The sequence below is a fragment of the Nicotiana tomentosiformis genome, chromosome 8 (genome assembly GCF_000390325.3).
Source record: "Nicotiana tomentosiformis chromosome 8, ASM39032v3, whole genome shotgun sequence".
In the NCBI taxonomy this organism is placed as follows: domain Eukaryota; kingdom Viridiplantae; phylum Streptophyta; class Magnoliopsida; order Solanales; family Solanaceae; genus Nicotiana; species Nicotiana tomentosiformis.
In genome coordinates, this window is record NC_090819.1 from 107,687,140 (window position 1) to 107,759,228 (window position 72,089).

General features: G+C 37.6%; 3 protein-coding genes across 6 annotated transcripts; 1 reads left to right on the plus strand and 2 right to left on the minus strand.

The window, feature by feature from the left end:
- Positions 1-2,970: 2,970 nt before the first annotated feature.
- LOC104120539 (uncharacterized) lies at positions 2,971-14,572 on the plus strand. 3 transcript variants are annotated; one of them, XM_009632326.4, is made up of 14 exons: positions 2,972-3,423; positions 4,769-5,384; positions 5,467-5,555; positions 5,719-5,817; positions 6,762-7,275; positions 7,351-8,400; positions 8,488-8,608; positions 11,091-12,913; positions 12,984-13,027; positions 13,106-13,285; positions 13,450-13,563; positions 13,645-13,827; positions 14,049-14,093; positions 14,239-14,572. In XM_009632326.4, exons 1-14 carry the CDS (start codon positions 3,331-3,333, stop codon positions 14,371-14,373), a joined length of 5,106 nt encoding a protein of 1,701 aa, XP_009630621.1. In that variant the 5' UTR covers positions 2,972-3,330; the 3' UTR covers positions 14,374-14,572. The 3 variants fall into 3 exon arrangements, with proteins under 3 accessions (XP_070038710.1, XP_009630621.1, XP_009630622.1); XM_009632327.4 differs by having other exon boundaries at positions 7,354-8,400; XM_070182609.1 differs by lacking the exon at positions 14,049-14,093 and having other exon boundaries at positions 2,971-3,423.
- Positions 14,573-15,135: 563 nt separating this feature from the next.
- Positions 15,136-20,419, minus strand: LOC104120540 (hydroxyproline O-arabinosyltransferase 1). Its single transcript, XM_070182610.1, has 8 exons — positions 19,739-20,419; positions 18,210-18,277; positions 17,914-18,115; positions 17,718-17,815; positions 17,568-17,637; positions 16,455-16,526; positions 16,265-16,378; positions 15,136-15,559 (listed from the first exon to the last, which is right to left on the minus strand). The coding sequence occupies exons 1-8, from the start codon at positions 20,141-20,143 to the stop codon at positions 15,500-15,502; spliced, it is 1,089 nt and encodes a 362-aa protein (XP_070038711.1). The 5' UTR covers positions 20,144-20,419; the 3' UTR covers positions 15,136-15,499.
- A 1,293-nt stretch (positions 20,420-21,712) lies between these two features.
- On the minus strand, positions 21,713-30,015 carry LOC104120542 (uncharacterized). Of its 2 annotated transcripts, XM_009632330.4 has the most exons (19): positions 29,861-30,015; positions 29,528-29,759; positions 28,795-28,951; positions 28,397-28,533; positions 28,146-28,249; positions 27,925-28,020; positions 27,226-27,319; positions 26,109-26,220; positions 25,798-25,991; positions 25,413-25,516; positions 25,285-25,340; positions 24,610-24,699; positions 24,414-24,513; positions 24,160-24,264; positions 24,009-24,081; positions 22,812-22,975; positions 22,511-22,568; positions 22,279-22,385; positions 21,713-22,157 (listed from the first exon to the last, which is right to left on the minus strand). In XM_009632330.4, exons 1-18 carry the CDS (start codon positions 29,861-29,863, stop codon positions 22,300-22,302), a joined length of 1,965 nt encoding a protein of 654 aa, XP_009630625.1. In that variant the 5' UTR covers positions 29,864-30,015; the 3' UTR covers positions 21,713-22,157; positions 22,279-22,299. The 2 variants fall into 2 exon arrangements, with proteins under 2 accessions (XP_009630625.1, XP_009630626.1); XM_009632331.4 differs by lacking the exon at positions 27,925-28,020.
- Positions 30,016-72,089: the final 42,074 nt, after the last annotated feature.

Here is a 72,089-nt window from a genome sequence, read left to right on the forward strand (position 1 = left end):
GTAAATAATTCAGGAAAATAATATTTCAAAATCTTTAATACGTTGCTTCAATATCAAGTTTAAAAATGCCGAATACTTCAAATTAATAATGTTTAATTTAAAGAAAATCAACCTTCAAATAATGCACAGAATAAAAAAACCAAGTTCCAACTAAACAGATAAAACAATTAGCAGGAGAAGATCAAACAAATTTAAAATATAAATATTTAATCAACGATGAAGAATATAACAAGATAGAATATTTTAATAAATGCACCACAATGATCTACACAATTTAAAAATATAATTCTTCACATTTAGCCCGTGTACACACTCGTCACCTCGTGTACATGACTTTCAACATATTTCAATAATCACATTAATATCAATTATAGGGAAATTTTCCCCCACATAAGGTTAGACAAGTCACTTACCTCGACTTGCTCCAATTTAATCAAGTATTATGATTTATCCTCAATTTTCCGATTCCGATCGACTCGTATCTAGTCATAATCAATTCGATACAGTCAACAAAAATTATAGCAATCAATTTCACAAGAAAATATTATATTTTTCAATAAAATTCGAAATTAGCTCAAAATTTTTCCATATGGCCCACATCACAGAATTCGGCGAAAGTTACGAAATATGAACGCACATTCAACCACGAGTCTAACCATACCAAAATGACTAAATTCCAATAACGATTCGACCCTCAAATCCACAAATCTATCCAAGAGGGTTTTTTAAATTTTTCCAACTTAAATCACCAATTAAATATTAAAAACAGTGATAGATTCGGGTAATCTAACCAAGATTGAGTTAAGAATACTTACTCCAATATTTTTCCTTGAAGATATATCAAAAATCGCCCCTGCTCAAGCTCCAAGTTGTTAAAAATGGCGAATGGGACGAAACCCCCCTGTTTTTATAACTTACGGATATGTTCAGGGTGACCTCGATCATGGGGTCCGATCCTGGACCTCGATCATGGGAGTCCGATCACGGGGAGTCTGATTAAGGGGAGTCCGATCATGGTCCTCGATCATGGACCTTGGTCATGGCCTTCGATCATAGCCCTCAACCTTGGGGCTCGATCACAGCCATCAATCCTGGCTATCGATCATGGCTTTGATCTTTATGACCTTCGATCACTGGCCTTGGTCATAGCCCTCGATCCTGGGCCTTCGATCAGTGGCCTTCAATCATGGATCTCGAGACTGCCTTCGATTCTCAGCTCGATTTCTGGGCAGAAACACATTTCCAAGAGAAGAAAATTGCAGCAGCTGTTCTAGTTCAATTCTTGATCCGTTAACCATCCGAAACTCACCCGAGGCCCTCGGGACCTCAACCAAATATACCAACAAGTACTAAAACATCATACAAACTTAGTCGAATCCTTAAATCACCTCAAACAATGCTAAAACCATGAATTACACCCCAATTCAAGCCTAATGAACTTTGAAATTTCTAATTTCTACAAACAACACGAGAACCTATCAAATCAAGTCCAATTGACCTCAAATTTTGCACGCAAGTCATAAATGACATAACTGATCTATGAAAATTTTCAGAATCGGATTTCGACCCCGATATCAAAAAGTCGACCCCTCGGTCAAACTTTCAAAAAATCCAACTTTCATCATTTCAAGTCTAATTCCACCACAGACTTCCAAATAAAATTTCGATCACGCTTCTAAGTCCAAAATCATCATACGGAGCTGTTGGAATCATCAAAATTCTATTCTGGGGTCATTTGCACATAATTCGATATCTGGTCACTATTTGAACTTAAACTTTAAATTTTTCATCAAAATTCCATATCTAGGGTTAGGGATCTCGGAATTTAATTTCGGGCATACGCCCAAGTTTTAATTCACGATACGGACCTATCGGAACTGTCAAAACACTAATCCGAGTCTGTTTGCTCAAAATATTGACCAAAGTCAACTCAGTTATGTTTTAAACATCTAATTCATATTTTAATCTATTTTTCACCTGAAAACTTTTCGGAAATTTTTTACGGACTGCACACTCAAGTCGAAAAATGGTAAATAGTGCTTAGATCACATAATTAATCATTAAATTTAAAGATGACATTTTGGGTTATCACATAACCGCAGGAAATATCATGTTTTAACTTTCATATTCTGGCACACAAGTGCCTTAACTGTAAAACCTATAATATAAGGCAAATAAGAGTTGGTCCCAGTTCATGCTCATCTAGAATATAAGAGATGTCCTGATGAGAATCTTATTTGAGACATAGACGTGGAGTATCTTATTTTTTGTTTATCCCAAATATTTATCGTCGGGGAAGCGGCAAAGTACCTCCTCGTTGTAATTTGCAACAAGGAAAAACACGCCAACATAAGAATTGAAAGAGGCTTGGATAGCCATACCATTTGATTATGTTTTGTGGAGCTTACAGAAGAGGAGAGAGGTCATCAAATGTCCTAAGCCATAATTGATGTCACTAAATTAGACTATTCTATTTTAGTAAATCTTTCAAACCTTATACATTATTTATGAATAATTTGTATATTTTTATTTTGCAATGTTGTTTATATCTCATTTTATTATTTGCAATGTTGTTTATATCTCATTTGATACTAACCTGATAAAAAATAATTAGTTTTAAGTTTCACACTATTGGGCCCGTGCTGGTGCAGGCCATCTTCGCCTAGTTTAGAATAAAGTATTGGACCATTATCAACACCTGATGGCCTGGTCCAGTATAACCCCGATAAGCCCAACATAAAGTTTTGGTAGGGCCCAATTGAAGACACAACATGGGCCCCATTCAAGCCATGACAGGTGCTGACTCATCAGTTTCAGTCTTCAGTCTTCTCCCAATAATAATGAATACGTCACGTGACCCAACTGAGCCAAGTAGGTCCCATCCCTTTACACTTTTTCCCGCCAACTGTTACCTTACAAGGGTTCAGTCACTTGACTCCTCGTGCACTTTTTTTTCCCAACAGCTGGAAATCCAATCAACGGTTCAGGGCCCACTAAAACCTCTATCCAACGGCCCATATCCGCCCAATCAATTTCCCAATCGCATTATTATCAGTGCTTAATGTTATTGTCGCTACCCCTCTCTTGAAATTCCCCCATCATTAGTGCCCTTTCTTTATACACAGATAATACTACTATTTCTGCGTTGTGAATTTTTAATATTTTCTACACATTTACTGGGTTGAATTTGATTTTTTTAAATTCCTGAGAAGTGTGGTTTTTTGTTTGGATTTGGTTTTGATTAGAACATGGGTTTAATTTGTTGAACTATTTTTTTTTTTATGAGAAGTTTTTGATGGAGAAAGGATAGGGTTTTAAAAGGTTAAAGAGATGGATAATTGTTGGCAGAGGAAATGTGGGTCAATGTGGCAGTCAACGTCTCCACCACTTGTTTCTTCATCACTCCCGGATTCCCATTCTCAGGTTTTTCTTTTTTCTTTTTTATTTTTTGGTTGATAATTATAATTTCTTTGCGTTTTTCTTGCTTGCATGTTAATTTTAGCTTATTCTGTGAAATGCATGTACTTTTGGAGGAAAATGTGGTGAACATGATGGGTAAGCGCACACATTATTTTTCATAAGCGGTGTCACAATTTGAAGAAATGAACAAATAAATAACTTATTGTAGTTGTAAGCGGTGTCATTTTCTATATTTATCCCTAATATTTTTATTTTTCTTATACATAATTAGTAAAAAAATTCGGGTAAGCGGTGTCTCGTTACACCACATAAGACAAGGTGTATACGCCCCTGGTTAATTAGCTTTTTGTAATTTGTATTTATTGTTTATGAATCTTACCATTTCATGTAGAATGCATGTAACTAGACGAGTAGAGTACATAGGGGGTGTAGTCCAGATTGAGCAAATTAGATTTCATTTTATGGTGCAAATCTTTGGAAGATATGAAGAAAGCCTCCTTTAATTACCAAAAGTAAAAAAGCCCTCGTTTTTACTCCTTGAATTACATGACGAGTTTAGAAAAAAGACCTTGTAACAAATCTAGCTTTTTTGTCTAGAGTTGACATGAGCATTGAGAGATATCTACATCTTTTAGAGTTAATAGGAAACAAGTGTGTGCCACATATTACGTTTTCATTTTATTGAAATAGAAAATGGAAAGAATTGTATTGCTATTGCATCAAAGGAAGAGTGTCTTTGGATGAGTTAAAGCAGACTGGAGGTTGTAAATTGTATTTCGTTTAGTATCTTCATGTTTATGATTAGGCACTAGGTTTGTAGTTTGGGTCACCGATTCTTACATAGTTAAATAGCTGGCACCTCTTTTGCATCATAATGAAGTGGCTTTTCTAAGTGGAGAAACTAGACTGAGAAAAGTTTTCTATGGAAAATGAATGTTCCGAAAACTCCAGAAAGCATTGGGAATGTATTTGTGTAATGTAGATTAATTAGATGAAATTCTTCAGAGGCTTATTTTGGTTTTTTGATCAATGAAAGCAAACTATGCTATGAATGATGCTCAGATAGTCAATGTCACTAAAGAGTTTCTTTCTGGGTGCTGTAATTAGATGTCGTGTGAGCCACTGTTTTGTAGCAAAAAGTTTCCATCAGCTGTAGGTGCACAAAATATACATGTCTATCAAACACTGTTTTTCCTTGTTGCTTGAGGCTTTCCCTTTCCAAGTAACTTCTATCTTTGTTATACTGGACAATTATTACCATAATCTTTTTTGTTAGACTGGGTCTTGTAGATTCTTCTCATTTTTCTTTATTTAATTTGTCCTTCTCACTGCCTACCCCCTACTGTAGTTTCCTAATGCAGGTCAAAATTTTTACTCGAGCATTCCTCAAGATTCAGTGTCACTGGGAAATGGAATAGTACAGCAGTCTACTCTTCCACGGACTTCAAATTCAATTGCGGATAACTCTAGTCCCGCTGAGTTCAGTGGTTCATTCATATCTTTTCTTTCTGGTCCACTGCCCTCTTTACAAGGGAAGTTTCAGCAATCATCAAATTTAAAATCAGTCTTCACGCTGAATGAAAAGCCAATATATCGTAACAATGCCAATGGATCTGCTTCTACGAATGGACCAGTGCTTGTTCCTGCTGTTGAATTGTCACAATATTTTAGCAGCCACAAGTTAAAAGCTGGAGATACTCTTAAATCAACTGCTGTAATAAACCATCCAAGACATGAAATGGCTAAGCCAACTGCTCCATCCCATTATGTTGGCAATGAGAAACTAAAGCATTTTTCTTTTCCTAGAGGGGCTTCCGATGCAGAATCAATCCCAAATAGTGCCATGAAGTTTAATGACATACCTGATATTCTGACATCTAGAAAGGTTTTTCTGGAAACAGGATCTTCTGGGCAGTTGTCTCCAGCTCTGAGCAGCTATCCCCGTGTGTTCTGTTTGGGCTTAAGTGAGTAACCCACTAGTTAGTTTGACTTTTCATCAATACTATGTTTATATGTTCTAATTAGTATTTTGGTCGTTGAATGTAGGTGGATATCTGGTTCTCAGGAATACTGGTCTTCTTGGAGTTATTTGCTTGTGCCATGGTTCACATATGTCTGTTTCTAGGTTCTGTGAGGTACTAGTTATTTCTGAAATCTCCTTTTTTTTTTTGCTTCATCAGTCTTTGGAAGGAAAGGCACTTCTGTTGGAGTACTTGATATTTCCATATCTTTCTTTTGTTTATTACTTAAGTTAAAGACTTTTTTTGATAACTGTTTGAAGTTTTATCTTTTGTGCAGCATTCTGGTTTATCTGATGTTAATCCTGGGAATGCTGTTTGTATGGACAGTGGTGTAACCATAGCTCATTGGCGGAAGGTCTTCTTCCAAGAACTAGGGGTAAGGAATATGTGAGGTATCTAACATCTATTTCTTCTATGCCTCAAAATCCGTGCTATTATTTATTTTTTGGTAGCTACATTCTTTGAAATGTTTTTGTATTTGTGTAATCAATTTAGGTTATGTTCATGATATAACTGTGGGAGGGGGTCCATTTCAATGTTACCTGGTATGTAGATCAATTTTGTGGTTCATGGAATGGTCAGGATTTTGCGTTCGCTATTTAATAGGAAACATAGTCTGCTCAGGTTGTCATCTTTTGATCAGATCTTCAATTGCTTTAGGAACCTTGATAGAAACTTTTCTAAGGAGATCTAGGAGCTAATTGGCATTGAGGCATAATTGATTGATTGATTGAAGGAGAATTTGGAAACAGAAAGTTGCTGCAAAGTTGTGAAGGAGAAGGATAATAATTTGGATCACTAAATTTAGCGTTCCAAATTTCTTTCTTATCATCTCTGGGAAGGTAGAAGGGCAATTTGCAATTCATTAGCATCACTCTATATGGTGACCTTGGTACAGTCAACTTAGAAAACCTTCCACTTATTTCTTTGCTTGATTATATGCTGTCCACTTAAATTATATGTTAGTAGCTATCTATATATTTTGATGAAAAAAGCTACAAGAATATCTTTTTATGAACTACTGGATTTCAGATCCTGATAAAATGTGCTCTGCCTGCTATGATGGTCTGACTATGGTGCACCTACTTTTGAAAGCTTATATAGCATTATAGCATACATACGCGGTACAGATGCAAGCTAGACCACTATGTCTAGGGTTGCATGCACTAAATTGTTTGACTTTGTTCTGTTTAGTTTATTTACAGCAGACTTTAAGAACCTAGTTTTTCTATTTTATTATGTCTATTGATAAAGTACTTGTTAATGGCATCCATTGGAAGCACAAGAGCCATGAATGGTGATCTTTCTATCGTAATTTAGATTAGGGCTCCTGACGATCATGGTGGATGGGACTGGCCTGAAGTATTTCCAGTGAGTACTGGTTTGAGAGAGTTTTATCCATCCCTTCCCAATTTATCTCCAAATGCTGAGCAGTCTCGTGCATTTGGAGCTTCAAGTGGAGCTGGACAGTCATCGAACAATATGTTTATTTCAAAGAACCCTCAGCGTCCGACATTGTCAAACTTAGATGGGATACGAGACCCACAGAATGGTTCTTCATTCATTTCAGCTTATATTGGTTCAAACTCTAAGGACACAAATACCTTCAACTCTCTTCCAGATCTCAAATTTTCAAAATCTCTTGGTATCAACAGTTCACTAATGCAAATGGATGGGAGTAGTATCTCCTCAAGTATTGAGTTGAGACTTGGGCATCCATCCCAGCAAAGCAAAAAGTTTGGAACTTCAGCTCAACAATCTTTTGAGTATCATCCCACTGTCAAACCAATGGAGTATCAACAATCATTGTTTCCAGAGACCCTTATGCATAAAGGTCTGTTTTTATTTGTGAATTTATTCCTCTAGTTCTTGATATCCCTTTAAGTTTATACCTGTCAGTGTCATGCAGCAGTTGAATCACGTCCAGTGGAAGAAAGCAGGTCAAATTTTCATATGTTGAATTTGAGTCCAAGAAGTGGAAAGGGCCAGCTGGACCTTGTCAACTCTGCCTATGGACTCCACAATGCAACAGGTGAATCCAGAACAAGAGATTCGGTATTTCCTATGCTTCAAGCACGCTTCAAGGGTACAGAAGGAATACTGTACTCTGAAGCTGCCAAAAATATGGTTAATATAAGTCATATTCCACCTGGAGAACCTCAGTGTAAATCCCTTAATCTAAAGTGCGACCAAACTGATTTTCATTGTGCTAGAGGTAATATGACTAATAAGGAATTTAAAGTTGACACTTCATGTGCTCTTGGACATGGGAACAGTGATAAAGGTGTGGCCAACAATATTGCTAATTTCCATGGTGCCACTGAATTAAACTTTGGACTCTACTCCAAGTATTATGAAAATAAAACGACTGTTAAGAGAGTTGTAGAAGGGATTGGTCATAGCAATTGCTTGGCCTTACATGAGAAGAACCTTTACTCGTGCAAGCCCTATGGTATGATGATGGATATTCCTGGTGCTCAGAACACCCTTAATTTGTATGGAAAGACATCCTTAATTTCCCATAATGGAACCTTTGATAATGGTAGTATCAGATCTGTCTGTAAATCAATGGACTCTAGAGCAGCTCCACCATCTCAGGCAGTCACGTTGGGGTTTCCATTATCAAGTTCAACATTAATTGGAAATCGAACTCTACAATCATCTAGCAAAGAGAGCTTGAATGGAAGGCCGATTGAACACACTGAGAATCCAAGAATGCAAACCTTGCATCAGGGGTTGGAATTTCCTACTCCGGTGCTTGTCAGTTCCTCTACCACAGCCACCAAAGAGCATGTGCTATGCAGGAATCCCTTTGGCAAAGCGCCAACATCCATAAACCAGTTATATGAACCCTATGTCGCAAATACGCCACTTGCGTCTAAGACTGCAGCAGTATCTGCCTTCCCTGGGGTTAGTGATTACATGGGAAAACATAGTCAACTTTTAGCTCCTAATACTGGTAAAGCACTGCTGTTTCTGTTTCAGTTATTCTCTGTATCTTGTTTGATTTATTATTGTAATGAAGAGGAAGTTTATGTCTATACAGATCTGCTTGAAGGTTGCAATTTTTCAGCTCTCTCACATGGAGGATCTCTGCATGCTCAAGACAAAGAATTGCACTGTCAGCTTTCCACTGCTTATACTGCAGTTCACTGGCCTTACCTTAGGTAACTCTCTTGAAACGTTTTCTGTAACCTTGCTTTTCCATGGTTTGTAATCAATTCTCTCTGTTAGTGTTGATGTTAGGTTATAACTTTGCTCTTGGCCTGAGTCACCCTGGAAGATATTTAATTTGTTGTATACAGAGATTCAGTATGTACTACTCCCTCTCTCCCAAATAACTTCCTTTTCCTTTTGGGTTGTCCCCAGATTATAACTTAAGTAAATATGAAAGTGTTTCAATACTTCTTCCAATAATATTGAACAGAAAAAATACTATGGGACCACTTGGATTTTAGGAAAGTTTCTAACTTTTCATAAATAACATTGTCTCCAGTATCCACTTCTCTCTTTACTGCAATACTCTGATGTCATCTTAATAAGCATGTTTAAACCAATAAGGTCACCTAAGTTGGGTAGAGGTAGTATAGAGTATTTTCTGAAGTAGTTCCAGATATACTAATTTGTCTTAATGCAGTATCAGGTTATTTCCTTTTAAAAGATGACGAAGATAAGATGCAAAAAGCATCCAAGGGTTTGGTCTAGTGGTCAATGAAGTGGGGTGCAAACCTTGGAGACTAGGGTTCAAATTCCAACAAAGACAAAAAACACTAGGTGATTTCTTCCCATCCGCCTAAGCCTTAGTTGACAAAGTCACCTAGTACCTGTGTTGGTGGGAGGTGCACTCAAGCTGGCTGGGATGCCACTGTTTAAAAAAAATGCAAAGTGTTGTTTTCCCAAATAGTTTGTTGGTAATGTATCTTTAAAATTGTACGGAACAAGGGTAATTGACTAGTGTTTATGACTTTAACTTTGGAAAGCACACGTTAAAAGAATCTTGAAGTTAATGAAGTTTGAGGACTACAAGTAATAAATATGGATCTTCCTTTCTCTATCTCGAGAGGTCATGATATTCCAATTGGAAATCTTTGTTGAGAACCAGCAAGCAAAATGCTATCAGGTGGCACCAAATTCATTTATGTCAAAAAAATAAAAAAAGAATTGATATGGGCCTTCTGGGAGCACATTAGTTACATTCTCCAAAATGAAATCTAAAAGAATATGATTATCTAACCAAAAATCATAAAGCGATGATATTGCTTGTCCAAAAAAAATAATCATTAAGCACTGGGATCTTATGTGAACTTTATATAAATCAACAACCAGCACGTGTAATCCAACTCTGGAGTTTACATGTAAACTTTAATGTGGACATATGAATGTGATAATAAGCTTGCTAAAATTTAGCTCCGATACCCTGTTGAATTATGTAAACCAACTCATCTTAAAAATCGAAATGTCGGAGAGGAGACTTTGATTAATCTTATTAGGTCTGTAGCATGCCCTCCTCCGCTTATGTGTGACCCTGACCTTTTTCTTCTCGCTCCAAGCACATGGAAATACTCTTGTTGATGCACTACAGTGAGACTTGAACTGTAGAACTCTATCAGTTCTTAAATCATATGAAAGAACTTGAGCACATCCAATCCAAAACCTTAAGGTAGTGGTTGGAGTGATGCAAATTATTTATGAACCCGTTGTCTATTGGAAATATTTCTACTTTTACTTCAAAGTAGAAAGGAGGATCCTTGAATGACGCAATCTAGTTTTATGGAAGGAAGGGAATGCCAGATGCTTCGAAGGGAAGATTGATAGCATACAAGAGCTTAAATACAAATGTGTATGGCTTTTGGCTTTTGGCTTTTTGGTGTAATCTACAGGATGTAAAGGATGTTGATGATAGCATGATAGATTTCATTGAATCTTTACAAGGATAGGACTCCCCAGGGTAGGGGTAAGGTCTGCGTACACACTACCCTCCCCAGACCCCACTTGTGGGATTATACTGGGTTGTTGTTGTTGTTGTTGTTGTTTACAAGGATAGGACTTCACAGTATGAATCATTCTTTTTGGTTTTGTACAGGGGTTTCTGATATTTGTACTGTGTTAGCACCATCTTGGTGCCAAGCTGTTCCTCTTTTTAATATATAACTTACCTTTTCAAAAAAATGATGCAATCTAGAGAGAGGCCCATATAATATATCCTTCAATTTATTTGAGAACCATATACAAGGGAAAGCTTTATCGGAAACAAATTCTCTATCTCTATGAGGTAGGGGTAAGGTTTGCGTACACACTACCCTCCCCAGACCCCATTTATGGGATCAAACTGGGTTTGTTGTTGTTGTTGTATACAAGGGAAAGCTTATTGGTAAAGACCCTCCATTTTTAACCATAAAGTTGGGTTTTGAGTCACTTAGGGAACAAAATGGGAAAGGACTACTGTTGGATTCCTAGGTAGGGGGGTTCGGGAAATTGAGTTTATTGTATCAAATAAAAGTTATTTGAGAACTATAACTGTAACAATGAGAATCAGTATCTGTTCGTTCAATGCTCATGTCTCTTTTCATGCATTTGAGTTGATCTTATTCTTATCTTCATCCTTCAAGTTTTCGTGCTGATTGATTTCTTGATTTTACACGAGCTTAGACATGGAGATTCTGAAAGCAATAATACTCCATCAGTTGAGCAAGCAAAATGCTTTCAGGTGGTACCAAATTCGTTTATGTCTTACTGCTGTAGCTGTGCTGTTCAGCCAGACACTTCCCTTGAAAAACATCAATTCATTGGTGAACCTCCGCATACTACTCGGATAGAACAGAGAGGAATTTCTGGCTGCATTAAGAAGAATTTATTTGCTTGTAAGTTGAATGACAGTCAGAAGTTTCCCTTGGAGAATGTGGCCTCTTTGGAACAAAATAGTAATTTAATGGGGCATAAGATAAACAAAATGGAGTGTCACTCTTCTCAATGGAGAGATGTTCCCAAAAAGGTGACAGGAGCAGCTAGTCTGACATGTAAGGAACAGACAACAAGTTTCCTGAACGTGAATGAAAAAATGAGGGGACAAAGTGCAGATGCTGGTGGAAAAATACCCAATTGTGATTTAGCTTTTCAAAATGTTGAATGTCTAAAGGAGCCAGAAATGTCCAATGTTTCATCTGGAGGATCTACGCCTGTTGTTACTGAGGTATCTGCTATGATTCATGACAAATATTTCTCTACTGCTGATGGTCAAAATACTGTGGCAAGTAATGCTGTGGTAGATGAAGGATCAGGAATCGACAGATGCTGGTCATCTAATGATGTGCAGTGCAGTGAACAAAGTGCAGAGTTTTTCGGTGTTGCTTGCGAATTCAATCCCATAGATGCAGGGCCATCCAAAAGGTTTGCTGATAATTCTTCTCGTAGTCTGATTGACGAACTTAGACTAAGAGATTCCTTAAGATTGAACAAAATGCAGAACCATTCTAGTTTCAGCATTCAGGAAAAGAGCCGTAGTATTCAGAAAGTGGCTGATATATCCAATAAAGTGATTAGAAAAAGAACCAAGTGGAGAAAGTTGGATACAACATTTCCTGCCGTCTACTCTGCTTGTGGCTATCCAGAGGGCACTTGTGGTGCTGGGCTACAATGTCATTCGTGCAAGTATAAAAAAAGTGCCCCCCCATCTGATGATGGCAGTGCAGAAGAATGTGCATATTCCATAGAACCAAGTTTCAGAGAGAGGAGGTTCAGAATGCGTTCATTGAATACTCTTTCTTGCAATAGCAAAGTTAAATGCCATGAAGCAAAAACTATTGGTACTCAGTCAGATCTTTTGAAGGTTGGCGATGATGATACCTTTGTAACTTGTGAATTACCAAGAAGAAAGAGGCCGAAGTTGGATATTGCAACACCTGTTAGGCAGATAGACGAGGAAGTTAATCTAGGTGATGAAGCAGTAGCTAAGTGCAGTTTGGTAGATACCTCTATGTCTTCTGAGATGCATGAGAAGGTTTCTAGAAGGGAAGTAAGACCTATAGTGTGTGGGAAATATGGTGTAATTTCTAACGGGAATCCATCAAAACCAGTTAAATTTGTTTCTCTGAGAGAAATTTGTGATTCATTGGCTAAGTGTAGCTTCTCTGGAAACTACACTGCGAAAGTGACTTCTGTAAAATTCAGGAAGGCAAGTGCAAAAGGAAAACATCAATGCATGAACAAATCTTGGAATCTCAAGGAAGTTGGGAGCTGCAATGCTCATCGTGTTGTAACTGCCAAAAAATCTAAAAGTCATCTCTTGACATCTAGTGAATTGGATCATTGCCATGGAGGTGAACTAGGGGCTGGCTTATTCTACTCTCTAGAGAAGAGAAGGTATGATTGCCTTGTAAATACTGGTAATATTGCAGATGATTCTCTGCCAACTCAACAGAAGCCAAAGTCCAAGGAGATTCACAAACGAGGCCTTTATGAGTCGAAACTTGAAGGTATGATTTTCAGAACCAGGTTAAATGCTCAAGGGACATATATCTAACAAAAATCTGGTTGGTACTGTAGGCATTCATCCGGGAGAAGGAGGTTCTACTTGTGCTCGAACTGAGGTTTGTTGTTTCTTAATAATAGTTTAGATGTACTGAACTCCTGAATTAAAGATTTTCTAAGACTTGTTCTACATTCAGGGATACAAGGGTCGCAAAAAGGAAGGAGTGCGGTATAATTTTCCTCATTATTCTGAGTCTGGTGGTGGATGCCTCGTTGCCCAGGAGCAGCTAAATGCCTGGATTCACATAACTGGACAAAAGCGATCTAGAAAAGAGGTTTCAAGGCTTCCACCTAAAGATGCTGAATATGATTATCGGGTATGTCTGAGTAACAGTTGGTTGCTTGACAAGGCACATTGTGCTGAATCGTTAAACCCTATAGTGGTCCAACTGACAAGTCAAGCGTGTAGCTTTTAAGTTCTTGTGCGCTTTGAATTCAGTTACTGATGTTCTTACTTTTTTGTTACACTTTATGTTTCCAGAAGGAATATGCTCGCTATAAATACTCCAAAGGGTGGAAGAGTTTGGTTGTATACAAATCTGGCATTCACGCGCTTGGTCTTTACACATCTAGGTTTATTTCACAAGGCGAAATGGTCTCATCTGCGTCTACACTCTTCCTCTGAATTTATATGTTTCTCATCAGCAAATTAACTTTCTTTTTTTTCCCCCTCTAGGTTGTTGAATATGTGGGTGAGATAGTGGGGCTCCGTGTGGCTGACAAAAGAGAAGTAGATTACCTGTCAGGAAAGAAACTGCAGTATAAGAGTGCTTGTTATTTCTTTAGGATTGATCAAGAGCATATAGTCGATGCAACCCAAAAGGGAGGTATTGCTCGATTCGTGAACCATTCATGCATGGTAAGTGTCTTCTACAACAATGTTGTCCTGTTGCTCTCCTGTCCAATTGTGTTACAGTGCCAACTCTTTCGCAAACCAATTTTGATTATTATTTCGTCTCTGCTTTAATACTTCTCATGTAATTTATGCTTTCTTTCAAGAGAAAGAAATAAAAGATTGATGTCAGTTTATCATTCCACGATGGACTGAGCTTTCCTTCTTTTCCCAATTTCTTTTACCAGCCAAACTGCGTTGCCAGAATCATTTCTGTGAGGAATGAGAAGAAGGTAGACACATCTCATTTTACTTTTTTTTCACTTATATTTTGTTACATTGCATAGTTATGCTTCCCACTTTTCAATTTAAACATATAATTAGTATGTTGGTAACTAAAACTAAAATTTAAAATACTAAACCTTGATCAATATGCAGGTAGTATTTTTTGCTGAGAGAGACATCTATCCTGGAGAAGAGATTACATATGATTACAATTTTAACCATGAAGATGAAGGCAAGAAAATCCCCTGCTACTGTAATTCGAAGAATTGCCGGCAGTACTTAAACTGACAGCTTGATACGTGTTCGAATATGTAATTTCGGAACCAATTGAAGTAAGTGGACGTAATTCCTTGGCCTCTGCAGTAATACTAATAATATCCTCGTGAAAGGCCAGCACCAATGTCCTCGCGAATATCATATCTTGTAAATTTGTATGTAAATATATATACTTCATTCTTGCGTTAACATCTCGATCTGCAGTTTCTCACCCCGTCTTTTGGTTTCTTGTGATTTAAGTTATAGCACTAAACAAGTCCTACTTGCAACACTGCTCGGTAATATAAATCTTCACTGAACATATGTATGAGTTCATCTCCAGTAAATATAATACAAAATAGAAATAAAATTACATCAGGAATTGAGCTTACAAATGCAATGTTTACTGCCTAATAATGAAGGCACATATCAAACGACCAACCAGATTAGACAAAATCAGGTGATCAATCAATGCTGTAAGTTGGATAAGACAAGTCTTATTTAACTGACCATTTTCACTGCCCGGCAAATTCTGGCAAAGTTTGTTTTGGACTAACAGGGAAGCTCCACCTAAGTGAGTTTTGCAAGGAATGTTGATATATATTGATGGTCAGCAAAAAGACAGTTTAAATTTGATGAGGTCTGACTTGAATAGAACATAATGAATGCAGAGGAATCGTATAGCTCACTTCAACTAATTGTATTTTGCAGTGCAGTAAATTGATAATAACAAGGAAAACCTTTTAAGTTATCCAGATTGTTGCTCTACGCGTAAGATCCTGTTTAGACTGAAAGTAACAAATAACAGCAAACTTTAAGATATCCCATCATTGTCATTAGGTTACTAGTTTATTTAGCAATGAGAAGAGCTGCAACTAGTAAACTCAAGAACTACATACATTGTTTCTACATAGCAAACTACTGCATATGGATCAGATTTGCAACTATACACTGTGGTACGTAAACCTACTGGATAGAGAGAGTTGGAACTGCAGCCATAATAGAAGAAGTTTCGGATACTCTGACAACAGTGATAGGGGATATGCAATTTACCACCAGAAGTGAGGAAATAAAATTTTCTTGTATGCTATAGAAAGTACAAATTACGAACTCATCATACATCTTGCGTGTGTGAAACAGCTTCAATCACAATACCATTCTAAGAACCCCAATTTGGAATGTTAGCGGTGGCTTCATTCACCATTTTTACCAGGGTAACCTGACAAAAACCAAATACATAATTAGTTGAAATAGGATGAAAGATCCAACGTGATTTTCATTCATTAACCACTGGCACTTCATGCAAGATATCATCCATGCAACATCAAAATAGATCTCTCAACACTCAACAGATATGCATACTAGAAATTAGGTTAGCAATTAAAAGCATATTGTAAGGCACCATTATGGAAAAGAGAAAAGAATACGTCATCAAATGCTCATTCATAGATCAAAAGAAAAATTATAAGGGACATTGTGTGTGTGTGGTGGGGGATATGCCAGAGGAGGCAGCTGCTCCTACTCACCTTTCAGCCAATATGGCAATACCCCCTCCTCCCTCCCCATCATCTTTAAAATTAAGAAATGAAACCAAAGCTTTAGTAGGTTATCTTTTGAGGGACTATGTTCATTGATAATTTCTTTTGAAGCTTTAAAACCTTTTGCGAATATCTCATCAGAGTTAAGAATTTGGTAATATGCATGTGACATGTTACTAGTAAAAATTTGTACTTCTTCCCTTCGACTATTATTTATCCAAAGTAAATCATCCATACAGCAAAAGGTTAGCAATGCTAGTGCTAAGAGCAGCAGAGAAAGTTCGCAATAACATACAACTTATTTTAATTATTAGATCTATAATTTTGGTAAAACAAAATCCTAGAACCATTCCTGTTATGGGAATTACAAAGACAGATAACCGTACCACACTCTCTGGGACACCGGGTGGAGGCAGAGAAAGGTTCCTTGGAGGCCACTTATTATCATATGATCTTTTGTCGAATCTCCACTCTCCAATTTTTCCATAGGTCATCTTTCCCTGAAAAGCATGTTGTTCCCATCATTATGTTTATCACAACTTGGCATACTCATAGTCAAAAGGAAGTGGTAGCTACCTTCATATCGTAATCACATCCATATGTGTAATGAACTATGTATGCCTTGCCAATTTCCGTATCCCAAGGAGGCTGGAATAATTAAACAACATATGAAGGATTAGGTTTCAGGTTATGTTCATAAGGAAGATATATTGCAATGAATTTTCAACTCACAACCAAAATCACTACAAGCTCGTGATGCTGCTACGAGCACCGACAAAAGGAGGAGAAAGGAATGATATCAGGTCTATGTGGGATAAATCTTATTGCAACAGCAGATGCACATGTGGAACAGAAGAAGGAATTAGAAAGTAAAGGAGAGCTGCGCTACTTCAATAGGCTCAAAGCAGTGAAATTTTTTAAAGATAGTAGGAAAATTGGGAGGAGGAAAAGGCAAAAGCACCAGGAAATTGTTACTCCGCACAAGATTTACAGCATCTTTCAAATTACAACTCTTTGTCCCTTTATACACATTTCAGACGTGGAATCAAATTATACAGACAATAAGAGTTTTCCAGTTTTCCCGTTAAGAAACAAATAAAAATGGTTAAGCCCGGATCTGTAAAAGGTATAGTGTTTTACCAACCTTTATAATTATGCATATAATATGTCACTCTATTTTTAAAGGGAGATAAAGCATCACAAGGGAGAGATTCTAACACCCACAACAGCATAAAAATGCAAACATCAAATCTTTGCTTTCGCTGTATATTCTTTTGAGTAAACTAATGGTTTATTCTAGACCGGGATGCTTTGATAGACTTTTCTCAGATCGCATTGGCCTATCTTTATATCCAAAAATATTGGGTGCTATAAGCAAGCCCTTAACACATGATATACAAAGAAAAATCTTAGGCAGGCACCCCAAATAACATGGAACTGGTGTATACTGATCAATGAAGCCAGAGCCCATTCAGTTGATTTTTCATTAGCAAGTATCCCACACACCACATGATCAGAATAATTAGTGTGGGTATTGAGCATTTCTAACACAAGAAGTTCCCTCATTGAAACATTTTTTTTTCAAATGGGCAACAACAAATCTTCTTTATCTCTGCTTTGCCTTGGAAAGAAAGAAGGAACAAGTAAAATATCAACCTTTCAAATAAATAGGAAAGCAAATGATCATACCTGAATCATGAATTCCTTGTGCAATATGTTACCAACATTATGCAAAGCAGACGAAACTGCATAGGCATACCTGCATATGGATTTTTCAGTAACTAGGGCATTTGTGTTGTATTGATAAAACATAACAGTAATTAGAGGCGGGCTGGTTACATTTCAAGCACCCAACCAAATGCTTTGTCTGCTTCAGGATCCTTTTTCATCGCCAGAGAAACATTCATCCATGTTGGAGCTATCTTCTTCAAAGCTTCCTATTATCATCCCGTGGAAAAAAGGAAAAAAGGAAATTCCCGTTTAGAAAATCAAAACCGAGAACTAATTACTATAACTTATATAAACAATCTAGTACCTTCCCAACAATGACAGGGGAATTTCCAATGGGATCAATGTCAGTTATAGGTCCCCGTTCTTCAGGGTAGAACTTTCTCAGTACAGACTCATACTTTTTGGGTTCTATATAAAAGAAAGGGAACGCCGCTCCAAGGCCATCCATAGATAGGTTGGGAATGGGCTTGACGATAACATGATCTGGTTCCGCCATCAATATGTAGCTGCACAAAAGAGTTACTTTTGAGTAAATACTCCAAGGAACTAACAAGAAACTTGCGCTGTTTTGAGTTAATTTTTATGAGTGTGTTCCCGTACTCTTCTTCAATTTGTGCTTGTTGAAGCCACTGAACAAAAGCCCATGGCCTATTGAGGACAATATAACCCTGAAATTGACAAACGAGATGAGAAGTGAGATATCACTTACCAGTTTGTTCAAAGGAAGAATCATCCAGAAAAGAAATAAGAAGATAAAACATAACAGTCTCTCACGTAACATGAGAAAAGTGAAGGAGAGACTGGAAAAAGCATCATTGCAACCACTCGTGTATGTCCTCAATTCAAAAAGTTCTTTACTGCAGTAGTGTGAGAAATGATTCATAAGATGTTTATACCTGAGGTTTAACCTTTAATTTTTATGCATTCATTGGTCTCAATTCTATGCATTTGCAGCAAGAACAGTATTTAACGATGAAGTTGCTATTTTCAAAGCTTTTTATTTTCCGTTTCTTCTGTTGCGCACTGATTCTTCTTCTTCTTCTTCTTCTTCTTCTTCTTCTTCTTCTTCTTCTTCTTCTTCTTCTTCTACAATATGTTACCATTCACCATAAAAAGCAAGGACAACCATACATCTATTGCATTGTTAACATTCTCCTTTTTACATGTAAAACCTAAGCCAACCTCTCAGGAGTGCTCTTACCATCGCAGTAACCTCACTTGTCTCACTCAAACTGAAACACTCTCTTCATTAGTCTTAACATGAATAGACTATAACATCTTTTTGTATTTCAGAACTCACTATCCAAATCCATGTTACATAGAGAGCATAGCCAAATTTTCATACCCATCCTAATAGAGCTTTCCAATTCTCAATCCATGCTTAAAAAATTAAAAGAAAAATAAGGGTGATCAAAAGAAGCGAAATCTTGGTAACCACATCCAATTTAACTGGCGAAGCTGCAGTCCAAGTTCAACATACTTTGAACATAATTAAGTAACCAAAGTGTGTCATCTCTATCAACTTAAGCTTTTAGACGAGGCAGTTCACCCTATTCAACATGATATGACAAGAAGTGGAGTTCAAATTTCATTGTCACCCTTCAGTAAAATTATTCCACTTACTTGGCCTCTTGAAAATAATAAGGTAGTACATGAAGGGTGTGCTGAAAACGTAATTAAGTAAACAAAAGAGTGCCTTCTCTAATACTCCCTCCGTCCCAAATTAACAGGCACTTTAGCTAAAAAAGATTTGTCCCAAAATAATTGTCACTTTAGGAATTTAAGACTAAATATGTTAATTGTTTTCAATTATACCCTTAATAATAAAGAAGTAGTAGTTATTTTTAATACTGCTCAATTCTCAAAAAACATTTGAAAAGAGTAACTTAGTAAACTATACCTTGTATTTTTACTGTTTTCTTAATAGGTGTGAAAAGAGCTAAAGCGACAATTACGATGAGGGAGTAGTAGCTTAACTTTCAAAGATGAGGTGGATCACACAATTCAATAAAAGCAACCAAATTCCAATAAATGCACCAAAAAATTCAATGTCAAATTTGGAAGAAAAAGAGAAACTAAAATATTACCCATTACTAAGCAATTAAAAAAAATTCCAAATAAATAAATACCTGATCCATTCCAGAGGGAAGTGGCTGAGCAACAAAAGTAGGGATCTCATCCATAAACCTATCTGGTTTACCATTATGCAAGATCCTTGTAAACCCACCCATCTCTGAATTTTCCTCATCCTTAAACTTCTTGAACCAGTAATACATAATCCTACACTGCCACGTGTTATATACTGAATCAGACGATGTTACAGCTGTGTGAAACAACCTCTTCTTGCTCTTTGATTTGTCCAATGGCATCTGTATAATTGGGTCTTGACTAAAAATCCCACCTTTCCTAAAATTATTTGAAGGGCCTGGGAATTCTTGTTTGAAAGAAGCATTAGCTGAGATGAGGATATTGTATGTGATCAATGCTGCTGAAAGTGTAATCACCACTGTGAAGAACAATTTTCCCCAACCCATCTTCTTGTTTTTTTTTTTAGAAACTTCGCTGTAGCAAGTGTAACTGCTTCTTTTACATGATATATATATATATATTTATATATATATATATATATATATATATATATATATATATAAGTGTAATATTTATATATAGGAAAATTGGGAGGTGGTAGCAAAGTGGCAAGAACTTCCCACAAAAAAGTCTTGGATTTGGAATCTGTTTGCTGTTTGTCAGCTGGTGGCGAGTTGGTGTGAGAGGGGAGTGGTTAGAGAAAATGGTTGACTTGACTATTCCTAATTGTGATTTAATGAAAGTATTAATTACAGTTGTTATAGTCTACTCTAAATGCAAGTGAAAGTTGAGTTAGGGGTTAATGTGGGGTTTGGAATATATTGTAATTTCTATTTAAAAGCCGCCCTTGTAATTTGATAAAAATGGTTGACTATTCCTCAGTCACATATTTTGATGTATTGAGAACAAATTATCTGCGCATGTGAGCTACAATAACGTATAGTTGGGTTTAAGTTCTGATATAATATAGCATTACATAATTATTGAAACCAAATTATCTTCAACAACTCGTTTCACGAGAACAACATATAATCGGGTTTAAATTCTAATATTTTCTTACTTTAATTTTTAACTGCTAAAAGTAATTTATTTAGTTTGGTATAAACACCAATTGCATATAAATATCTAATGTGTTTTCGATGTGTATGTTAAGATGCTCTTCCTTTAAACTATCTAGGGGATCAAAGATATAGACTGCACTGAGGAATAATTGCTCTGTAAGTGTGTAAACCAACCATTTTCAGGGAAAATTTGTTGATTAATATAACACAATTAGAATAGATCCGTTTGGCAAATTTCCACATTTTACGATGCATTTTTAGTATTCTTGTTCTGTTTCCTATTTTAGCAGCTTTGACACTAGAATCTCATACGTAACAACATTGTTTTTCGTATCAAAATACATTCCCATAAACGAGGAACTCATACCAAAATGGACTTCCCCCTCTTCCTTTTTTTTCTTTTTTTTAATAGATTGGAAAATCTGGATATAGTGGGAGTTAGAGCATGAAGATGATTCTTCGGCAAAAATTAAATTTAAAAAAAAAGCTCGTTCCACTTTTTTATTTCATCAAGCAATTTTTTTGTTTGCTAAACCCAGTTGCTAATGCCTAATTGTTTAGAGGCGGCATGCCATGTTATTTTGACATTAACTTGAAATGGAGAAGGATAACACAAAATTATGAATCTTCGATACTAATTACCAACTTATACCTTAAAAAAAGTTTCAACATTCAGTAAAAAGTTGAAATTTTTTGAGGTGGGACCAACAGTAAAAAACGTACTTGCATCTAAAGAAGCAAATACTAATGACCACATGGGGCAAATCAGCAAATAGTTCACTTTTCTTTTTCTAATAATATTGACTATTGATTGAAGGTGAATTAATTTTGAAAGGAAAATTAGACTGACACACTAACTTTGCAAGAATCTTCCTTTTGGCACATGGCTTGTAGTGTCTCACCTTACCTTCTCTAATATGCTTACCAATAACAAGGTAAGAAGAGATACCAAAATATGACCAAAGAGATCTAACTAAAACATACATTTTGTACAAGGAGATTAACCAAATAACACACTAATTTACAGAACTAAGTTCCAATTCTATGTGATGAGCCATGTTCAGCAACTCTCTTCCTTAGGAAAAATGGTACAACAAGTGCAAAGACGTGCAAGAGGCTGATACATATGCACAAATTTGGAAAAACGGAAAAGGCTTGTAATGAGGCAAGTTTGTGCATGTTAGAACATCATTTGACTTTTCATCCTAAGAACTTTGATCCAACAGCTGATAGGAAAAGGTTGAATTCACTGCTCATCAGTCGGTCCAAAGATCAAAATGTCAACTGCATTCCCCCCTCAGAAGATTTACTCACTAGGCAATATACGGAAACACTAACGTCTTTTGGCCAGTGCAAAAGCTCCATTGAAAGCTATAGGTAGCGTCACATATCCAGAATCCTGGGCATTAGAAAGTCCAGAATACATGAATGAAATGTTCATGACTGCAGAAAGACATCACCCTTCACAGAAGGTAAATCAATTGAGCTTTACCAGAATTTTACAGTCAAGTCAAACATACCTCATCAAGTGAACAAGATTTCTATGAAACATGTCGAAATGGAAAAGGCCTTGAGCTCTCGACAGCTTGTCTAATGCGAGGGAATCGATCAGCCCATGATGAATATGCTATACCAAATTTAGATAGCACAAGTAGAATAAGCAACTGTTTCTCAAACTTTTTCAAAGCTAGGAAGAAAGAGAATATACGAAATAGAACAACTAAACATTCTTAATATAAGAGAACTACAAACCTGAGCTAATTATCTGAAATAGATCTACTTCAGCTTTAGCATCATCGGACATCAAGTCCTGAATTAAGCCAGAAAAATAATTTGTCAACTGGAGTATCAGAAACCAGTAACCACAACTAACAGATCATTTCTATGGCATGTTTCTTTTCTCATGTCCATTTTAAATGGGAGGAAGAGGAAGGGTGGGGAGGATCGGTTGCTGAGATTGCTTATGAGTAATCCCAACATATCAAAAAGCTATTATTGATGTACAGTCAAATTAGGTATAACAGAAGGGTTGAAGCATAAGCCAGTGAATTACCTGACCACACATAGCAAAGCTTCGTCCAATGAGCTTCGACAGACTAGTAATATTGCCAGCAGCGAAGTCAGGATGATTTAGAAGAGCTTCCTCTGACTTCAAATCAAGTATAAGTGAACAGATGCTTGATGCCATCATGACAATAGATGCATCATCCGTACCCTCTGGAATGCAAATATAGAAATTTCAGCAACTTTGTGAAAGCAACCAAAAACAAACTAGGTGAAAAATGGTCGAGACAATACGTCGGTCTCGGTAGAGAGAAACTGGGCATCTACCATCTCCAGGCAATTTGTTAGGAGGAGCCTTCATAATTTATAGATACGGTATATATGATATTTACTCTTGGTGGTCACAAATAGCTGAAAATTCAATGACAACATGGAAGAACAATTTGTTACTGAAGTACAGCTCTTCTTTTATTTTGACATAAATTTCAGATCGACAATCATCCGCGCTCTGGTTTTATTGGTAAATGATGTCAGAAATCCATCCAGGAGATTATGAAGGCAGAATTCTGTTAAGGTTTCTCTGACATCCTTAATAAAGAGACATTATCCCTAGTAACTGCAGTATCTGACATCCTTAATAAAGAGACATTATCCCTAGTAACTGCAGTATCTCAGCTTGAAGCACCTACAACCCCCAGCAATGTCGAACAGGTATGCATGCACAACAAAAACAACGAAAAAAGAAAATAAAATTGAACAAGCTCTCCCTCCCTTGCCTTTGGTATTTACTTTTTGCGCTCATGCGCGAGCAACAGAAAAGAGCTTCACAATCTCACATATTGGAGGGATAGCCAGATAGCAGAGATATAAGATTTCTAGGTGGTGCATTTTGAAGCATCAGAAGTTCCTTGAACGGAAGCAGCAATGACCCGCCACTAAACAGAAACCTTTTCCTAGTTTAATTATAGTAAATTCTCGCTTCCCTTTCTGTGTCCCTTAAACTGTGGAAGCAAGAGGTTAGGAGTACGCAACTATGATGCCCCGGGGGCCTCCTTGATACTAGATACTGGTCAGTTAAAAGTTACACCTCTTCGCAAAAAGTGGATGGGCATTAATTTTCAACTTTTTGGATATGCTACAGACGGGAGACATGAACAATGAATGCAGAGGAAACCAAGAAAATTCAACAGTTGAAACAAAGAGATCAGGCTTGGCAAGTGCAAAAAGCTTCAGTTAAAGATGTTACCTGCCCAATGTAACAATGCAACTAAAAGTCTGATAAAACTGGGATCATCTGAGGGAAATTTGATTTGTTCGCGCTGAGAAGGCAACATTGTCAGTAACATCATACAAACATAACTAATTCATCAAATAAGATGCTGTTGCGCGGGAACTACCTTTAGAAGAAGATTCAAGACTGTGTCGCACGCCAAGAATATAGAACCATTATCCTCAGATGTATAATTGTTTTGTTCAATCAACGCAATGAGGCAACCAGCAACCTGCAGATTAAATACATTCCTTTGGAAGATCAAGATACGAAGAGGAGGACATATAGATGGAGTGCCAGCTGCCATACAAAAATGTTGGTTCATAGAGATCGTGAATATGCTGTATTAATCATAGAAATCAGAATGAAAGTGAGACTCACTTCTCTGAATGCACCTGAGGAAGCTAAAATTTTACAGCCTCCAGTCTTGAGAGTTATTTGACACAGCATTGGAAGCAAAAAACAGATGGAATAAAAAGGACTGCCATTTGAAACCATGTCAAGTTCCACGTCAGCCGCACGTTCAAGAAATTGAGAGAAATGTTAGCTAATCAAAACAGTAATAGAAATGTCAAACCTCAATTCATCTTCCCCTTCAATTGAAAGCATATAACCTAGGAGTGCTGTGACCTTATCTTTACATGCATGAGGTGCTTCTGCAAGATAGCTGAAAGAACAAAAGACATTCACTACTTAAAAATTTCTCTAATGGAATCCAGTTCAAACTCCAATCACCAACAAATATGGCAAGAAGTCTTTGTTGGAACAAATTCAACTCCAACTTCAACTAGCAGATGAACCAGGAAGTTGTAGACTTCAAGTCACCCATATGTGCAATTGCATCCATTTACAACAGGAAGCTGAATCAGAAGTAAAAGAAATTTCCTATGTGAATGAGCAATGAAATTGGGAATAAAGCTTGTCAACAGATGAATTTATGACCCAATACATCCGAAGAAAAGAGAAACAAGTCAATAATTTAGCTCACAATGGCGAAAAGCATATAAGAGAACAACATGGCGATAAAACTCAAGCACAAGCAGAAGAAGCAATTGATCCCAATTTGAAGAACGAAAAACTAGAAACTTAAACTAGCAAGGATTTTGCTAAATCTGCTCATTGGAAAGGCTTGCTTCTTTCTCTAAGAATATCACCTGCAAAGAGAGGTACGGTTGAGGACTATTTTTTATGCAGCCACAGTTTTTTCTACTTTTTTTTGACATCCACACAGAAGGAAAGGTGGGATTCATACCTTCCAATTACTCGCACTGCTGCTAGAAGATCATCCCCTTTCATCTGCCCATGCTCCTGCCAAAACATCATTGTTGCGTGAGCATACTTGCTATACTTTTTCTCCTAGGCACTGATGGATAATAGTACCTTAGCATCTCGTAGATAGTCCAAAACAACACCAATTGTCTCATTGAGCCCAGAAATGATTTTTGTGAAAGTGCTCTCACTGATAACAGCATTAGCAGTTGACTCTGCAAACAGTTATCGTTAAATGAACAGCTCATAAGTCACCTCCTAACATCTCTCTCTACTCTTGGATCAAGAGATAACAGCAAGCATAACATGCAAATGAAATACACCCTCTGTCCCAGAATCAAGCTTCCTATTTGACGAAAATTGACTGTAAAGGATAGTACAAGTGGAGATGACCTTAGTATTAAAAATTTTAGCACTAATCGGGTTCCGTATTAATGTCTTCAGTAATATAATATTGATAAATCTCAGAGAATATAAGAAATATATAGGCACATACCTTCGCCACCAAAACTTGAAATAAGTTTAATTATTTTTTCAACCAAAGAGAAGGCTACGCCAAGATTCCTCTGCTTCACAAGAATATTCTCTCTATTTGAGGACTCCTTGGAGGCTTCACATTTTAAGTATGCTAGGTCATTTAAAAGCACAGCAATTTCAACCCTGGATGACTCCAAAACAAGCAGAATACACCTGAAGAGATGAAGAGACACTTAATGCTTTCTATGTCCCAAGTCAGAGATAAGCCAATGGAGGAGGCAAGTTAAAGCAAGAGGAACACAACTTCAACACCATGAATTTCTGCTTTACCTGTCAGCAGGCATGGAATCAGTTAAGTTCATCTCCCCAATTAACCACCCTTCACCGACAATTGATATGACAGACTCAGCCAGAATAAGAGCCTGAAGCTTATGCGAAGGTGCTGCGATAGAAATGAGGAGAAGGAGAATTAAAATAATAGATATATGTATATAAAAAAGGACCTCAAAACAACTTAATATGCAACAATTCCATGTACAATTTGCACTGGACAGGGAAAATGTTCCACTTAGAAAAAATAAGAGTCAATATTGAAGCGATTAAGCTGGAATACCCTTTATGTGGCGACTTGAGAGCTCGGCTTCCCTGGTTTTTTGGCTTACACTCAATAGAGTACTAATAACAAAATTTGGAACCAAATCAGAGTTCTCTCAATCAATCAATCAACTACACCTCAATCTCAAAATGAATCCTTCAAATCCATTTGGCTCTACTTGGTCCCATTTAACTCGACACCGATAAATAATTTGTGCTTTAAGGCAAATAAGATTTTCTAAAGCTCACATTTACCCAAAAAAAAAAAAAATCACATTTATTCCTACACCGAAATACGAGTCTATAACTATAGTTAAGAAACTTTTGGCAAACACAGAACCTAAAGTACGTGTAACAACAACAACAACTAAACCTTTGTCGTTAAGCCTTAATTCTAACTAGTTACTATGACCTATATGGATCATTTACTTCATGTGTTCTGCTAGTACCTAAATCCATATTGATTCCAAGAGAGTGTAGGTTTTTTTAGGAAATTTCAATCCACATGATTTTCAATCTAACTCGTCCCATTTTAGCACCTATAATCATCACACTGTTACACCTACAGAAATGCACTATGTAAGACATGGCCAAACCATCTCATGTGACCGACTCTCATTTGTTCTCTATGTTACTATTGACCCTCTATCTGTAATGATTATTATAATCTTCACCAATCTTGTACAATTAAGAATTCATCTTAGCATCCGCATTTCTATGGCACTCATTGTATAGATATGTTAGGCCTCCACATTCAATCCCATATTCTCTTAAGTAACAAAAATTACTTTCACAAGGTCAAGGATATGCAATATGGATAAAGAAATATATTTATACATAAATGTTAACATACCGACTCGATTCTGTAAGATAGCTACAATACCAATGCGCATGTTTGTTGACCAAACATCATTTTTCATTAAGCGAAGAGCATCATATACAAGCACCTGCAAGTTGTGTATAAAAAGTCACAGCCGGATTCCAAACTATAGAGGCATGATGAAAGGAGCATATATGGAGTTCAAGGAGCAAAAAAAAAGAACTCATGTCTGAATGCAAGATAAAATGTGTCTAGCCTTCTTCAAACGGTAAACTGTATATCCTAAAAGATCACTACGAGCAAATCCCGATAAGCAGGACTACGCTCTATCAATTTTCACTATATACAAACCATAAACTTTGATTGGTTATTCTGATGTATTCATTTTCAATTCTATTCCTCTAGTTCTACATAAAGGATATATCAGTAATTCTAATAGATTCATTTTAAAGCTTTCTTTTAATATGTATGAAGGATACAAAGATAATGAATATCTCTATATATAAAGAATAAAGATAGAGAAGTTGCTTGATGAAGCAATGACTGCTGGCAAGTATGGTAACTGATAACTACAAACAAATCAATCGATTGGTTATCCGAAACATGGAAAATCATATAACAGAAGATCATGAAATTTTTAATATAGTTGATCACGTATTAGCAAGAATATATGACCATGTAACACCAAAAGAAACGATAGTACACGTGTTTAATATAAAGTAACTAACATACAAAATAACTGTTGGACAGGATAGTCGATAGCAGGTGAAGCGCTTCAAACTTCAGTGCATTCTGCAGTACAGCAAACTGCTTTGCCACTGCAGCCACCTACCATAAAGAAAAAAACACACGCAAATTTAGTGCAAGTGAAAACGCAATGTGTGCCGTAAATTGAGTCTCCAATAACTGCACCAAAAAACTCTATCAGAGGGACTCAGTGCTTGTAGACTCACCACCATTGATAGATCAGCTGGATGCTCAGAATAAACATTTTCTGAGGGTAGCTTAATAACAATGATTTGCACAAGTCTCATAGCAAGTTCAATCATATGAGAACCTGAAAACGATTTAAAAAGACAAAAAGGCCAGAAACAGAAACAAAATGAGGTTGAATCTATGTAGAGACAATGGAAAGCGTGGAGTGATAAGGTGACACCATGATCCTTAGAAAAAGTAACATGTTTCAGATGATCAAACTAAATACCATCTGGTAGAATTGACATTCGTGAAGCTACCACATGCAAGCCACCAGAATCGTACAAGGTTTTAACCCCTTCTTCATTGGCCGCTGAGACCAAAAACAAAAATTCGTAGCATTCTTCAATGATAGGTGACCCTGCTCTGGAAATGCAAACAAAGTGCCAAATGTTACACATTTGGAAGAAGAAATGGAGAAGGCAAATGTACTTGTAATTAGAAAAAAAAAGCACCACACAGTAACAAACTAGATGCTCTCAGACACAATAAAATTAACTACTTCAGAAACAACAGAATAACTCTAACTAACTCTGCATTTACTAAAGGAATTTCTCACCAATTAATAACAGCAACATAAACTACAAAACTGAAATTGCCAATGAAATGATTCACCAGAGAACATACTTTGCAGACATTATCTCTACAATGAGAGGAATCTTAGTAACCATATCTTCAGAAGCCGCAATCTCGGGAACTCTACAAAATGCTGCAAGAACAGTGATTGACAACTGCAAGTAGGCGTCACGGTTATCGCCTGGTCGATCACTTCCTTTCCCCGTTCCTATTAAGAACCAATTTTCAGATTAAAACTTCAAACAATCAATCAGTCAACTACAACTCAAAGTCAAACTAACTGAAGTCTGCAATATGAATCCTCTATATAATCCCCTCCAGTTGGGCCCATTTCGTATTCTGATAAGTAATTTATCTTTTAAGGCAAATTAGGAAATCAAACCTTAGATACAAATTTGAGGATCGAGTGGGGGCAACCTTGCATTCTAAAAGTGCAAACTTGCCAGCTTGGCTCCAAAAGGGAAAAAGAGAGACAAGTTGACTACAATTTTTTCCTCTTCCTTGAAAAATTATACTGTGCATATAGGGTAAAAATGTTTTTTGGTTACGTATATACAGTTGAATCCCCTTGACAAAAGGTAAAATTCTTTCCTAGTGGTAAAGGGGGTTCGAAATTTGCTTTAAGACAAGCTCAAATCTCAAGTATGGCATTCTAGTATTTTTTTGAATCCCCGTATATAAATTCGTGGCTCCGCCACTGAACTAAGTATCCCTTGACACACTTAACTACCAATTCAAATGCTAAAAATTCGATGAACAAAAAAAAAAAAAAAAGGCCCTTTACCAGTACGGAGAAGGCGGTGGAGGAATTGAGGTCCAACGGCGTCGTAAACCATGCGAATGGCGGCGTGGTCATCTTTATTGCAAAACTTTGTAACTAGAAGTAAACCCGCTAATCGCTGCTCATCTCTTTCTCCTCTCAGTAGCTTCAAACAATCATCTAACGAAGGTTGTGAGTGAGGCTGCGGTTGAGATGATGATGATGATGATGCTCCACTACTTGAAGCTTGCTCTTCCTGCAATTTAAACAAAACGAAGTCAACAAAATGGAGGAATACATTGATAAATTGAGTGGTGAAAGGACTAAAGTAGAAGGCGTTGGGAAGCATTTAGCAACCATTGAAGTGGCTGGAGAAGAAGCAGCAGATTATGGAAAATCAAAAGGGGATTTCCAAAAAGTTCAAGTCTTTGTGCTGTGGAGGGAATGTTCTCAATGTCGGTGAAAACGACGCCGTTAAGAGTACCTTGGAGATGTTTCTTGAATTTTCAGAATGATTTTATAGAGGCTCATGCTGAGCATGGCCCAAGATATTTCACACGTGAGAATTTCTTTATATTCATAGTGGTGAGGATGCTAGCGTTATCTGGACGGCAACGGCGGAATATATAAGGGAGGCGGCGAGGGAGGTGTTAGGGATCTCGAAAGGCTACTATGGCGGACACCGACGCGACTGGTGGTGGAATGACGTAGTTCAGGGTAAAGTGGAAGTAAAGAAAGCGGCATACCTTAAGTTAGTGGAGAGCACCGATGAGGAGCAGATGAGAGCGAATTGAGAAAGATATAAGGAATCTAAGAGGGAGGCAAAATTAGCGGTCACGGAAGCTAAAACTGCTGCGTTTGGTCAGTTGTAGAAGGAACTGGGAGGCAAAGGCAGGGACAAGAAGTTATTTCGGTTAGCAGAGCGAGAGAGAGGAAGGCTCGTGACCTGGATCAAGTTAGGTGCATCAAAGATGAGGAAGGTCGTGTATTGATGGAAGATGCCCAAAATAAGTAAAGATGGCAATCGTACTTTCATAAACTACTGAACGAAAAGGGGGACAGAAACATCATGTTAGGGGGATTGGGGCACTCTGAGAGTCACCGAGACTTTAGGTATTGTAGGCGTATTAGGGTTGAGGAGGTCATGGGAGCGATGCGTAAGATGAGTCGGGGCAAAGCGACCGGACCAGACGAGATCTCAGTAGAATTTTGGAGGTATGTGGGTAAAGCAGACTTGGAGTGGCTGACTGGGCTGTTTAATATTATTCTCAGGATGAAGAGGATGCTAGATGAGTGGATATGGAGTACAATGATTCCGATGTACAAGAACAAAGGTGATATCCAGAATTGTAACAACTATAGGGGTATCAAGTTACTGAGTCATACCATGAAAGTTTGGGAGAGGGTGGTGGAAGGGAGGGTAAGGAGGGCGGTGTCTATATCAGAGAACCAGTTCGGGTTCATGCCGGGTCGTTCTACTACGGAAGCTATCCATCTTATTAGGAGGTTGGTGGAACAGTACAGAGATAGGAAGAGGGATTTGCACATGGTGTTTATTGACCTAGAGAAGGCGTATGACAGGGTCCCTAGGGACGTTCTTTAGAGATGCCTGGAGGTGAAAGGTGTATCGGTAGCTTATATTAGGGCGATAAAAGATATGTATAATGGAGCTAAGACTCGGGTTAGGACAGTGGGAGGTAACTTAGAGCCTTTTCCGGTGGTTATGGGGTTATACCAAGGATCTGCGCTCAGCCCGTTCTTATTTTCCCTGGCGATGGACGCACTGACACACCATATTCAAGGGTAGGTGCCTTGGTGTATGCTGTTCGCTGATGATATAGTTCTGATTGATGAGACATGATGCGCGTTAACGAGAGACTGAAAGAATGGAGGCATGTCCTAGAGTCTAAAGGTTTCAAGTTGAATAGGACCAAGACGGAATATTTGGAGTGCAAGTTCAGTAACGTGTCGGGGGAAATGGATGTGGAAGTGAGGCTTGACTCACAAGTCATCCCTAAGAGAGAGAGTTTCAAGTACCTAGGGTCTATTATCCAGGGAGATGGGGAGATCGACCGGGGATGTCACGTACTGTATCGGGGTGGGGTGGATGAAATGGAGGTTAGCGTCTGGAGTCCTGTGTGACAAGACTGTACCACCAAAACTTAAAGGTAAGTTCTACAGAGCGGTGGTTAGACCGGTCATGTTGTATGGGGTTGAGTGTTAGGATCAATCAAGATTTCACATATGCAGAAGATAAAAGTAGCAGAAATGAGGATGTTGAGATGGATGTGCGAGCACACTAGGATGGATAAGATTAGGAATGAGGATATTCGGGAGAGGGTGGGCGTGGATCCCATGGATGACAAGATGCGAGAAGCGAGGTTTAGGTAGTTCGGGCACGTGTGGAGGAGGAGCCTAGATGCTCCGGTTAGGAGGTGTGAGTGTTTGGCTCTGGCAGTTACGAGAAGAGGCATAGGGCGGCCTAAGAAGTACTGGGGCGAGGTGATCAGATAGGACATGGCGCAGCTTCAGGGTTGATAGGAACCTATGTAGGTCGAGCATTAGGGTTGTAGGTTAGGGGTAGTCGAGCATTTCTCCTCGCTGCGCCGGCTAGTGTGATAGTGTTTCGTCTAGGACTGTTAGCGGTTTTTGTTGTGTGTTCACTTTTTTTTTCTTCTTTTTTTTGCTGTCTTTCACATTTTGGCGTTTTCATTTATTTATTTTATTTTACGATACTGATACTATTTTTCTGGTTTCTATTGGGGTTACGGATCTATTGTCTCTAAGCCGAGGGTCTCCCGGAAATAATCTTTTTATTCCTTCGGGGTAGGGGTAAGGTTTGCGTACATTCTACCCTCCCTAGACCCCACCACTAATGGGATTCTAGTGGGTTGTTGTTGTTGTTGTTGTTGTTTGCCTTTGTGTTAAATAGTTAATTTATTGAGAGATCATTACTTATATCATTTAATTTGTTTCTCGTGAGATATTAGAGTGCACAGTAGATCGATGTTCGATGTGAGCTTTTGTTTTCTTGTTGTTTCTTTTTTTTTTCTACTTGTCTTTATTTTATATTATTGATTCATCTAGCGATTATTTATGATTTGTGCGATCGCAATTTGTTGCTCGTCTAATATTAAAGTTTTTTAATATTTAAAAAGATGCACTTAAGGTTCAAATGTGTTATGAAATAATACAAGACATTTCATTTGGATGTCCTTCTTATGGACATTCGTTAGAACTTGCTCCTCTCCTTAGTTATCTTTCTTCCCTTTCTTATTTGTGATTGATTTGAATTGGTTTAGTTAAAATTGAAAAAGTATCGTTAATGAGTTTTGAGATTGATTGTTGAAAAGCAAAGTGAGTTTATCAATAGCCTGTTTGGCCAAGCCTCTCAATTTCTAGAACTACTTTTTTTTTTAAAAAAAAAGTGTTTTTTTCAAAGTTAAAGTATTTGGCCAAGCTTTTGGAAGAAAAAAAAAATAGTTTTGAGGAGAATCAGAAATAGTTTTGGAGAAGCAAAAAAAAGTAGCTTTTCTCCAAAAATATTTTTTTGAAACGCACTTTTGAGAAAAATATACTTAGAAGCAATTTTTAAAAGCTTGGCCAAACACTAATTGCTACTCAGAAATACTTTTCAAATTATTTAGCCAAACACAAATTGTTTCTCACCAAAAGTACTGTTGAGAAAAACACTTATGAGAAAAAGCACTTTCCAAAATAAGCTGATTTTTACAGCTTGGCCAAACAGGATATAAGTCTATTGATGTTAGAATATTGGGTATAAAATTTGAAGTTATTTCACTACTAAAAAATAACAAATTTGCGACCGTCAAATCAGTCAAAAATCGGTCAGAAATTGTATTTTTCCAACGAATTTTTGACTGATAAGGGTCAGTCGGAAAACACGTGGTCGCAAAATATTTGCGACAAAATTAATCAAAAATTTGCGACGGATTCAGTCGCAAACTGAAAAATACAGGGACATTTGAATTTAAACCATTTGCGACCGAATTGATCGCTAAATTTGCGACTAATTCAGTCGCTGACCAGAATAAAAAAATACAAATTAAAAGTTCCGACTGATTCCGTTGTAAAATTAAATAATAAATTAATTTTTAATTAAATATTCCAACTGAAACAGTCGTACATATTTAGTATTAATTAATTTTAAAAAATCAAAAATTCTCAATTTGCGACCGAATCAGTCGCAAATCTTAATTAATTTTTTTTAGAAATTCTCAATTTGCGACTGAATCAGTCGCAAATCTGGGTAATTTCTGGTGAAATTTGCGACTGGTTCAATCGCAAATCTGGGAAATTTTTGGCAGAATTCTGCTATATTTTAAATTACACCACCTGCCAAATAAAACAGCCAACCAAACACCTAACAACCAACCAAATACCTAGTATAACAATCCAAATCCAATATTTACTACAAAATGAATAATAATATTTATAACAATTCAACCAACTAATCAAATAACCAACTATCAAACAACATAAATTAAACATGTCTCTAACTTCAACTCTAAAACATTCAAATAGCGAATCCTAGTGAGACTCAGACTCCATTGCAGCTTGACTGCCTTTTTTTGCTTTTCTTTTTTAATAATTTTTGGATTAAAGCTTGAGTTGCTTGAAATTCTTGCGATATTTGATCCACTTTTTGACACATAGCTTCCATACCTTCTTGGGAAACTGATGCCCCAGTGAATAATGCTGCTGGTGGACGACTATAGGATGGCTGTAATCCAATCCTGTAGGCTCGACATTTATTTATTTCACGAGAAATAAATAAAAGAAAGTAAAAGAAGTAAAAAAAACAAACATGCAACTTTCAAGCTAATACCAAAATAGATAATTACATAATATTTATACCTTTATTCATGCCACTAGCCGCTTGTGTCCAAATTGCAGTCATATCTTCTGGGGCCGGCTGAGTTCCCTCCGGCTGAGTTTGTCGTCATACATCAAGATCAATATGATACTTATCCTAAAATAAAAATAATACACGTTATATAAATAAAATAAATCAAGAGGGAAAAATAATATAGTGTTGGAGTTTGGATCATACAAATGTCTCTGAAGCACGCGCATCGACCCATCATTCTCTTGTGCCGTCCTCCTCCTTCTTCTTCTTCTTCTTCTTCTTCTTCTTCTTCTTCTTCTTCTTCTTGTGGGTCTCTGCTGTCATGACCCAAAATCCACTAAAGGTCGTGATGGCGACTAACACTACCGCCAGGCAAGCCAACAGTGAATGATTAACTTAATTACTCATTTTACTATTTTTAAAATCGTGATTTTCATCAATTAAATAGTAAGAAATATGATTTATAGGGTAAATGATAATGTTTTCATGATTACAATAAAGAACAACCCGGTGTCACAAGTGCATGAGCATCAACTAGGAAATATAATACAATACAACCTCTGTCTGGAATACAAATTAGACAGGAGAATATAAATAACTCTGATGGAGACTCTGCAGACTGCAGAGCGTAACATGAAATACAGCTCACAGTAAATCCCCGCAATACCCGAAAGACCACCCGACATATATGTACCTGCACAAAATGTGCGATAAGTGTAGCATGAGTATGTAAATCAACACGTACTTAGTAAGTATCTAGCCTAACCCCAGAGAAGTAGTGACGAGGGGTCGACATCGATACTTACTAGTGGTCCAATACGACATATACAGTAAGAAGTAAAATAGATATGGGGCAGAGTAAACAAACGAAATAAACAGGTATAAATACATTGTACAATCCTCCTCTCTATGATAAACTCAATCTCTCAATTAGCAATTTACTCCTTAATCGTGTATATATATATATATATAATGGATCTCACCAGATAGGTCGTCATAATCCAAATCAAGAAGACTCATAGATACACTGACTTCTTGTCAAATATTACGCACGATTCCATGAGAGTATTTTATAGAAATATCGAGGCGTACGACCCGATCCCATCATAATCTGTGCATTGTTGAGGGTCGAACGACACGAACCATAGATGCATCTATTATACTGTCGAGGCGAACGGCCTGCTCCCATGAGAGTGTGGTACATAATCATGCCGAGGTGAACAACCTGATCCCATTAGAATAAGAAGCTTAAACGGGTCCTTGATCCCACTCACGAATAAACGTGTGAGTTACAATTTTAAGGAAAACCTTTCGACGAAAACGCATAGCGCGAGAGAAATCCGTAAGAGGAAACTCAAGTATTCTGCGGCTAATCATGAAACTCATCAAATCTCTACAATAGCAAATCTATCACTCTACGCATGTCTAGTCTCAAGTCGTAATGTGAAGTAAAAGAATTTAATAGGCAAGAGATAACTCGAATAGTACAGTTATAGCATGACGTGAACCTGAGTCTACCCGTACAATAACATGAATGTAGCTACATACGGACTCTCGTCACCTCGTGGGTACCTAGCCCCCGCAACAAGTAGCACATATAAATTACAACACCTAGGGGTAGTTTTTCCCTCACAGAGTTAGACAAGAGACTTACCTCGCTCCGAAGTTCCATAACCAGCTCCAACGCCACTCTAACACCTCAAACCGGTGCCTGTCGCTCCAAAACTAGTCAATCAATGTGCAAATCCATAAATATATACTCTAATAGTTATTATAAATCAAATTATAACAATTTCCAACTCCGCTCGAAAAAAATCGATAAATCCAACCCTCGGTCCCACGTGCCCGATTCCGAAATTTTTTCGAAGATAAACATTACCCACAACATTAATATCAAATATATAATTTATTCCCAATTCCATGTCCAAATTCATGGTCAAAATCCCAAAATACTAATTTTTAGGCTTTTCTTCAAAATCCCAAATTTTCACAAATTTTCATGTTGGAATCCATATATATATATATATATATCCATATATATATATATATATATATATATATATATATATATATACCGCGTATTTAACTTAAATAGGTGGTAATCACTTACCTTGTGATTGATGCTGAAAATGGTGCTCTAAAATCGCTCCAAGGTCGGCTCCCAAGGAGTAAATGAGGTGAAAATGGCCAAATTCCCGTTTTAAAACTTCACTGCCCAGGTCCGTCCTTCTTCGCGTTTGTGGAAAGACCATCGCGATCGCGAATGCCAAAAATGCACTGCCTCCAATTTCCTCTTCGCGTTCGCGTCATCTAGGCCGCGTCCGCAATGCCTTCAAGCCCTATTGCTTCGCGTTCGCGGTTGAAGCTCCACGTTCGCGAATATTAATGGCTCCAGGTCCCCCAGTCCTCTTCCTTCTTCGCGTTTGTGACCCTTGTGTCGTGTTCGCGATGGTTTTCCTAGCTTCTGCCTCGCGTTCACGTCCACTACCTCGCGTTCGCGAAGGCCAAATCCCAGCAGCCCCAAAATTCCTCTTCACGAACGCATGAGATCCTTCGCGTTCGCGAAGGAGGAAGCCAAACACTAGCACATCAGCTCCAAAGCATCCCAACTTGGTCCGAAACTACCCTGAAACATACCCGAGGCCTCCGGGACCCTGTCTAATCACATCAACCTGTCCCAAAACATGACACGAACTCACTCGAGGCCTCAAATCACATTATACAACATCAAAATCATGAATCTCACCCCAATTCGAGCTTAATGAACTCTAGAACTTCAAACTTCTACATTCGATGCCGAAACCTATTAAATCACGTTCGATTGACCTTAAATTTTGCACACAAGTCACATTTTATATTACTGACCTATTCCAACTTTCAGAATCAGAATCCAAACCCGATATCAAAAGGTCCACTCCTGGTCAAACTTTCCCAAAACCTTCAAATTTATAACTTTCGCCAAATGACCCCGAAATGACCTACGAACCTCCAAATCAACATTCAGATGCGCTCCTAAGACCATAATTGCCATACGGAGCAATTCCCAGGATCGGAATTCCAAACGAACATCGATAACATTAAAATACACTTCAATCCAAATTTATGAAATCCTTCCAAAATGCCAACTTTCTACAATAGGCGCCGAAACACTCCTGGGTCATCCAAAACCCGATCCGGACATACGTCTAAGTCCAAAATCATCATACGAACCTGTTGGAACCTTCAAATTTTGATTCCAAGGTCGTTTACTCAAAAGTCATACCTTAGTCAATTCTTCCAACTTAAAGCTTCCAAAATTAGAGATTTCTTTTCAAATCAACTCCGAACTTCCTGAAATTAAATTCCGACCATGCGTGTAAGTCATAATACCTGAAGTGAAGCTACTCAAGGCCTCAAACCGCCGAACGTCATGCTAGAGCTCAAAACGATCGATCGAGTCGTTACATTTTCTCTCACTTAAACATACGTTCGTTCTCGAACATGCTAAGAACTACTCCAGAGTTGTCCAAATTCACTGTTTAACACCTCGTGCACCTACCTGTGCCACCACCACCCAGTTGAGCACACTAGCTCGAGCCATACATATATAAGTCATGTTCCAACTCTCGCAATACTGCCACGGCGGAAGAGATGTATGGAAACTCATAATCACCTACTGAATCACAATTTATGGAGTCTCTCCTCCTGACAAGAACCGTTATCTCATTCTGAACGGAATAACGATATTTGCTCTTTAATATGCCTTATATAAATCTAATCGCACTGATCCCAGGTCCAATAATCTCGTCTCACCCAGTATAAGTTACTCCGGCAATAATCCACTGCAACCACTGTCTAAGATTTCATATGTCGCCACCAATGCGCCAACAAGCTACAACTTGAATGTGACACATAAGGGGAAGAACGAACTCTGGAAAAGAACTATCCAGTCTGCGTAACGAATAAAATGACCATACTATGAGCCTTTTTCAGAGGCAAGAAACAGGACACACAAAAATAAATATAAGGAACCGTGCTCAACATCTCACTGTTGCGGCGTGCAACCCGATCCACACATGATACCATTGCGGCGTGCAACCCGATCCACACATGATACCGTTGCGGCATGCAACCCGATCCAAACAACATACCCGTAGTGACGTGTCACTGGATCCAACAATATACCCGTGGCGGCGTGCCACCCGATCCACACATGACAATAAATAAGGAGGTACCTATCAAACCATATCGCTTATACCTACAAAATACCTGAATATCGACCACGAGCACACCAAGTGCAAAAATACAAATCCTTGGGAGACGGATAGTGCCATCTGCTACGAAACTCAAGCACAGCTAAGGTGCGATATATGATCTGCATCTCGAGAGCCATCCTGCTCACATAACACTACAGCTACGCGGGACCTCAACACATGTGTGAATAATCAAGTTGTATCATAACCCACATGGCACAATAGAGTATTACCTGAAATAGCTGACGATGAAATAACATCGAAATCCTGAAGACTCTCCGTAAGCAACGCTATGCTGAAATGAACACATCCAGCCCGATATAGAGCACATATTCACATCTAGATCCATCCACGAACCTCAGGCTGATTCTGATCGTACCGTACTGGGTTAATAACCTTTCAAGGATCCGCAATAACCTTTTCCCATGACACAAGAACAACCGTCAAATCTGGACGATCAAATGAATAGAGCGCCCTTCAGGCCTAGACTCTCTCACATTAGGGATAGTACCATAATCCCCATACTTGGTTTAAATCTTTAATCAGTCAAGTGACTACACGTCACACTTATACAATCCTCCCGTGGGATACGCCCCCACGACCTTCCGCACCAGGTAGCAAAGTCTGCCCATCCATACCACCGGCCATACAATGCTATAAAGAGAATCGAGAATCCGCAAATTAGTACACAAAGCCTTTTATACATGACACTAATCTCAGGTGAGGCTAAATACAATACCGGCTTACTCTAAACATCTGAATACTTTCCTGCTCCTCCGAGCTCGTGATGATCTTGTCAACACCGAACTGCAACCTTGATCTCCAGCTTCCAATTCCCATGCCGATTACTGCACCTAACATGCCAATACGCGAGAATACAAGAGTTTCATCATAACTCCTGAACCGCTAATAGAATAAACACTTCATCATAATCAAACCTCTCACTTAACGCATTTCTGGAGAACCATTGCAACAAGCGACTGAATTCTCATAACCGCAAAAAATACCAACCTCAAGTTGCGGTCTAAACCACCATAATCCTCCCAAGATCCATCTACACATAATATGCCATTATAATCAAATACCTCCAAATAAATCAAATTACGACGGCCGTCAAGCCTCGCATGTGCCGCCACAAATCACTTGCATAACTTAACACGCTGAAGGAACTGATCGTTGCCACCATCATGCCGATTTAACCATTGCTAACTGATCCAACCTCTTCTAACTCACGCTTGACTTGCCTTAGAAATAATAATAATAATAGCTTAATTCAAAACATGACGAACTTAATTCGCACTCATTCTGAGTGACCCAATTTACGAGACCACTTCGTCTCAAAACCCGCGAACCATCTCATACTCTCCTTGTGCGCACGATAGCATCTTCAACTGGTACACCCATTTTGAAAATTCCTCTATAAATCCAAAGTTATTTTCTCTCATTCCTCCAATGCTGCACCGCAGACCGATGATAACATAGAACACTTCAGGTCCCTTTCATAATCCACTGTAAAAGCTCAATACTCAACCATACCACGGACTCGAAATCCCCAGGCACTGCAATTAAATTATTTTGAACCCCCTAGGACTGTTGTTGAGAGTCACCCACTCTGACTTGGTCCCGAATATAATCAATTCCAAGGCTCTGCTAGCACATGAACACCCTCTTAAAGAACCCGGCTGAATTACTTTCCTTGTACATCACATCTATATGAAGCATAAACTCTGAGTCTTCCTAAAACTTGAACATGTACCGGTAAGGCCAAATATAACACACATTCCTCAAATTCTTTGCTCGAATTACCATTGATGTTTTTCTTTCCTTGGTCGGAATAACCCACCAATACGCTGATAACCAAAAACCTCACAAGTAGACAACCACACAATCCAAATCGTTGAACCGGGAGAGGCTCGGTTGTTGGGTATCGATTTGGTATAGGATGCCATAGATAAGGTCAAGATTATTCAGGATCAACTTCGCGCAGCTCAGTCTAGGAAAAAGAGTTATGCCGACCGTAAAGTTCGTGATATTGCATTCGTGGTTGGAGAAAGAGTATTGCTCCGGATTTCACCTATTAAAGGTGTAATGAGATTCGGAAAGAAGGGCAAGTTGAGCCCTAGGTATATTTGAACCTTTGAAATTCTTGAAAAGGTGGGTGAAGTAGCCTATAGGCTTGCATTGCCACCTAGTTTATCAGCAGTTCATCCGGTGTTCTATATCTCTATGCTCCAAAAATATCATGGTGATCCGTCCCATGTGTTAGATTTCAGCTCAGTCCAATTGGACAAGGATTTGACTTATGAGGAGGAGCTGATAGCTATTCTAACCTGGCATGTCCGACAATTGAGGTCTAAGAGTTATCCTTCAGTTCGGGTGCAATGGATATGTCAGTCGATTGAGGCAGCTACTTGGAAGTCCGAGTCATATATGCGGAGTAGATATCCACACCTTTTCACCAGCCCATGTACTTTTTTAATTCCATTTGAGGACGAACGTTTGTTTAGAGGTTGAGAATGTGATGACCCAATAGGTCATCTTTAAATTTAATAATTATTTTTTTGTTATATGACATCAAATATTACCTTTCAGTATTCCTCCACTTGCGTGCATAGTCCATAAATTTTTTCAAAAAGTTTTTATATGAAAAATTGGTTAAAATATGAAATGGGGATTTAAAACTCAACTAAGTTGACTTTGGTCAACGTTTTGGGACAACAGATCCAGATTGGTGTTTTGACAGTTCTAGTAGGTCTGTATCATTATTTGGGACATGGGCTCGGAATCGAATTCGGAGGTCCCTAACTCAAATTATCGCCATTTAACGGAAACTAGAAATCTAAAGGCTATATATTTCCAAAGTTTGACCGTGAATTTGACTTTATTGATATCGGACTCGGATTGAGATTTTGAGAGTTGTAATAGCTCTGTTATGTCATTTGGGACTTATCTGCAAAATTTGAGATTATTCCGGATTGAATTGACATGTTTCGGCGTGAGTTATAGAATTGAAAATTTCATAAACTCATAAGTCAGAATCTAGGTGCGAATTATAGTTTCGACGTTGTTTGACGTGATTTGAGATCTCTAGTAGGTTCGCATTATATTACGGGACTGGTTGGTATATTTAAACGGGGTCCCGAGTGGCTTGGGCGAGTTTCAGGGTGAGTTTTGAACGAGTTTAGGCATTTCTGCACTCTGATGATGTTTTGGGACAATTGAAGTGTGGAGGGCATATTCTGTAGTGCGGATGTGTGGCCGCAAACTCCCAAAGTGCGGAGGCAATGGTAATTATGCGGACCGTAGTTGAAATTGTGCTGTCTGCAGTTGAAATTGTGCGGTCCGCAGAATTTCTCTCGCGGCCGCAGAAAGGAGATTTTCAGGTTCGATGTTCCGACTTCGGAAGCTTATATCTTTTAATATATATCAAAAACAAAAGTTGTAACACTTTGAGTCTAGTTTCCATAAAGGTATACTATTAATCATATAGACATTTGTATAGAAAGTTATGGTCAATTTACTAAAGCCTAGCAGTGCAGTCACACTGAAGTGCGGCCACACAATTTGGACCCCGGCCGCGGAACTTGGAAATGTGCGGACCGCAATAAAAATGTGCGGTCAACCCACAATGCGGATCAGATTTTGTACCATATAAATGAGGGTTTCATCTCATTTTTTATTTTTGGACCTAGAGAGCTCGATTTGTGGCGATTGTTCGTGGATTGTTCAAGAAATTCATCGGGGTAAGTGATTCTAACTCGGGTTTGGTTAATGTACATGAATATATCATTGATTTCATCATTCAATTAGCATTTTGAGATGGAAATTTAGGAAAAATTACAGAAACTTCGTAAACTATAATTTTAGGATTCGAAGGGCAATCCGATGTCGAAATTGGATAATTTTTGTATGGTTGAAATCGTATCGGAACGGGTGTCCGAATTCTGTGATATTTCATCAGGTTTCGAAAAGTGGGCCCCATATTGATTTTTCCGAAAATGACTTAAATTAAGTCTCTTTTGAATTATGAATAATTTCTACAGCTCAAATTGAATTGTTGGTACATAATTTGTTAGGTTTGATTGGTTTGGAAAATAATTCAAAAGGAAAGGTTGTGGTCGAGTGATCACTTGAAATTGCAGAACAAGGTAAGCGTCGTGGTTAACCTTGACTTGAGGGAATAGAATCCTTGAATTATTTGTTACGTGAATTTCATGTGTAATGACGTATAGGCGAGGTGATGAGTGCCTATACGTCGTCAAATTGAATGTTTGTATATTTATCTGTAAAACATAAATTATTATAAATCATGAATTAATTATTATATTAATTATTTCTCTCATATTCCTTGTCCAATATTATGTCTTGAATTCATGTTATAATTGCTACATACTTATTTGACTTATGTGTCTTAATTGCTACTTGACATTTAGCATATTAAATATTAAATTGCCTATTTTCTCCCTGATTTCCACAATTAGTTACTACTTGTCATTACTTGTTTCCTAAATAAATCATAATTTTTATATGTCTTGTTGCCTAATAATTTCTTATTAAATATAGTATTTATTGGAGTATTTTTACATTTAAGAATTGTTAAATTATATTGTTGGAGCGGGTTGCACGCCCCAACGGATTTATGTTAAGTTTATATGTTGGAGCGGGTTGCACGCTGCAACGGATTTATTGAAAGTTTATGTTGTTGGAGCGGGTTGCACGCCACAACGGAATTAAATTGAAAGATTATATTGTTGGATCGAGTTGCACGCCGTAACGGATTTTATTCTAAGTTTATATTGTTAGAGCGGGTTGCACGCCGCAACGAAAATTAATTGAGGGATTATGACTGTTGAATTGACTTCAGTTATTGATATGATTTACCGGTCTTACTTCTATTCCTGTTATTATTATTATTATTGCGTACAAGTTAATGTTAGCGACCTGCCTTAGCCTCGTCACTACTTCATCGAGGTTAGGCTCGGCACTTACAGAGTACATGGGGTCGGTTGTACTCATACTATACTCTAAACTTCTTGTGCAGATACCGGAGTTGGTCCCGACGACGTACTTTAGATTTTGCTCGGATTCAGCTATCAGAAGAGACTTGAGGTATAGCTGCACACCGTTCGTAGCTCTGAAGTCCCCTTCTACTTTATTTTAGTTGTATGCTTTCTTTCAGACATCTTTATTTTATTCAGACCCTTATTTGTTTTATTCTAGAAGCTTGTGCACTTGTTACTAGAGTTCTGGGATGGTATTTAAACATCGTATTTACTTTGGTTTGTTCACCTAAATTCAGATATTATTCCAGTCGTTGGTTTCTTTACTATTTAATTAAAAATGAATTGTTAAAAATGGTTTAAATTATTCTAACGTTGGCTTGCTTAGCAAGTGAAATGTTAGGCGCCATCATGGCCCCGAAGGTGGGAATTCTGGGTCGTGACAAATTGGTATCAGAGCACTAGGTTACTTAGGTCTCACGAGTCATGAGCAAGCTTAGTAGAGTCTGAAGGATCGCTACAGAGATAGCTGTACTTATCTTCTAGAGGCTATGAAGTTTAGGAACAATATCACTTCTTTCTTATTCTGTCGTACGATTTTATTCTATCATTGATGATTGAACCGTTCTATTCTTATTCTCTTGCAAATGGCGAGAACACATAATACATCTACCGACGGATAGGGGCCAGAGCCCCAGGTGGCAACTATGACCAGGGGTAGAGGTCGAGACCGAGGTCGTGCCAGAGGCCGAGGCAGATGCAGAGGTAGAGCTCAAGCTAGAGCTCGAGCAGCAGCACCCGTAGTGGAGCCTCAGGTGGATCTTCAAGAGGAGGTTCCAACTCAGACTGTGCTTGTTGGACCAGTTCAGGTCCCGGAAGGATTCATAGCTACTCCGGTCCTTCAGGACGCTCTAGTCCGTTTGGTGAGTCTTATGGAGGGTGTGGCCCAGAATGATACATTTCTAGTGGAACCAGCCATCTCACATGCTGGGGAAGGAGCACAAACTCCCACTACTCCCGCTCCGGAGTAGATGGCTCCCCAGAATCAGGTTCCAGCAGTCCCGCCAGTTGGGATAGTTCAACCAGTTATTGCGGCACAGGACGGTGATAGACCTGCCATGTCTTCTGAGGCCTTATTGAGATTAGACAAGTTTACTAAGCTCTTTCTTGGTCACTTCAGTGGTAAACCTACTGAGGACCCATAATATTATATTGACTGTTTCCATGAGGTGCTGCGGAACATAGGAATAGTTGAAAGCAACAGAGTCGATTTTGTTGTATTTCAGATGACTGGTTCTGCCAAGAGGTGGTATAAAGATTATGTATTTACTAGACTTGTTGATTCTCCTGCACTTACCTGGGAGCACTTCTCACAACTATTTCTGGAGAAGTTTGTTCCTATTACAGTAAGAGAGGAATACCGCAGGCAGTTTGAGTGTCTCCAGCAGGGTAGTATGACTGTTACCCAGTATGAGACTCGATTTGTGGACTTAGCACGTCATGCCATCGTCTTGCTTCCTACTGAAAATAAGAGAGTAAGGAGATTCATTGATGGACTCACTTATACTACCAGGCTTCAGATGGCCAAAGAGACAGGGAGTGATATTTCCTTCCAGACAACTGTGAATATTTCTAGGCGGATCGAGTTAGTTCGTGCTCAAGAGAGATGGCCAATGTCAGACAAGAGGCCCCATCATTCTGGTAATTTCAGAGGTACCACATCTGGAGGCGGGGTTAGTTATAGTAGGGGTCATCCTCCCAAGCCATTTTATTCAGCACTTCAGACATCTCACGGTGCTTCAGGGAGTCATGGTCCTATTATGCCTTACCCTGGGCAGCCAACATTTAGTGCACATTCAGCTCCTATCAGTGCACCACCACTCCAGAGTCACTATAGCGGTTGTCCGGCCTGTTCGGGTTAGCTGCAGCTTCAGCAGCCACAACAACATGATGTGTGTTATGAGTGTGGCAACATTGGTCACATCAGGAGGTATTGCCCTAGGTTGTCGAGCAACAGATCTTAGCACGATTCTCGTGCCATTATACCAGCATCTGTTGCTCCACTGCTCGCCCGGCCAGCTAGAGGCAGGAGTCAGGCAGTTAGAGGTGGAGGTCAGGTTGTTGGATGCCAACCAGTTAGAGGCCGTCCTAGAGATATAGCTTCGAGCGGTAGGGCCCAGCCCCGATTTTATGTTTTTCCAACTAGGTGTGAGGCCGAATCATCTGATGCCGTGATCACAGGTATTGTTCCAGTTTGCCATAGAGATGCTGCAGTTTTATTTGATCCAGGATCTACTTATTCCTATATGTCTTACTACTTTGCTTCATATTTGGTTATGCCTCGTTATTCTCTGAGTGCTTATGTGTGTGTGTGTCCATACCGGTGGGAGATTCTATTGTCATAAATCATGTCTATCGTTCGTGTGTGATTACTATCGGGAGTCTTGAGACTAACATAGATCTTCTACTTCTTGATATGGTAGATTTTGATGTCATCTTGGGTATGGATTGGCTGTCACATTATCATGCTATATTGGATTGTCATGCCAAAATGGTGACCTTAGCCATGTCGGGGTTACCTCGAATAGAGTGTAAAGGGACTCTTGGCCATTTCACCAGTAAGGTTATCTCTTACGTGAAAGCTTAGCGTATGGTCGAGAAGGGGTGTCTAGCTTATTTGGCTCATATCCACGATTCTAGTGTGAATATTCCTTCTATGGATGTAGTTCTAGTTGTCTGTGAGTTTCCAGATGTATTTCCTGCAGATTTGCCGGGGATGCCACCCAACAGAGATATTGACTTCTGTATTGATTTGGCTTCGGGCACCCAGCCCATTTCTATTCCACCATACCGTATGGCCCCACCAGAGTTGAAGGAATTAAAAGAACAATTACAAGAATTGCTAGATAAGGGCTTCGTTAGACCTAATGTCTCGCCCTGGGGTGCGCCCGTGTTATTCGTGAAGAAGAAAGATGGGTCGATGAGAATGTGTATAGATTATCGACAGTTTAACAAGGTCACTATCAAGAACAAGTATCCATTGCCGAGAATTGATGACTTATTCGATCACCTTCAGGATGCCAAGGTGTTTTCAAAGATCTATTTGAGGTCTGGTTACCATTAGTTGAAGATTAGGGCATCCGATGTCCTTAAGATAGCTTTTCGGACTCGGTATGGGCATTACAAATTCCTAGTGATGTCATTTGAGCTGACCAATGCCCCAACAACATTTATGGATTTGATTAATCGGGTATTCAAGCCCTATTTGGATTCTTTTGTGGTTGTATTTATTGATGATAACTTGATTTACTCCAACAGTCGAGAGGAGCATGAGCAGCATCTTTGGATTATGCTTTAGACTTTAAAAAATAATCAGTTATATGCCAAATTTTCAAAATGTAAGTTTTGGTTAGACTCAGTTGCCATTTTGGGGCGTGTATTATCGGCTGAAGGCATAAAAGTGAATCCCAAGAAGATTGAGACAGTTCAGAATTGGCCTAGACCTACTTCAACTACAGAGATACGGAGTTTCCTGGGTTTGGCAGGTTATTATCGCCGATTTGTGGAGGGGGTTTTCATCTATGGCATTTCCATTGACCAAATTGACCCAGAAGGGTGCCCCATTCAGATGGTCAGACGAGTGTGAGTTGAGCTTTCAGAAGCTCAAGACTGCTTTGACTACGACGCCGGTGTTGGTACTACCCATAAGTTTAGGATCTTATATGGTATATTATGATGCATCTCGCATTGGGCTTGGTGCAGTATTAATGCAAGATGGCTGGGTGATTGCATACGCACCGTGACAATTGAAAGTTCACGAGAATAATTATCCTGTTCATGACTTAGAATTGGCAGGCATTGTTCATGCGCTGAGGATTTGGAGGCATTACTTTTACGGTGTCTCATGTGAGGTATTTACTGATCATCGTAGCTTACAGTATCTGTTCAAACAAAAAGATCTAAATTTGAGGCAGAGAATATGGTTGGAGCTGTTGAAAGACTATGATATCACCATTTTGTATCACCCCAGAAATGCCAATGTGGTGATCGATGCTTTGAGTAGAAAGGCTATGAGTATGGGTAGCATAGCATATATTCCAGTTGGTGAGAGGCAGCTAGATGCAAATGTTCATAATTTGGCCAATTAGTTCGTGAGGTTGGATGCTTCAGAGCCCGGTCGGGTTCTAGCTTGCACGGTCACTCAATCATCTTTATATGAGCGCATCAGAGAGCGATAGTATGATGATCCGCATTTGCTTGTCCTTAAAGACACGACTCGGCACAGTGGTGCCAAGCAAGTAGTTGTGGGGGAAGATGGAGTTCCACGGATGCAGGGTCGTATTTGTGTGCCTAATGTTGATGGGCTTCGTAAATTAATTCTTGAAAAAGCCCACAGTTCTCGGTATTATATTCATCCAGGTGTCGCCAAAATGTATCAAGATTTGTGGCAACATTATTGGTGGAGGAGAATGAAAAAGGATATAGCTGCATATGTAGCTCAGTGCCTAAATTGTCAGCAAGTCAAGTACGAGCATCAGAGACCTGGTGATTTGCTTCAGAAGTTAGAAATTCCAGAGTGGAAGTGGGAGCGTATCACTATGAATTTTATTGTTGGGCTCCCACGGACTCAGAGAAAGTTCGACGCATTATGGGTCATTGTGGACAGGTTGACCAAATCGGCACATTTCATTCCGATAGCAGTTACCTATTCTTTAGAGCGGTTAGCAGAGATTTACATCCACGAGATTATCTGCCTTCACGGTGTGCCCGTGTCTATCATTTCAGATCGAGATACGCAGTTCACTTCGCACTTCTGGAGGACTGTACAACGTGATTTAGGCACGCAGGTTGAGTATTTCATCCACAGACAGACGGACAGTCAGAGCGCACTATTAGATATTGGAAGATATGCTTCGCGCTTGTGTTATAGACTTTGGAGGTTATTGGGATCAGTTCTTGCCACTTGCGGAGTTTGCCTATAATAACAGCTACCAGTCGAGCATTCAGATGGCTCCATATGAAGCATTATACGGGAGGCGATGTCGTTCGCCAGTTGGCTAGCTTGAACCGGGAGAGGCTCGGTTGTTGGGTACCGATTCGGTACATGATGCCTTGGATAAGGTCAAGATTATTCAGGATCGATTTCGCACAGCTCAGTCTAGACAAAAGAGTTATGCCGACCGTAAAGTTCGTGATATTGCATTCATGGTTAGAGAAAGAGTATTGCTCCGGGTTTCACCTATCAAAGGTGTAATGAGATTTGGAAAGAAGGGCAAGTTGAGCCCTAGGTATATTGGACCCTTTGAAATTCTTGAAAAGGTGGGTGAAGTAGCCTACAAACTTGCATTGCCACCTAGTTTATCAGCAGTTCATCCGGTGTTCCATGTTTCTATACTCCAAAAATATCACGGTGATCCGTCCTATGTGTTAGATTTCAGCTCAGTCCAATTGGACAAGGATTTGACTTATGAGGAGGAGCCTGTAGCTATTCTAGCCCGGCAGGTCCGACAATTGAGGCTTAAGAGTTATCCTTCAGTTCGGGTGCAATGGAGAGGTCAGTCAATTGAGGCAGCTACCTGGGAGTCCGAGTCATACATGCGGAGTAGATATCCAAACCTTTTCATCAGCCCAGGTACTTTTCTAATTTCGTTCGAAGACGAACGTTTGTTTTAGAGGTGGAGAATGTGATGACCCGATAGGTCATCTTTAAATTTAATAATTATTTATTTGTTCTAAAACCTCAAATAGCACCTTTCATTATTCCTCGACTTGCGTGCATAGTCCATAAATTTTTCTAGAAAGTTTTTATGTAAAAATTGATTAAAATGTGAAATAGAGCTTTAAAACTCAACTATGTTGACTTTGGTCAACATTTTGGACAAACGGACCCGGATCGGTATTTCTATAGTTCCTGTAGGTCCGTATCATTATTTAGGACTTGGGCGTATGCCCGGAATCGAATTCGGAGGTCCCTAGCTCAAATTATCTCCATTTAACGAAAACTAGAAATCTAAAGGCTAAAGATTTCTAAAGTTTGACCGTGAATTTGACTTTATCGATATCATACTCGGATTGAGATTCAGAGAGTTGTAATAGCTTAGTTATGTCATTTGAGACTTACCTGCAAAATTTGAGATTATTGACATGTTTCGGCGTGAGTTATAGAATTAAAAATTTCATAAACTCATAAGTCTGAATCGAGGTGCGAATTGTAGTTTCGACGTTGATTGACGTGGTTTGAGACCTCTAGTAGATCCGCATTATGTTGCGGGACTGATTGGTATATTTGAACGGGGTCTCGAGTGACTTGGACGAGTTTCGGGGTGAGTTTTGAACGTGTTTGGGCATTTCGGCACTCTGATGATGTTTTGGGACAGTTGAAGTGCGGAGGACACATTTTGGAGTGCGGATGTGCGGCTGCAAACTCCCAAAGTGCGGAGGCAGTGGTAGTTTTGCGGACCGTAGTTGAAATTGTGCGGTCTGCATAATTTCTCTTGCGGCCGCAGAAAGGAGATTTTCAAGTTTGATGGTCGGATTTTGGAAGCTTATATCTTTTAATTTACAAGGAATTAGGAGATGATTCAAAAACAAAAGTTGTAAACCTTTGAGTCTAGTTTCCAGAAAGGTATACCATTAATCATCTAGACATTTGTACATAAAGTTATGGTCAATTTACCAATTTGGACCGCGACCGCGGAACTTGGAAATGTGCGGACCGCAATAAAAATGTGCGGTCAACCCACAATGGGGATCAGATTTTGTACCATATAAATGAGGGTTTCATCTCATTTTCCATTTTTGGACCTAGAGAGCTCGATTTGTGGCGATGTTTCGTGAATTTTTCAAGAAATTCATCGGGGTAAGTGATTCTAACTCGGATTTGGTTAATATACATGAATATATCATTGATTTCATCATTCAATTAGCATTTTGAGATGGAAATTTGGGGAAAATTACAGAAACTTCGTAAACTATAATTTTAGGATTCGAAGGGCAATCCGATGTCGAAATTCGATAAATTTTGTATGGTTGAACTAGTATTGGAATGGGTGTCCGGATTTCGTGATGTTTCATCGGGTTTCGAAAAGTGGGCCCCACATTGACTTTTTCAAAAATGACTTAAATTAAGTTTCTTTTGAATTGTGAATAATTTCTACAACTCAAATTGAATTGTTGGTACATAATTTGTTAGGTTTGATTGGTTTGGAGAATAATTCAAAAGGAAAGGTTGTGGTCGAATGATCACTTGAAATTGCAAAACAAGGTAAGTATCGTGGTTAACCTTGACTAGAGGGAGTAGAACCCTTGAATTATTTGTTACGTGAATTTCATATGTAATGATGTATAGGCGAGGTGACGAGTGCCTATACGTCTTCAAATTGATTGTTTGCATATTTATATGAAAATCATAAATTATTTTAAATCATGAATTAATGATTATATTAATTATTCCTCTCATATTCCTTGTCCAATATTATGTCTTGAATTCATGCTATAATTGTTACATGCTTATTTGACTTATGTGTCTTAATTGCTACGCGACATTTAGCATATTAAATATTAAATTGCCTATTTTCTCCTTGATTTCCACAATTAATTACTACTTGTCATTACTTGTTTCCTAAATAAATCATAATTTTTGTATGCCTTGTTGCCTAATAATTTTGTATTAAATGTGGTATTTATTGGATTATTTTACATTTAAAAATTGTTAAATTATATTGTTGGAGTGGGTTGCACGCCACAACGGATTTATGTAAGTTTATATTGTTGGAGCGGGTTGCACGCTGCAACGGATTTATTGAAAGTTTATATTGTTGGAGCGGGTAGCACGCCGCAACAGAATTAAATTGAAAGATTATATTGTTGGAGCGGGTTGCACACCGGAACAAAAATTAATTGAGGGATTATGACTGCTGAATTGATTTCAGTTATTGATATGATTTACCGGTCTTACTTCTATTCCTGTTATTATTATTATTATTATTATTATTATTATTATTATTATTATTATTATTATTATTATTATTATTATTATTACTACTACTACTATTATTATTATTATTATTATTATTATTATTATTATTATTATTATTATTATTATTATTATTATTATTATTATTATTACTATTACTACTATTACTATTATTATTATTATTACTACTATTACTATTACTATTACTATTACTATTACTATTACTTATTATTATTATTATTATTATTATTACTATTACTATTACTATTACTTATTATTATTATTATTACTATTACTATTACTATTACTATTACTATTATTATAATTATTATTATTATTATTATTAGTATTATTATTATTATTATTATTACTATTACTATTACATGCGGAGTAGATATCCAAACCTTTTCATCAGCCCAGGTACTTTTCTAATTTCGTTCGAGGACGAACGTTTGTTTTAGAGGTGGAGAATGTGATGACCCGATAGATCATCTTTAAATTTAATAATTATTTATTTGTTCTAAAACCTCAAATAGCACCTTTCATTATTCCTCGACTTGCGTGCATAGTCCATAAATTTTTCTAGAAAGTTTTTATGTAAAAATTGATTAAAATGTGAAATAGAGCTTTAAAACTCAACTATGTTGACTTTGGTCAACATTTTGGACAAACGGACCCGGATCGGTATTTCTACAGTTCCTGTAGGTCCGTATCATTATTTAGGACTTGGGCGTATGCCCGGAATCGAATTCGGAGGTCCCTAGCTCAAATTATCTCCATTTAACGAAAACTAGAAATCTAAAGGCTAAAGATTTCTAAAGTTTGACCGTGAATTTGACTTTATCGATATCATACTCGGATTGAGATTCAGAGAGTTGTAATAGCTTAGTTATGTCATTTGGGACTTACCTGCAAAATTTGAGATTATTGACATGTTTCGGCGTGAGTTATAGAATTAAAAATTTCATAAACTCATAAGTCTGAATCGAGGTGCGAATTGTAGTTTCGACGTTGATTGACGTGGTTTGAGACCTCTAGTAAATCCGCATTATGTTGCGGGACTGATTGGTATATTTGAACGGGGTCTCGAGTGGCTTGGGCGAGTTTCGGGGTGAGTTTTGAACGTGTTTGGGCATTTCGGCACTCTGATGATGTTTTGGGACAGTTGAAGTGCGGAGGACACATTTTGGAGTGCGGATGTGCGGCTGCAAACTCCCAAAGTGCGGAGGCAGTGGTAGTTTTGCGGACCGTAGTTGAAATTGTGCGGTCTGCATAATTTCTCTTGCGGCCGCAGAAAGGAGATTTTCAAGTTTGATGGTCGGATTTTGGAAGCTTATATCTTTTAATTTACAAGGAATTAGGAGATGATTCAAAAACAAAAGTTGTAAACCTTTGAGTCTAGTTTCCAGAAAGGTATACCATTAATCATCTAGACATTTGTACATAAAGTTATGGTCAATTTACCAATTTGGACCGCGACCGCGGAACTTGGAAATGTGCGGACCGCAATAAAAATGTGCGGTCAACCCACAATGGGGATCAGATTTTGTACCATATAAATGAGGGTTTCATCTCATTTTCCATTTTTGGACCTAGAGAGCTCGATTTGTGGCGATGTTTCGTGAATTTTTCAAGAAATTCATCGGGGTAAGTGATTCTAACTCGGATTTGGTTAATATACATGAATATATCATTGATTTCATCATTCAATTAGCATTTTGAGATGGAAATTTGGGGAAAATTACAGAAACTTCGTAAACTATAATTTTAGGATTCGAAGGGCAATCCGATGTCGAAATTCGATAAATTTTGTATGGTTGAACTAGTATTGGAATGGGTGTCCGGATTTCGTGATGTTTCATCGGGTTTCGAAAAGTGGGCCCCACATTGACTTTTTCGAAAATGACTTAAATTAAGTTTCTTTTGAATTGTGAATAATTTCTACAACTCAAATTGAATTGTTGGTACATAATTTGTTAGGTTTGATTGGTTTGGAGAATAATTCAAAAGGAAAGGTTGTGGTCGAATGATCACTTGAAATTGCAAAACAAGGTAAGTATCGTGGTTAACCTTGACTAGAGGGAGTAGAACCCTTGAATTATTTGTTACGTGAATTTCATATGTAATGATGTATAGGCGAGGTGACGAGTGCCTATACGTCTTCAAATTGATTGTTTGCATATTTATATGAAAATCATAAATTATTTTAAATCATGAATTAATTATTATATTAATTATTCCTCTCATATTCCTTGTCCAATATTATGTCTTGAATTCATGCTATAATTGTTACATGCTTATTTGACTTATGTGTCTTAATTGCTACGCGACATTTAGCATATTAAATATTAAATTGCCTATTTTCTCCTTGATTTCCACAATTAATTACTACTTGTCATTACTTGTTTCCTAAATAAATCATAATTTTTGTATGCCTTGTTGCCTAATAATTTTGTATTAAATGTGGTATTTATTGGATTATTTTACATTTAAAAATTGTTAAATTATATTGTTGGAGTGGGTTGCACGCCACAACGGATTTATGTTAAGTTTATATTGTTGGAGCGGGTTGCACGCTGCAACGGATTTATTGAAAGTTTATATTGTTGGAGCGGGTAGCACGCCGCAACAGAATTAAATTGAAAGATTATATTGTTGGAGCGGGTTGCACGCCGGAACAAAAATTAATTGAGGGATTATGACTGCTGAATTGATTTCAGTTATTGATATGATTTACCGGTCTTACTTCTATTCCTGTTATTATTATTATTATTATTATTATTATTATTATTATTATTATTATTATTATTATTATTATTATTATTATTATTATTACTACTACTACTACTACTATTATTATTATTACTATTATTATCATTATTATTATTATTATTATTATTATTATTATTATTATTATTATTATTATTATTATTACTATTACTACTATTACTATTATTATTATTATTACTACTATTACTATTACTATTACTATTACTATTACTATTACTTATTATTATTATTATTATTATTACTATTACTATTACTATTACTTATTATTATTATTATTACTATTACTATTACTATTACTATTACTATTATTATTATTATTATTATTATTATTATTATTATTATTATTATTATTATTATTATTATTATTATTATTACTATTACTATTACTATTACTATTATTATTATTATTACTATTACTATTATTATTATTATTATTATTATTATTATTATTATTATTATTATTATTATTATTATTATTATTATTATTATTATTATTATTATTATCTTATACCATTTTAACAGGATCAAGTGGCGGGCGGTAATCCGTACGGCCTTCTCAACTAAGCTAAAACAGAAATCACCGTTTGACCGGGAACTGGAATTGTTTCGCACCTTTGCTGACTTTTATATGTCCACCGAGGTTTCCACCAGTTAAAGATTTCTATTTTAACATACTTGAGAATTCTTAATCTAGCTAATTCAGTACTCTTATATTTAAAGACTGGCGGTAATCCGCACAATCAGTAAGGATATAAGAATTGAAATATACTTGAATTTTATATATAGTTTAATGACTGTATGGAAGGTTAAAAACATTTACTCAAGCAAGGGATCTGTCGTAATATAATACATACTTTTATTGAGCCCATGTGTCTAGCAGTTCTAACCGTGAAAGAAGATGCCCTTTTAAACTCCTTTATCGGGATGAGGTTCACGGCTGGCTAGACGAAGCCACTAAGGCAAAGCCAATAAGAGCAGTATTATATTAGACTATACCAACCATCCTGACATCAAGTCAAAAATCTATATATAAAGTTCATTTATATTAAAATAGATGCCGTCTCTTTCATGGTTTATATAGGAGAGAAGTTAGATACTCAACATAGATATGAAGTCTCTTAGCCGGACATCGTCACGGCCAGAGAGGAGAGACTAGAAGAAAAACTAACTAAGAAAGAAATCAGTACCTTTTGGCGGGGATGCAAGGCCTGAAGATGAAGAACTGAAAACTTTATTTACTTGTTCTTCTGTTACAAAAACTTCAAACTACAAACTCTTAATTACACTTGAAGACAGAGAGAGAGAGAATTCTAGAGAGAGAGGGTCTCGCTTCCTTCTTCTTCTTCTGAACGAATCAAACGTATAAATAGAAAATAAAAGAATCTATGAACAGTAAAAAGTGGGTCCCGTGGGTCCCTGTTACAGTATTTTTACTATACAAAACAGTATTTCTACTGTTTATGAACAATGTATCTACTGTTGATGAACAATGTATCTACTGTTTGAGTGGGGTCCGACGGCTTCACTGTGCTGTAGGTCCGGCGACTTCACTGTGTTTGTGGGGTCTAGCTGTTTCATTATGCTAGTCTTTTGTCTGATTCTTTCATTTTGCGGAGGAATTCTTCCGCATTCTGCAAATCTTCATCAGATAGTATTTTCTCTGATTCAAAGGGTTGAGAATCTTCAGCGATATCATCGTTGCTGGTTTCACTCTGCATAGAAGTGTCTGATTTTTCATATTGATTAATGGAACGAAGTAAATTTCTTTTGACTTCTTCCAAGTAGTTGTTAATCATTTCTTCTTTATCTCCTTCCTGAAAGGAGATCTTTCTGGCAATATGCCTTACTGAGCTGTCATCAATCACCTCTTTCTGAGGTCTGCTGGAATATTCCTGGATTTTCGTTTTGATGGAATCCAAGAGTTCTTGACCATATAATATCTTTGTTTTGGGATATTTTTTCATTAGTTTATCCCAAAAGTTGTTGTAAAAGGTCTTGTATAAGCACGGGACTTGTTCTTCAGTGAATCCGACTTCTGGAGTCCATTTATGAATCCAGGGAATAGAGAATTCCAGAAAGAAATAAATTTGGTCAATTTTTTCTGGGTAACAGATATGATCTGTGTGATATAAATTATTTATAAAAGGGGGAATTTTTATCCATTCTTTGTATAACATGAGCAATGGATCAGGTAAAATTTTTACTATCGGACCGTGGTATGACCACCAATTTAGAAACCAATTAGGAATAGCCTCTGCAAATATCTTTACACATACTTTAATAAACCAAGTATGTTTGTGTCGATCATTATTGTAGTAGAACACTTTATCAAATGCCTGGATATAATCCCAATAGGTGAAATTCATTCGAGATTTGTTAAGGCTTATTTGCCTTTCTTTCATTGTGGATATGCCCCAGTCTTCAACAGATATAATCTGTTTAATTATGATCTTCGAGAAGTTATAAACGTTCTCATCTGTGCTATAACCAGAAAAGTGCTGAAACTCTGCACTGCCAGTACTGGTGAGTATTGTTTCATAATAAGAGCGGGTTTTGTATGACTCATCCGGGTAATATAATCCATTTATTAAATATCTTTGGAATATCTTTCAAGGCTCTTCTTTTCTCTGAATATCAGAATTTTCTAAAAGAAATATCATTTCTTTTTTAGACACTTTCTCATATGACTTGATATCATCATTGTCATCTTTTGTAATGGAAGCAAAAATATCACTTTGCTTAGCAGAAGTATCTTTCTGTTTTTGAGCAGTCAAATATGCCTGCAAATATGCGTATAACGGACTATCTTCTGGAATATCTTCCAAATGGACGGATGGTCCGATTGATGCTTCTTCTCTGAGAGATATCCTCTCATTGGTTAAACTCTTTCTTCCCATTTGTATAACTGGGGAGTTTGATGTGGATCCGTATGACGATCCTAAAGGTGATGATCTTCCTCTGGACTGTGGGGATGATCTTCCCCAACCTTTACCTCTTCCCCTACCCCAGGGGGGGTTCCATCCTGTAAATATTCACGAGATAAGAAATCTGGCAGAGAAATATCAATTCCCTTTTTATATTGTATTTCAAAATCAAAAGGGACTAATTGAGCCTGCCATCTTGCAAATATCATTTTCGAGACATCATGTTTAAAGTCTTTGTTAAACATATATTTAACAGATTGTGCGTCAGTTTTTATCAAAAACTTTTGATTGTATAAATCGTCTTGAAATTTTAAAACACATTTTACTATGGTTAACATTTCATGTGCCACAGTAGCGTATTTTCTCTGGCCTTCAGACCATTTACCAGAGTAGAATCTAATCAGGTATTCATGCTTATTATTGGGATTTATCTGTTTCAAAATCCCTCCGTAACCAATATTAGACGCATCTGTCTCGATAATCTTTTGCCAAGCAGGATTAGCAAGGGTCAAGCAAGGTAAAGATCTAACACGTTGCTTAATATTTTTAACTAAAGCAGTATGACTATCAGTCCAAGGGTTTTTATAATCCCTTTTTAGCCTATCATATAAGGGGGCTAAATCACGCGACAAATCTTTATAAAAAGGCGATATATAATTTAATCTTCCCAAAAATCTTTGTAACTGGGTTCTATCAGTAATAACATCGGAAAATTTTGAAGCAAAATCGATCGATCTTTGAATAGGAGTAATCTTTCCTTGACAAATATAATGTCCTAAAAATCGAACGTTAGTTTGGAATAAACTCATTTTTTTGTTTTGAGATAACCAAACCATTTTGTATAACAATTCTTTTAAAAATATCTAAATGCTTAATATGCATTTCAAGTGTTTTGGAAAATACCAAAATATCATCGATATAAACAATGATAAAGTCTAGATAGGGGTTGAAAATATTATTCATAATTTTTTGGAATTCAGAAGGGGCATTCTTCAAACCAAAAGGCATAACATTCCATTCATATTGCCCAAATGGAACATTAAAAGCAGTTCTATAAGTATGCTCTTTGAATATTTGAATCTGCCAATATCCAGATTTTAAATCGAATTTTGAAAATATATTGGCATCATATAATCTAGATAATAAATCTCTTTTATTGGGAATAGGATACCTAATCCACTTCAAATATTTATTCAAAGGTTTATAATTAATGACCAATCTAGGAATACCACGTTCCTTTTCAGCTGCGTTATTAACATAAAAAGTTGTGCAAGACCAAGGAGACTTTGAGGGTTTTATCAAACCCTTTTGTAACAAGCTATCAATCTCTTGCTTGCAGAATTCTACCAATTCTGCGTTCATTTGACAAGGTCATGATTTAGTAGGAATATCATCCTCAGAAAAATTATCTTCATAAGACAAAGTGACAATATGCTTTTTTCTATTCCAAAAAGCACTAGGATGCTCAGCACAAATATCAATAGCAATCTGTTCGGAAATCAATTTGATTTTTTCCTATATTTATTATTATTATTATTATTATTACTACTACTATTATTATTACTATTATTATTATTATTATTATTATTATTATTATTATTATTATTATTATTATTATTATTATTATTATTATTATTATTATTATTATTATTATTATTATTATTATTATTATTATTATTATTATTATTATTATTATTATTATTATTATTATTATTATTATTATTATTATTATTATTATTATTATTATTATTATTATTATTATTATTATTATTATTATTATTATTATTATTATTATTATTATTATTATTATTATTATTATTGCGTACAGGTTAATGTAAGCGACCTGCCTTAGCCTCGTACTACTTCGTCGAGGTTAGGCTCGGCACTTACAGAGTACATGGGGTCGGTTGTACTCATACTACACTCTACACTTCTTGTGCAGATACCGGAGTTGGTCCCAACGGCGTACTGTAGATTTTACTCGGATTCAGCTATCAGAAAAGACTTGAGGTATAGTTGCACACCGTTCGCAGCTCTGAAGTCCCCTTCTACTTTAGCTTAACTGTATGCTTTCTTTCAGATAACTTTATTTTATTCAGACCCTTGTTTGTATTATTCTAGAAGCTCGTGCACTTGTGTCTAGAGTTTTGGGATGGTATTTAGACATTGTATTTATTTTGGTTTGTTCATCTAAATTTAGATATTATTCCGGTCATTTGTTTCTTTGCTATTTAATCAAAAATGAATTGTGAAAAATGGTTTAAATTATTCTAACGTTGGCTTGTATAGCAAGTAAAATGTTAGGCGCCATCACGGTCCCGAAGGTGGGAATTTCAGGTTATGACACGAACGGCCCAATCCCATTAGAATAAGAAACTTAAACGGGTCCTTGACCCTTACCTTAAATTGTTGCCACATATTCATTCTGATCTGGTGCGGTATCTGTTTTCAGGAATTTCACGGCTTATGAAAAAATAGCTTCATAGATTCCATCACCATATGCGCGGCCTGATAGGATGGCAAAAACCTGCATTAAATTTAACATATAAAATACATTCTTTAAATTCATTATATGCAAAATTTTATTGAAAGATTTTAAAAGAAAATTAAAGGAAAACTCACTTGTCGCCATGGGGAACGATAATTAGCCGATGAAGATGATCGTACTGTACAGTCCCTTCAGTACACTGGCTCACGGTGCCAGTAACTGTAGAAGTACTGGTAGATGGGGATGCAACTCCGTGAGAGCCTCCAATATCCAAGTTAGATATACTTGGAGTGGATGATCATGGAGATAATAATTGAGTGGGCGATGTATGAGGCACAAAAGATGAACCACCATGTTGGCTACTATGATGGCTCAGGCATGCAATCGGTGGTGAGCCACCGAACTGACTAGTAGGATCATGCGGGGAAGAGGCTGGGAAATGAGGCGTAGGTATAAAATTAATGGTGGTCGAAGATGAGCCACCATGAGAAGGCATATGGGGTAATACTGAAGCGAGCTAGATGGGGGAGGGACTTTGAAAAAGTTAGATGACTGTGAAGAAGACATGGAAGGATGAGGAGGCATAGGAGGATGGGCTTATATTTGGTATAGGTGGAGAAAGCTGACTTGGTCTAGGTAAAGTGTGTTTTTTCTTCTTAAATTTTTTTATTTCTTTACCGCGAGAATCCATCTGTGTAATGAATATAAATATTTACATGTAAAAAATTTTAACATAACAAATATAAACATAAAGTATACATAATAAATATAACAATATAAACATAAAAAAATGAAGATGTCATTAAAAATATAAAGTAATTTTATTACAGATTATAATGAAGCACACCATAACATATAAATACTGAGCAAGTCATAAAACACACAAATAGCTTAATCCTCATCACTTGTTTCATTTTAATTTTCATTTTCTTCATCATTTAATTTTTCATCACTTGTTTCATTTTCATCATATAATCCTTCATCCTCGCTTGTTTCATGTTCATCAATTGAATCTTCGTCCTTATTTTCCATTGATGTTCCCTCACCATGCTCAGTTAAGATTGATCGTAGGACCGAAGGATCGAATTCTTCGTATAGGTCGTTGCTATCCTGCAATTCATCTGCTAATTCATCATCCACTACTGTTTCAACACTTGATATGTCATTTTGGTATGCTGCATCCTCGGCTTAACTATACCCACTGGCTTAGATTTTATCACTACCCGCCATGCAGACTTATTCTTGCACAAAGGATGAGGTACATAATACACTTGTTTCACATTTTGTGCAATAATAATTGGGTCATAGAGTCTATACCTCCATGTGTGCTTTATTTCAATAATTTTGTATTGAGGATGCACCTTTGTACCTCTATTTGGTGTTGGATCATACCACTTACACAGAAAAAGTATCAATTTTTTCTTCGGCCGACCCACTTTATACTCAAGTTCTATGATCTCTTGAAGTACACCATAATAATCAATATCCCCACTGGTTTTCGCACACACACACCACTATTATTTATTTTCTTACCCTTAGACCATTATTCTGTATGAAACTTGTACCCATTGATACAATACTTAGACATCTTTCTGACTCTAAGATCAGGTCCTCAAGCTATATCTTGCAAAAATTGGTCATTTACGCCATCAACTGGATTATGAACCTATAAAGGGTAAAATAATTTAGAATTATTTAAATACATATAACTTATTATAATTTACCGTTAATAAGACCATGTTACATATTAAGTAACACTTATAAATTCTTTAAACCATTCTGAAAACTTTGGATAAACAAGCTCTTGCCCATATGTACTCACAAACCAACCGTCCGACAAAATAAAAAATGTCATTAGTTAAAACGATGATGAATCTTTAATATATGTAATATAAATGTATACTTACTTATAGTAAGGTTGGACCTCTGGGCAATTCAAAAGCACATGTGTTGTAGCTGACTTTCGTTCCATCTCACTCAAAAGTCGTTTTGAACTACGTTTTGGACCACCTTTATGTCACGACCCAAAATCTAACCATGGTCGTGATTGCGCCTATCGTGTTACAAGGCAAGCCTACTTCCCAAAATATTACTACTAAACCGATTATAAGAATTTAATAAAATATTTCAACATTTAAAATTTTCATAAACTAAATTAACTCTAAATATAATATAGAAAAATACAAAAACGAGCCCCAAACATCGGGGTGTCACTAAGTCATGAGCGTCTAAATCTATGAACTAAGAAATAAAATTGCCTAACTATCAATGCAGTCCAAAAGAAGAAATGATAAAAGGAGTAACAAGGTCCTGCGGACGCTATCAGCTATCTTGCAGTCTCCAACGATAGCCGACCCGAACTCAACGATCGCCGCACTCTAACTCACGTGGATCTGCACATAAAGTGCAGGGTGTAGTATGAGTACAACCGACCAAGTAGTAACAGAAATAACTAAGGAACTGAGCAGTAGTGACGAGCTAAGTAAAACAATCCAATTATTTATTTTCACAATTTAAAAATAAACAAAAATAAGCAGGTAAATTCCATAACTCAGTAAATGCCACAAAGAAGTTTAACAGATAAATGCAGCAACAACACAAATAAATACAACCTCACAGCAGTGTCACTCCATCACTCATCACTCGCACTCACCACTCAACACTCAAAACACTCAATACTCTGCGCACATTGGGGGTGTGTACAAACTCCGGAGGGGCTCCCAAAGCCCAAGCGCTAAGCACGGACAGCTCACGTGCCATAATATCAATACCTAGATTCGCACGGTCAGCTCACGTGCTACGCGGACAACTCACACGCTATGGTATCAATACCTGGACTCGCACGGTCAGCTCACGTGCTACGCGGACAGCTCACGCGCTATGGTATTAATATCCTCACAACCATCCACTCGGCCTCACTCAGTCATGTACCTTTCCAGCCTCATAATGCACCACAAATAAGGGGACACAGCCCACATCAGGCATCACAACATATCAGCAAAATAATAGAGACTGAGGTAAACATGTACAATAATTTCTATGACTGAGTACAAATAACGTGAGCATGAATGAAGCCTAAACATGATCTCTAACATGAAGGCAGACAAGTTCACCAACAAGTAAATGCATAAACAAAGATAGTGGTTATTAGGCCTCACAGCCTCACGGGACAGACCAAGTCTCAATCCCTCGAGGTATACACCCATACGCCCGTCACCTAGCGTGGGTATCACCTCCAAACAATCACGTGATATCAAATTCTCCGGGTTTATACCCTCAAGGCCAGAGTTAAAACTGTTACTTACCTCAACAACGTAAAATCCTACTCCGGGATGCCCTCGTCTCTGGACTCGGTCTCCAAAAGCTCCGAATCTAACCAAAATCAGAATACTACTATCAACATGTACTAAAGAATTGAATTCCACAATAACAACTATAAAATATGCCAAAAATCCGAAATCGGCCAAAACCCGGCCCCCGGGTCCACATCTCAGAACCAGTCAAAAATGGCAGAATTAGAACCCTCGTCCTCTCCCGAGTCTAACCATATAAAATTTATCAAAATCGGACTCCGTTTGGTCCCTCAAATCCCTACCTAAAACTCTCCAAAACTCAAGCCCTAACTTCCTCAATTTCACTTTGAAATCATCAATCAAATCCCAAAAACGAAGATGGATTCATGAAATATAACCAAAACCGAATAGAGAACACTTACCCCAATCCCTATGGTGAAAATCTCCTCCAAAATCGCCCAAATTCGAGCTCCCCAACTCAAAATATGACCGAATGAACAAACCCTTGTTTTATATATTTTTCTGCCAGCTATTCTGCCTTGCTTTTTATGCCTCCAATGGATTCTTTGTGAAATTCTAGTCAATTTAAGCTTTTGAATCACTCAATTTAACCTTATAATGAAGGAGATATGTAGGTTTTAATATTTGCAATATAGTGCTGATTTTTAAATACACTATCAGTGGCAATTTTGCAATTAATCTGAAAAATCTGGCAACCTAATTCTTAGTAAAATGACCATAAACTCCTCATACGATATCCAAATTCGACGATTCTTTTTGCTACGGGTCCGTAATTACGATACGGATCTAATGCTTCAATCAAAAAGGAAATCGGAGCTCGTTGTTTCAATATGATATTATTTTTGCTTGAAGAAACGGCGTCGAAACGTAAGAAAAAGGAGCGCAACACAACCCAAACCTATCCGAAACTCACCCGAGTCCCTCGGAACCTCAACCAATAATTCCAACAAGTCATATATCACTACCTGAACTTAGTCGAACCTCTGAAACACCCAAAATAACACCAAAACACCAAATCAACCTCGAATTCAAGCCTACGAACTTCTAAACTTCCAAAATTTGCCAACGACGCCGAAACCTATCAAACCACGTCCAAATGACCTCAAATTTTGCACACACGTCACAAATGACACTACGAACCTACTCCAACTTCCGAAATTCCATTCCGACCCCGATACCTAATTTTCCACCGCCGACCAAAATTGTCAAATTTTTAACTTTCGCTAATTCAAGGCTAATTCTACCACGGACCTCCAAATTACATTCTGGACTCACTCCTAAGTCTAAAATCACCCAATGAGTTCATTTATTCATAAGTCAACTTTCGGTTGACTTTTCTAACTTAGCTTTCTAACTAAGGGACTAAGTGTCTCATTTCACTCCAAAAGTACTTCGGACCCAAACCTACCAACTCGATACAACTCAACACCACTGAACAATACATAAAAAAGCAGGAATGGGGAAAACTGGCCTATAACTCTCGGAACGACTGGCCGGGTCGTTACACTTTACTTGGTTGATTGAAATACGAAGGATCGGTGCCTCCATCGTCATGCCGATCAGGTCTATTTCTCAAATATGGCACATCATGTTTAAAATAATATGAACAAAAATAAGAAGTTTCTCTAGCCACATATGCCTCACAAATCGATCCTTCAATCCTAGATCTATTTTTGACAGTTCACTTACATTTGCCAATAATCCCGCATATTAGCATTATTTTTAGATGGAATAATGTTAAAATGAAACACATAAGGATTAATGTTACTCTCCATGTAAGTTAGGTTCTCCACCCTCAAGGTGCTAGAATACAACTCCTTGATAAATAAGCTTACCTTTGTGATGGGCTTCCATATTCTATCAGGCAATGCATTAAACGCAACAAGCATCAAAGATTCCATGAAAATGTGACAATTGTGGCTTTTCATAGATGTCAACTTTCCTTCTTTCATGTTAACACACCTAGACAGGTTTAATGCATACCCATCAGGTATACTCAAATTATTAACTCACAAATCTCTCCTTTCCTCCAAGGTGAAGGTAAAACTGGCCTTGGGTTTCTGAATCTTGTTGTTCAAATATGTCAGGTACATCTCACTTCGCCTATAATATTCCTTTAAGTCCATCTTGGCCTTCTAGTTATCCTTTGTCTTGCTGTTGACATCCATCACAGTATTAAACAAGTTGTCAAAAAAGTTCTTCTCGATATGCATGACATTAAGATTATGCTGAAGAAGATTGTGCTTCCAATAAGGTAACTCCCAGAATATGCTCGGTTTAGTCCAGTTGTGTATAACACCATAACCATGTATCTTATTAGCCAAGGGATACTCTGTTACCTTAGGTAGATCCTTAACTCTGTTTAAATTTCTTCTATAGACAAGACGGATGGTGGCTCCTCATAATCAATTTTGTTCTTCATAAATGCACTAGTATTTCTCCTAAACTCGTGATCCATTGGCACTAGTATCATTTACGCTATCAAGATTCTCCCCATGAGCAGTCCACACATAATAATTTTTCATAAATCTCTTTTTAAAAATATGACATGTAATAACATCTTCTCCCAATAACTTAATACACTTGCATTTCATACAAGGGCACCTAATCATTCCTTAAATACGAAAATAATCAAGTGCCCTTGCCTTAGCAATAAATCCAGCAACCCCTTCTTTAAATTCACCCTTTAACCCCACACGATTAGGATGATTCCTATTATACATACATCTAGGATGCGCAAATGCCATCTACAAAAACAAAAAAAAAACTAGAAGTTGATATATTTATTTTATTTATACTACTTACTAAGTTATATTCTCCCAAAGGTTATCTAAATAGTTTAATTATATATTTTACTATAATACTTGAGTGGTTTCAATATTTGATGGTAGGCTAGAAACATGTGTTTTAGCCGTAATATTGCACTCTAATTATTGCATTTTATGTGTGTTTGAGCTTAAATGATAGTGGATTATACTTATTACGTGTTTTATGCCTTATAGGAAATGCTTCTGAGCTATTTAGGTAATTTGGAGCGAAATCGAACAAGTTGGCGCTTTGACGTCTGAGTAGAAGCCCAATAAATTAAGCCGAGATCACATTCGGGGGTCGAGGACCAAGTCGAGATATCAAAAAGTGAACACATGAATTTATTCTGAGAAAATGCCACTACCGCGCCACATGGGGCACCGCAAGACGCGGCGCGGTAGTGCAAAAGTAGTCTGACAAGCAAAATGCGAGCTCTCTGGATTTCCTCACTAGTGTGCCGCATGGGGCGGCACGATGCGGCTGTGCAAAATTGTCAGAGTGATCTCCAAGTTCGGCTAGGAAAGGGTAGTTTTGTCCGGACTTATTTCTACACAGTATAAATACACCAAAATACGATTTTGAAGGGACTTTTGACTTAAGAAAGATTGGAGAACCAACCAAGGCAAGAAGACTCAAGAATTCATCAATATTACAACCTGCAATCGGTGCAATACAGGAGTTTGTATCGAAATCATTAGCTTTGATGTTTTCTTTGTTCTTAAACTTATTTGAGATGTATTACTCCATTGTTATGGAGTAATTTTCATTAGGATGTTGATAGATACAATGTTTTGATAACGTGATTAGGGATTCGATTCTTGATAATTGTTAGAATTAATTGATGGAGCTTTAATTTGTATTGTGAGTTATTTGTTGTTTTGCTTAATCGAAATAGGAGTTTGATATTGAATTTCTTCACATCTTATGCTCTAGTTTAAATTCGTGATTCAAATAGGTAATCGAAAGAGCCTCTTGAATTGGTAATCAAACTAGAAAATAGGAAAATATTCGTGAGAAGTTACCCTTTAGATCATAACCGTCATTTGATTGTTGCAATTATTTACCGTGCTTCAATTGGATTAATTATTGAATTAACGTTTAATCGAAAGAGGAACATTAACTTCAAGTGCAATCTGATTATCGGTTGAATTCGTGAGAATCAACCGTATTATAGAGTGAATTAACTCTAGAATTGGATCCTGAGTCGGTTATCTTTCACCTATCTAGTCAAATACCCTTACCCCTCTCATTGATATTTCTTTGTTGCTCATCTGCTGTCTTTTGTGATAAATTATTATTTGCTTAATTTTTAGTAGTTCATTGTAGTAACAGTTATCAAATCAAGTGTTAATTTTCCTGGATAGTAATCAACTGGAGATTATTCGAACACTGTTTAAATTCAATCCCTATGGATACGATAATAAATCTATACTATCTTTAACTAACGAGCAATAATTTTGTGTTGTATTTTGCGCTCGTCAAATTTTGGCGCCGTTGTCGGGGATTGGCAATCAATAGTGTTTAAAATAATTTTTAGTACTAATCCAGGAACCAATTTTTATTTTAGGTATTAACATTTCTTACTTGTGTGCAGGATACATGTTTGATTTCTCTGGTGTATGACTCGATCATCTTCAAAGGAAGTGATACCCTACGAACCAGAGTTGGAGAAACACCTGCGACAACTGAGAAAAGAAAGAGACTTAATAGAAAAATTCTTAGATCAAACTTCGACTCAAGATACCAGGTCAAACAAAAAGAATGATGGAGTAGACTTAGCTGCAAGAGAGTCAGCACAAGTAAAAGTTGCACTGAGAATTGCTGATGAGACCGTCAACGATGATGGGTGTCGAAGATTCAATCTAAATCGACCCTTGGTTGAAGACCAATTCGAGAATGCAGCACCCATGCCTGAAAGATCATTTGGTGACTATGCTAGGCCAATCTATAATCAAGGACTGTCAAGTGTCAGACCCCCACCCATAGCAGCAAACAGCTTTGAATTGAAATAAGGCTTGCTTCAAACCATCCAAAACACTGCACTTTCAGAGAGAAGGTGAACGAAGATCCTAATACTCACTTGATGGACTTTGAAGATATCATGAACACCTTCCAATACAATGGAGTATCAAAGGATGCAATCTACTTAAGGGCATTCCTCTTTTCATTGAAAGATAATGCGAAGCAATGGCTTCGTAGCTTACCCGCAGGTTCTATCAAGACATGGGAAGATATGACCAAGAAGTTTCTTGACAAGTACTTCTCAGCTGCAAAAACAGGGAAGTTCATAAGGGAAATCCACAATTTCTGTCAGAAGGAGACAAAACTAGTTTTTTAAGCTTAGGAACGATTCAAGGAGATAGTTAGAAAGTGTTAGCATAATGGAATCGATTTGTGGATGCAACTCCAGGATATTTGGGATGGACTGACACCGTCCTCGCGACGAACTCTGAATACTGCATGTGGAGGTCTACTAATGAAGAAAACACCGGAGGAGGTTGTCTTAATCCTTGATGAATTATCTGAGGATGATAATCAGTGGCCGGCTGAAAGTAATGACAGAAGAAAATCAGTTGGGGTTCACCAAGTAGACTCTAACACATCCATGCAAGTCCAACTAGACACCATTGCCAAGGAGATAAAAAAGCTGACATTGGCCAAGGTACAGAATGAGCCGAAAACAACATGTGACTTTTATGGATTGGGACATCCTACACATGAGTGTCAAGCATCAGGTGAGGAAGTCAACGCAGTGGGGAATTTTAATAGAGAAAACTACCAAGGTGGGAACAACTATAATGCTATGTGTCATATACATCCAGGTTTTTCGTGGAGTTCACCTAGTGGGAGCTTGAATTCATGGCAGCAAAATAATCGTCAAGGACCACCAGATTTTCAGAACCAGTAGAGGCAGCAATACCAGCCACAACAGTCAAATCAGTCTAGTATGGAAGACCTCATGAAGGCATTCATCAACAAATCAATAAAAAATTTGAGACTCAGGGCACAACCATCAGAGAGAAGGCATGGCCATCCAGAATTTAGAAAGACAATTGGGACAGATTGCAAATTTGTTATCTCAGAGGGCTCCTGGAACTTTGCCCTCTGACACTGAAAAGAACCCAAAGTAAACAATCAAAGTTGTATCTTTGAGAAGTGGCAAAACATTGGCTGATCCAATGATAAAAGCTAGACCCGAGGTAGTGAACAAGCAGACAGAGACACCAGCAGAGAAAAAAGGTAAAAAGCAAAAAGGCCAAAATAGTGGGGTACAAAAGGAGATTGAAGAAAGTAGACATATGCCAGCTCTACCATTCCCTCAAAAGATGAAGAGGGAGAAACTTGACAAATGTTTTGTGTGATTCTTGGAGATGCTCAAGCAACTTTATGTGAACATTCCCTTCACAGAGGTACTCACTTAGATGTCGGCCTATGCAAAGTTCTTGAAGGAAATCCTGTCTAGCAAGAGAAAATTAGAGGACACAACAGTGGTCAAGCTAAATGCCATTGCAGTGCTATTTGCAAAATAAAATTTCCCAAAAGTGTGGGGACCCAGGTAGCTTCACCATACCATGCTCGTTGGGGAGTGAAAAATTCGACAAGGCCTTCCGTGATTATGGTGCGTCAATAAATCTAATGCCTTTGTCTATATTCAGGAAACTGGAAGGTGAGCTCGGAGTGATCAAATCAATACCAATGTCCCTACAACTGGCTGACCAAATCACCTGTCACGCCCCGACCTCGGGGTGCTCAACCGACACTCAATCGAGATACCCCGGTCAAGCAAGCCTTTACAATACCTTCTACCCAACTCACCCATGAATAAAGAGAAGAATACATTTCATTAATAAGTCAGTAAGAAATCATGTGAACAACACTAGTCCGTTTTCCATTAGCCATGTCATTAACAAGTCTTCAAAACAGTACGTTGTGCAATCATAGCTAAAGTGGAACAGGTGATACGATTACAACATTTTTAGTTTAACCTTCCCAAAAATAGATACAACCCACACTATGTCTACGGAGCCTCTAACAGGAACAAAAGAGTGCTATGACAGTACTGGCAGTAAGGCCCCGGCTATACCTCAAAACGCTATGTACAAAGGATAGAAATACAGGACCCCGAAAGGAAGTGAGGCTCACCATGTCAGCTAAGGAGAGGGTGCGTTGCTATCACTGATCGATACCACCTGCTATGGGACCACCTGCATCCATTAAAGATGCAACGCCCCCGGCAAAAGGGACGTTAGTATATATGGAATAGTACTAGTATGTAAAACTAAACACCCTCTCAATAGAATGAGCAACAGTAAACGGAGAATAAAACATAAAATCAATAAGAGACTCAAACAGTATCAAGGTGTCAAGTTAGGGGAAAGGTAAATTTCAAATAGTTTCCAGTAATTTAAGTTGGGAGATCTTTAGCAATGATACACCACCGTGTTTTAGCATGGAGTCCGATTTCAGACCGATCGGATAAGTCGTCTCACCCCGAGACATATACTCACAATACCACCATGTGCGCGGCATGGCGTCCGATCTCAGCCTGATCGGCTAAGCCGTCTCACCACAATGTCGTGTGGGTCGACATCACATTACATCTCGCTAGCAATAATCTCATCCCATTTAAGGGAAAACATCTTAACACACCAATCTCATCCCATATAAGGGAAACAGTCTCATCACATTAACACGGGGATTTATCCCTCAATCACTCCTATACCAGCACGTGTAGTTTCGGGGTTAGGTTGTTCCGACCTACCCTTCTCAGTGGCTAAACGATAATCCCAAGGCATTTATTATTAAAAGTACTTACCACTCAATTCGTATTCTTTTACATGTCATTCATTTTATTTGCATCATTGGCCATAACGCAATAGCATTCTTGGCACATTAGTTGTACTTCACAATTCATGCTCACTATTTCACCTTTAAACATCGTCATGGATAATCAAAAACAAAGCCGTTCAAATTATGATTTTTAAATACATACATGAGTAAATTTGGGTCTTAGGCACATATAATTTCTTATATAATTTGATGTGATCGCTTTCATTTGGACTTGACTTGAAGTCACAATATTTTACTACATACTCATACTTCAAATACTCTCCCGAAAACTAGCACAATATGATAGGAATATTCCGGAGCACATTTTGAAGATATTTATATATATACATCATCTGACACCAAACTTATTCAGAAAAGTCAATTCATAATGGACAACTCGGGGCTTACAAAATCATCATGGGAATTCAATTCTAAGAGAGAGGTTTAGCTAACATACCTTGCCTCGAGCTTTTTAATTTACTATAATATTCCAAAAATCCTAGCCACTTCGATATATTTAAAGATATAGCAAAATTGAACACAAATTAGGAGGTAGTTCATAGTTCCAGCTCACTTGAGGATTTTATCAAACACTAGGTGTGCATTAAGGTTTCAAGGTCCTCCTATGGTAGATTCTTTCACCCCACTACCCAAAGTTCACCCAAAAGAGCTCAACAATCTTTCCACTACCCTAGATGGTACATGCATGTAAAATAAATAACTCTCACACCAAAGAATTGCTTGGCTTATTAACTATTTACAATTAAAATCATGAAATTGATGGCTATGGAGTAGAACCTTACCTCTAGGATGGAGACCTAGTGAATTCTCCTTGCAAATTCTTCAACTTGAGCAATAATTGATGGATGATGAGATTGGAAACTTCCTCTCTCACTCTATGTTACTCCCTCTCTCTAGAAATATAAGTTTGAACCTTCTAAATGACCATTAACCCTGTTTTATAAGAATGGGGTCGGGTTTATAAAATCAGAAAAATGAAGCTCCGAAACACAATCTGCGGTCACAGAGTGACCGCAGAATGGATATGAGGTCTGCAAATCGGTCGCACAATTAGTGCCCCTGAACTAGGACATTCAGGTTGGGTCTGCGATAGGTTTGCGGGTCTGTGGTCGCATAATGCACCGCAGACCTGTTCTGCGGTCGCATAATGCATCGTAGACCTGTTCTGCGGTTGCATAATGCACCGCAGAACTTCCCTCAGGAAAATCCCATGCTGATTCCACGGTCGATGTGTGGCCTGTGAAACGGTTTTTGCGATCGCATAGTTGACAGTAAAATATTATCCAAACTTGCCCAGTTTTCTGCTTCACTTTGCGGCCATTCTACGGCTGCAT

Coding starts and splice junctions, on each gene's coding strand:
- LOC104120539 (XM_009632326.4), top strand. CDS start 3,331: ATGGATAATTGTTGGCAGAGGAAATGTGGGTCAATGTGGCAGTCAACG. Junction 5,385..5,466: donor TGTGTTCTGTTTGGGCTTAA/GTGAGTAACCCA, acceptor CGTTGAATGTAG/GTGGATATCTGGTTCTCAGG. Junction 13,828..14,048: donor TCGTGAACCATTCATGCATG/GTAAGTGTCTTC, acceptor TTCTTTTACCAG/CCAAACTGCGTTGCCAGAAT.
- LOC104120540 (XM_070182610.1), bottom strand. CDS start 20,143: ATGGGTTGGGGAAAATTGTTCTTCACAGTGGTGATTACACTTTCAGCA. Junction 18,116..18,209: donor CAAGCACAAATTGAAGAAGA/GTACGGGAACAC, acceptor TCTTTTGTGCAG/CTACATATTGATGGCGGAAC. Junction 17,638..17,717: donor TTTGGTTGGGTGCTTGAAAT/GTAACCAGCCCG, acceptor ATCCATATGCAG/GTATGCCTATGCAGTTTCGT.
- LOC104120542 (XM_009632330.4), bottom strand. Junction 28,021..28,145: donor CAGCTGATCTATCAATGGTG/GTGAGTCTACAA, acceptor TCTTTATGGTAG/GTGGCTGCAGTGGCAAAGCA. Junction 25,341..25,412: donor ACTATCTACGAGATGCTAAG/GTACTATTATCC, acceptor ATGTTTTGGCAG/GAGCATGGGCAGATGAAAGG.